We start from the raw sequence: 72089 nt of genomic DNA on the forward strand, positions 1-72089 counted from the left end.
TTACACTCAATAGAAGCTTTTCTGTTTGAAAGTATTTGTAATTTTTTTCTTGTTATAGATTTTACAATGGACCTCATTCACCAATCGTAAACAAACATTTAGCCACGTGATAATATTGATGAAACAGTGAAAATTACGTATCACGTGACAGCCTTTATGGATTGCGTAATTTGTATAGAAAGAAAATCCGCTGCCGAGGACAAACGCAGACGGCGAAAAGAAAATCTAAATCGACCACCTGCCGACAATGGTTATGCTTGCCCTGGATGTGGCAAAATATGTAAGTCACAGCTAGAGCTTCGCAGCCACTGGAAATACTGCACTCCTCACTAATATTTACGGACTCGAAGACAAACCTTATTATAGAAGATATAGAGAACAAAGTGGCAAAATGTCGTTTGTTTACGATTGGTGAATGAGGTCCATTGGTCAGTGATGGCAATTCAGAGGCGTAGCAACCATGGCGCAAAAGGGTTTATGAACCCTGATCCACAACTAATGGGGGGTTCACAAGGTCACTTAAAAATCGAAAACAAAACGTTTCTCCTGTAAAAAAATAAGATTTATAAAGTTTGTATCTAATTCTACTTAGCATTCATTTTATTATTAGATTTCCGTGAGAGAAACCAGTAAAAGCTGCTTTCGTGTCTGCTGTGAGAGCAAGTAGAACAGAACAATCTTCATTTACGCGCTGTATCTCAGTAAATCAACACGATTCCTTCTTAACCTATTGAGTTAACTAAGAAATAATAACACCCAGCCGTGGCACGAATAAACAAATTCCGAACAGAAAATTTAAATGATTAACAAAGTATTATATACAAAAAAATCCTTTAAAAAAACAAAGCATATCTAAGGAGGAAGAACTCCGTCCTTAAAACTATATCTAACAATAATGTACAAGCTATTTCCCTTATTTGATAACAATATATCTAACAATAATGTACAAGCTATTTCCCTTATTTGATAACCACCAAAATAATTAATTACCAATAATTAATAGACTAATTGAGGGAGAAATAGCGTTAACAATTATATAAGGGGACTAAACCCAACGAATTTAGCTATATATGTGAATACTGTAGTATTATTTTCCCATGTTGCTATTAAACGAAAATAATGAATTACCAGTAAATAATTGTCTAATTGGTTACTATTTTTATGCTATATCAATGAATAATTGTGTGAAGAAACTTCCGCTTGATCCGAGAATGGGTGTGGGAGAAATAACATTAATACACTTTTTACCATACGACAGAGTGAGTTGATAAAAGAAAAAGAACTATTTTTTAAAAATCTCCTAGTTATTGTTAGTGAAACAAATGAATCACTCACCTTCTTCTCTCCCTCTGAACTTGACTGTTTAGGGTTGTAGCCTACTGCCTCATATTTGAGATTCAATGCGAGATTATCCGAATCAGACCAGCCTTATAAAGTTCCCATTTGTTGATCCACTGTGACGTTGGGCTCTTTGCTGGCCAAAGATTTGGTCAAGAGCCCACTACTCAGGGTAGCCAATGGGAAACATGTTGCTAGCTCTGCTGTTTTACATTCAAGATGTCAACACGCTCAAGAAGATTGGAATTAATGTTGTATCTTACGTCATATCCGCGTGACAAGCTCTGACGTCTTCTAATGACATTGACCTAAGCCCCAGAACTCACAAAACAAATTATGTAACTTTTGCGCATTTTATATTGTCCTACTGAAATGATAATGAAAATATTTTGTCTTAGTCTCGACATAGACTCTTGATTTGATTTGGAGCGACCCGTTTTATAACCCATCCCCTCTCGAAACACACGCAAACATCTTTCACACTTTTCACCCCTTTTTATTACAAGGACAACTCCTGAAATGACTAAAGTGAATTAAAAATAAGTCGACTTTTGGAAAAAAGAAAATGCTTTAAAAACATAGGAAGTCTATTTTTTTAAACTGATCCTATTTATGTTTTGTATAAAGAAAGCAGCCTTTTGGGGAAATACCGAAAATAAAATACAATGGCTAATAGAAAGCTTGCGAATCGCGATGTTAAGGCAAATTCGTTTCAACAACAAACAAAAACAAACTAAGTGGTAAAAAAGAGCATTTGTACGAAATTTCACGTGAACCCTTAGTAGTTAAATAGATTTTACTGTCTTTTTTTTAAATTTTGACTAATTCAATGTAGTTTTAGAATACATATAATACATGGAAGCTAGCTAAAGATTTCAATCGAGTATATTAAGTCGGCCAAGGCTAAATGTGCATAAGTAGGCCTACGTGCGTGGTGTTTATGAGTGTAGATTAACTTACGGTGTTTGTCTTGTTAGGACAAAAGTTCAGTGTTAGTAGTCTTCATGACTACAGCAGTAAGTAAAAGTTGACATTGTCAATGAATGTCTCAAAAAAAAAAATAATTCCAGAGTTCAGGGTAAGCGTGAAAAGGGGAGCTACGTGAGAACACTTATCAGTTGAAGGCGAACATTCTTACAGCAGAGGGGCCTTTAAAATTTCAAGTAAAAATGTGGAAAAATCTGTCAACTGGGAGTTAATTCATTCTGATTTAATGTCCTTTAACGTGACATGTACCCATCATGTAGAATCAACAAACCTTGGACCTCTAGCGCCGGAGACTTCACTTATTAATTTTTTTCCTCATCATCAACCTGAAACCCTAAGTGTCTCTCAGACTGGATTGCTACCTGGTTGTGTGGTATGCGCTCTAGGCTGTCGTCTCGATGGTGCCGAGTTCGAACTTTGCCACCTCCGCCACAACATAGTTTTGTGTATGGTTTGGGTTAGGATAGAATCATCTTTGATTCTTAAGGATTCTTGATATTCTTAAGGAACATTTGAAAAACAGACCAAATCTCATGTCTGAGACAGACAAACTCTCATGTCTGAGACAGACAAACTCTCATGTCTGAGACAGACAAACTCTCATGTCTGAGACAGACAAACTCTCATGTCTGAGACAGATCAAGTCTCATGTTTGAAACAGACCAAGTCTTGTGATGGAGACATTCAAAGATTTCAGTAATAGTTTCAAGCTCGTTTTTTTTTAAAGTTAAGTTCAGAATCATTGTGAGCGTGGTGTTTATCATTGTGAGCGTGGCGTTTCTCAATGTGAGCGTGGCGTTTCTCAATGTGAGCGTGGCGTTTCTCAATGTGAGCGTGGCGTTTATCAATGTGAGCGTGGCGTTTCTCAATGTGAGCGTGGCGTTTCTCAATGTGAGCGTGGCGTTTATCAATGTGAGCGTGGCGTTTCTCAATGTGAGCGTGGCGTTTATCAATGTGAGCGTGGCGTTTATCATTGTGAGCGTGGTGTTTATCATTGTGAGCGTGGCGTTTCTCAATGTGAGCGTGGCGTTTCTCAATGTGAGCGTGGCGTTTCTCAATGTGAGCGTGGCGTTTATCAATGTGAGCGTGGCATTTATCAATGTGAGCGTGGTGTTTATCAATGTGAGTGTGGTGTTTATCAATGTGAGTGTGGTGTTTATCATTGTGAGCGTGGTGTTTATCAATGTGAGTGTGGTGTTTATCAATGTGAGTGTGGTGTTTATCAATGTGAGCGTGGTGTTTATCAATGTGAGTGTGGTGTTTATCAATGTGAGTGTGGTGTTTATCATTGTGAGCGTGGTGTTTATCATTGTGAGCGTGGTGTTTATCAATGTGAGTGTGTCGTTAAGTGCACCTATTCCACAAAAAAATGGGTTTGGGGGGACACCACATGAAGCAAGAAAAACATTAAAAATACTTTTTCAAAAACAAAGCTTATACGAAGTGTCATTGTGTCAATCATTAGTCATGTAATTAATTTGTCCTAGACTAATAATAATAAATCTGTGAAATAGTAGAAATATTTTTACCAATTGTTTTTGTTTAACGCTATTTCATACCTTTAGCTTTCTCAGTACGCTATGATCCTGTCTGGACCAATTGAGAAAATGGGGGAAGGGAGAAAGGGAGACCAGGGTGTGCTTTTAAAGGATTTATATATATATATATATATATAACGATTTTCGAAGACAAATGTCTTAAATTGACTTAAATGTTAGCATCGCTGTTATCATTCCACGGATAACGCCAAGGAACATCGATGTGCATACAAGAGGCACGAAGGCGGTCATTTAAAAAGAAAAGTTGTTCATCTCATATCAGTATTGAAGAAATGAGATGATATTTCGTATACTAAGACCAAACATTCACTTTTGATGCTATTTTACTATCAAGTGAGTTCTTTAGACTTGTTTCTTTTTTTTCCGTGACTCATTTCATAAACATAAGTAACTTCACTTGACCCGAACAATGTACTATAGTTTTGTTCTTTATACCAAGCTACTTGCCTTAGATGTCGCTCACACAGTGGTAGCGCTGTATCTCTCTACTCATTCTTTTTTTTTTTTTGACCTGAACTATTTTAACACTAAGACTACAACTGCTTTATTGATCCGTATGGAAATTTGTTGATTACAAGGACTCTTTTCTCATATAAAGACAACACAACAGAAACATACACATAAATAGAACAGACACAACATAGAGATCATTCAGCGATTACACACAAGCATCTTGGTCCTTTTCATGTTTCCTGATCAACGGCTGGCGTTGATATAGTCTGACCGAGTGAGGTACAAACGAGTTTTTGTACCGCTCTGTTCTTGTCTTGATTGATAGTAGTTGCCCACTTCTGGAAGTCTTGACGTAGTTATGATGGAGCGGGTGGCCGTTGTCTTCCAAGATTTTCCCCATTTTTCTTAGACATTTCTGTTCATAAAGTTCATTCAAATATGGTAATGTTGTGCGTGTGAGTTTTGATGCCCTCTTTATAATGTTTTCTAGGCGGCGCAACCGTTTAGATGAAGCTTTGTCTTGCCAATAAGTTATTCCGTATGTTAGCAGATTTTGCATAGTCGCGCCGCATAAATTATTTAAGATCTTCTTGTTTAGTTTAAAGCTATTGAGTTTGTTAGGAAGAATAGTCGCTGGGCTGTTTTCTTTGCCAGAGTTTCAAGGTGGTCTTTCCATGAGAGCTTGTTATCTATGATGACGCCTAGATATTTAAGATTTCAATTGTTGTATCGATGTAGTCTTTATATTGTTACGAATCTCCCTATCCGGCTCGATGCAAATTGCACCAAACGACACCACCAACTTAAAGAACTTGACAACTCTGGGCTTGAAAATAACGTAATAGTTTAATGTCAGTAAATAACAGCCAATACTGTACAATTGGCAGCAAGTAACACAAGACTGTACAAATATATCTCCGCCGTATCAACTCTCTGCACTGGTCTCTCTGTCTCGTCTCGGACTTGTACTGAGCCGTTGTAACGAACTGTAGATCGGGAAGTTGTGACTGACTCGTCTCTGATACCTTCGCTCTTTATATAGGGTCCCTGCTGGCCTTCTCGAACCGGACAGAACGCCGCTCGACGTTTCTAGGTGGTCAGATGACTACAACTCTCGTGACGCTCCTGAGCTTTGTTCACGTCGGCGATCCTTCCCGAACTGTCCTGTTGACACTCGACTCGGCTGACAGTCGTAACTCGTCACGGTTGACCGCTCGTCTAGCGCTGGCCTGGGGCGATTTGCGTCGGCTGACTACACACACACCACTACCCCCATCTGTGCCACCACCAGGTTTATAACAATATGGAGCTTGTGTATCATCTGTTATGTTAAAGTGTTCACTGTTGATGAATAGACTGTTGCAGCTCAGAATGCAAATCGCTTGACGCCATGGCTCCACGCAGTAACTAGCTAGCGTTCCCAGGCCACCCAATCTGGCATAGTGGAGCGGGAAGATGGGGGGTGGGGGGTTGCATGTAAACGTTAACTTTTTTTGTTGGGGGGGGGGAGTCCACAAATAGTTTAGATTTATATATATCATGGGTGTAGCCATGGTGGGGGGGGGGGGGGATTGCGGGGGGGGGAGACGGAATTTAGTGACTAATTTTTTGCTTTGATTTTGATTATTTTAGGTGAAATTTTAGTACTAAACCATCATTTGCCCCAGCGCAGCCAGGGGGGTTTTGAGTTTAAAACCCCTAACAGGGGGGGGGGGGTTTGCAGTTAAATTCCCCTATTCTATAAACAAAACAAACAATAAATAATGCAAACGACAATCCCCAAATTCCAAAAGGCATAGCTAAGGAAGATTTTGATTTTAAAACCCCTTCGAAATTTACTATAAAACCCCCCTCTTCAATAAAAAAAAAGCCAATTACACACTGAAAATGCTGTGAGCATAGCCAAAGGGGTTTTGAGTTTAAACCCCCCATCAGCGGGGTTTAAAATAAAAAATACCTCTTCAATATAAAAAAAAAGCTAATTACACACTTAAAATTCTATGAGTGTAGCCAAAGGGCGTTTTGAGTTTTGAGTTTAAATCCCCTCCAGTGCGGTTTGAAGCTAAAAAAAATATCTCTTCAATATAAAAAAAAGTAAATTACACACTAAAATTCTCTGAGCTTAGCCAATCCAAAGGGGGGTTTTGAGTTTAAACCCCCTCTTCCAGATGGCTTTTTTAAAAGTTTAAAGCCCCTCCAGATAGTTTTGAGTTTAAAATCCCCCTACAGTGAGTTTTGAGACTGAAAACACTCTCTTCAATATTATTCTAAAGCAAACTACAGTCACCAAATTCTATGAGCGAAGCTAAATGGGGTTTTGAGATTTTTTAGTTTAAAACCTCCCAACAGATGACTTTGACGATAAAACTTCCCTTTTCGATATAAAATCTAAAATCTAAAGCAAACTACAGTCACCAAGAGTGTAGCCAAGGGATTACACATTTCTACCAGTGGCTGGGCTGCATTAATAAAATGAAGTGGATAGTCATCTGCCGAAATTGAAAACTAATAAATGTGGCTCAACTAAGATGGCTAAGACGAATTTTAAGAGTCAGTTATAGGGATCGGGTCTCAATCAAGGAAATCCTAGGCCGAACTGGGAGTCAACCTCTTAGTAAGGGTGTGACAGAGCGTCGCATGAAGTTTTACTATCAAGCATGAAGACATGTACTCCGACAAAATGAAATACGCATACAAAGAGTTGCGATGACATGAAGGTAGTTACGAGAAGATCGCAAACAGAAACATCCTAGTACAACTTCACACCACACTTTCATAGAGGTCCTCAGAGCAGGTGGGAAGAGGCTTCAGACATTGCCAGTGACAGATTTTTGTGGAAGCAGCTTGCCGCCCAATGAGCCGAAAGGCGCGGGAGAATAGCACATAAGGTTTTCTAAATAAAACTTTTTAATAGCAGGATAATGCACTGTAGATACATCAGAATATGCACTTTTTGGCTTTCAATACCGGAAATAGTGCTTGGCGGCGGGGCCTCGAACGATCGCAACGATCCCCCAGACCCTATTACTGCCAAGGGAATGGAGTCGACAATTTTTCCACTAACTCCACGAAGAACCTATACTAGGGTGCAATAAACGTCTTTCGAAAGAATGAAGAGTCAGAATATAATAAAAATTAATTATATGCACACACACAAACAAATCTATATATTTGGCGCCCCCCCCCCCCCCCCGAAAATAATCATGGCTACGCCCATGATATATATATATATATATATATATATATATATATATATATATATAGAGAGAGAGAGAGAGAGAGAGAGAGAGAGAAAGCAGGCTGGTTTTTCGATCTTTGGGACCTTTAGGACGTCCCTGATTCCACCCATTTCTAATGTGTACCTCACCTGGTCTGTCGTTGTGATGGCCAGATGACAACTTGTACAAACAGCTTTCTATTATTGGCCCAGGACCGCAAAGTTTAACCAAAGTATTCGATATCATTGAACTAGGCAGATCAAATATGATATAATGTTGTGAATGACCCAGTGGTATCACATTGAAGGTCAACTTGAGACAAGTACATTCACTTCCTAAGAATATTAAGTCAATATTTGATACCGGCTGTGGCTGGTATTCTTACCCGGGCACTACCATAAATATCGTACATCTAGTACATACTATTACTAGTTGCTATTTTTCTTGTTTTTTTTTTGTTTTTTTTTTACTTCAGCAACATGCCCGTGTTTCATTGAGCAATCATTGTTTTTGGATTCTAGACATACTCCACGTCAAAAGGTCAAACGTTCCTTCATTTGTTCAACGCAATTTTCTTGTATTAATATATCTGTTGACCTATTTACTTAACTAAAAACAAGGTTAAAACAAATTCAAGAGAAAAACAAAAAACACAATGGATAGCACATCAGTTGACAGTGTACTGCCAACGTTTATTCTTTAGTATCTTTAATACATAAACCTGTAAGGCCTCAAACGACTATTCGTTTGACAGACACTACCACTGTCTGCAGTTTATTTTAGGTTATTATTATCAGTACCAGGTGACCTCGCTCGGATGAATAATTTGTTAAGGAAGGATATATACCCGAAGTCATTTTGGGAATATTTTTGTAGTTACGAAAAGTTCACCTAAAGTCTTGACAAACCACAACTCACGTCGTGTCGTTTTACAAATGATCTTTTGCGTAAAACTATTGGGTTATTATTGGCTTGGAAGAAGAAAGTCTTTGCAGTGTAACTTCTAAAATGGTTAAGTTCTGACATTTAATATTGCAGTTAGTATATTCATTACGGCTTTAGTTCCAAGCATCTACGCCAGTGGTTCCCAAACTTTTTTGTTTTTGTCCCGTAGACCCCTTGCCATCTATTCTGGTTTTCCGTAGACCAGCTTAAGTTATATTGAATTTTTTAAAAATTCGTCAATTTCAAATTACACATTTTGTGTAAAATAATTTCTAACCAGTGACACGAGAAGTGAAAAAGAAATTTTAAAACTACATTTTAAGTTGAACAATCACTAAACACATTGGAAATTTTTTGCTAGCTCACCATCCATTGCTGCGGAGATAATTTTTCATATAGAGATTTGTTGCTTAATGAAGTAGTTCTTCAAAACATTAAATATTAATGTGCCTTAAGTACCATAGTAAAAGTTTTCAAAAAGAGCAGTTCTTCGTGGATGTTTTGAGCCATAATAACTTAAATAAACAAGATTACAAAGAGAGTTTGTGTTGCCACACAAACTCAGAGGCGGCCCCCGTGGAAGACGGATCCCTGTCGGATACGCATATTCGCAAGGAATATTCAAGACGTGATTTTGTTTTGATTGTTAAAAGTTATTATGTTTCAAAAATTCATTTGACGTTGTAAAAAAATATTTTCAATGTAAAATCTCCCGCTGGTCGACGGAGGATGTCATCGAGCAGGGTATGAAACCAAGACCGTAGAGATAATCAGTCCTGCGTACTAACCGCACGACCAGGCATTGCTCTTAATCTAATGACAAACTGGTTACAAACGAATAGCCTATTATTGATAATATACCTAAACATTACGGAATGACAACTACCGGATATGTGGGCCTACAATATGTCAGAAGAGCGATTTTATATAATCTTTTGGTATTGGTATCATTTAAATGGAACTAGAATGGGGATGTAGATCTACCTAAATCAAACTTCTAATTTAGCACTCTCAATATCCATATCTACTATATCTACTAGATCTAGATATAAAATATATATTTGTGATAATATAGATGTAATTTAGATAAGATTTATGTAAAAAAAAACACTAGATAATCAATTAATAGACTAATCGCAATATTAAATTTTTAAATAGTAGATTAGTTTTAGTATTTTATAACATTGCAATATTGACATATTGACAATATAGACTTTAGAAATAAAAATCTACACTTTAAGTCTAGAAATTAAAATTATAGATCTTGATCTAGTCTAAATCATGGCTGTTTGGTAGTGCGGTTTGCGAGCTGGACTGTCGTTTGGATTCATCGATGGTCCCAGGTTCAAACCCTGCCCGCTTCCATCCCCCGTCGTCCTGCGGGAGGTTTGGACTACAACTCTGAAGGAACATCTGAAACATGTAAAACAACAAACATTCTAAACTAGACCAAGAAATTCTAGATCTAGATTCTATAATGATTTTAATTAGAACTTAAATCTAAATCTAATTTTAAAAATCTAGCTCAAGTGTAAAAAAAATAAATCTAGATCTAGTGTAAAAAATCTAGCTCTAGTGTAAAACAAAATCTAGATCTAGTATAAAAAAATCTAGATTAGATCTAAATCTAGCTATTATGTCTTTTCAAAATGCGAGTCACATTATTATACCGAGTTGTTTTAGCATTTCATTTAAAGAATTAACTCCATATGACGTCAAAGGAAAAAAATCCATTACGTCACACGTCCTAGTTAGACTAAAAAATGTCTTCTATAGGAGCAGCTTCTCGAGGGTTCATAGACATTGTTGCACCGAGTGAGTTCTTTTAGCATTTCATTTGATGGGCTAGTTAGACTAAATATGTATATAATATATATATAAAAGGATTAAAGACGCTTTTTTTGTGTGTTTTGTCTGTCAGTCTGTCTGTCCGTCATGTTAATAGCGAGAAAAAAAAAAGACTAAAAGCTATTGAAAATCTTATTAAAATTTAATTTCCCTTCCGAATCATCGCATTAGTTTTAAGTTTCTATCATAGATTGTTCCGGATGTTTATATATTTATAGTGAGAGAAAATAAGAATTCCAGATTAATCAAATACTGTTAATTAAATTTGTGGGATGGTCTGTTATGAAAATTAGATGTACCATAACCTTAAGGAGAGATTTTCAAACCATACTTTGGTGTTAGGAAGTTGTTTCCTTAAAAATCGGAACATAATATTAACGATAATTAGATTTTCTAACGTTTTAGCTAGAAAGTTAAATGTAGTGTAAGAGAGAAGTGCGATTTTACAAAGTTAAACTATTTTTCATAAAAAAATCTGGAAAAAACAATTTTCGTAAATGAGAAAATTATTTGTTTTATTTATAAGAAGAGGGATTTCAAACATTTATTATCGTTATTAGATTTTTCATATAAAATTCGGATCATTTTTGGCGACGATTTGTAAGAAAATTAAGGTAATGTAAGTCGATTTCTTTTTCGAAAAAAAAAATCCGGAACATTCTTTACCGATTAAAAAACTTTTATATGTTTCTGCAAGAAAATTAACTGTAAAATAAGTCTAAAAAGTGATTTTCAATAATCATTTCTAGTAAATTACTTTCTTATTTTAAAATCCTGAACAACCTATTGTCGATATTTAAAAAAAAAAATAAAGTCAATTGACACAAATTTGTTTTAAGTTAAAAATTCGGAACAATCGATATTGATAAATAAACTATATTATGTAGTGACGTAGTGTCAAAGAATATAATCAATTAGTCAAATATGCTATTTCAAACAATCATTTAATAATAATAATAATTCTAGCTTTTATATAGCGCTACTTTCATGCTTATAGCATGCTCAGAGCGCTTTTGGTCCAATCTCATTTGTGGACCAGTGGGGGGATTTGAAAGTTTAATAAAGTTTACAATTAATATTTTTGAAATGAAATGCAAACTGTATATAAAAAAAAATAAAATGTATATATTAGGCCTATATATAACATCTAACATTTACAACAAAAATGTGGTACATACCGGGGTATAAAATATGACAGATCTAATAGTAACTGCCTAACAGTCTAATAGAATGAGTCTATGTAACTATAAAATACTAGTAATAGACTACAGTAGATTATAGATCTGTACTTCTATTTATTTATCTATTTATTTATCATTTATTTTTTATAAAACAATATCCGGAACAACTTTATAGTTAACGAAATATAAATCAGTATAGATATTTTTATTTAGCATTTATATGCTATTTACATTAAAAAAACGGAACAATATATTAAAGATCATGTGTTTATTGCAACGTTTAAGCATGGAAATAAAATCTAATATAAGTTAGAAGAGCAAACAAATATTCGCTGGCATTGATTTGTTTTTCACAAAACATCCGGAACAACTATTATAGATACTTACTTAAAACTATTTCAATATTCCTGAATGAACAATTAAAGGTAAAATCAGATTTACAATAGCCTTAAGTGTTATTTGTTAATCTAATCGTGACGGACAGACCGATCAACAGACAAAACGCACAAAATAAGCTTCTTTTATTCGGATGGGAGCACTAATTAAAAAATAAATAAAATCTGATTTTTTAAAAAAAATTTAAGGAATTGGTTTAGCACTATAGCATGATGCGATGTTACGCTACTGCAAGAAAGTCGCTGCATAAAAAGGCCATTTTTTAAAAATGTGCGTGATATTTACATACAAAGTGCATTATTAGCTTTTATAAACAAACAGAAATGTTTTTTTTTAATTTTAGCCTCTATTTGACTAAAAAAAACACCTTTAACTATTATTTATATTTGTTGTGAACATTTCTTGTACATTTTATAAATATATTTAACTTAGTGATACTGAAAATACACCAAAGTTGTGCATCTTTGTTAGCATATTGCCTCCCTTACATTTACGTAATTGTTTTAGAATTGGTGTATTTTTATGAAAAAATCGCTTGCATAATTAATTTTATAAATTAAACGGTTTTCTTTTAGAAAACCAAAAGTAGCCGTTGCACCTAAACTTTTTAAGCCGCATTTAATAGTGAAATAATATTTTTCATATCTCTTCTAGTTTTCGAGATCTGAGTGTGACGGACAGACGGACATTTTGCACAAACCTAATAGCGGCTTTTTCCCTAAACGGGGGCCGCTAAAAATACATCATTACCAGACAAGGTTGACTCAGCCAGCTATATAGAGAAATATGCTGTTTGCAGAAATATGTTGTTTGCAAAGACTTACATAAAAAGAAAGATATATTTGTCCATATTCCAACAGAGCTCAAGAATTTAGTGAACTCTTCTACATATCCATTGCCCTAATAACCAATGGGTCAGAGTTTGCATGGATGGTTCTCAGAAATCCACAACAAACGAGGAGCTGAAATACTCATTGAATGGCCCAATGGAGAAAAAATAATTTAAAAATTAATGTAACTAATGAGCTCTATGACAACCACAGAGAAGAAATAGGAGCACTGGAGCTAACAGCAAACATGCTAGCCAATCAGCCAAGTTCGCCAAACATTTAAATTTGTTCATGACCAAAATGAAAAATAATCATTCAAAGCTTGACAAACTCTGATGCCTCCTAAATACAACAACTCATGATGCCTGGACTGACGTTCGATGGCCACCTTGCCAACTCGCATCTCCCGTCCGGAAGTTTGGGCTAGGATGTAATTATCCACATAATCTGAAGAAACATTCAAAAGATTCTGTACAAAATAATATTGTGTGACCTTGTAAAGCTCTACAAATGCAAGAAACTGTTCTCCAATGTTTAAATAGAAGGAAATAGAAGGCTGACACACTTGCCAAATGTGAGAAAACAAATACACACGTGAACATCGCACTCTATCCGGAAGAAATGAAGAAACTAGTAGTGAATTGTAAAAACGAGTAATGGACAAGCTCTCATTCGATATCAAGAAGGATGACACCTATAAACTATCCCGATAGGACAACTTAAAATTTTTCACATCAGAACCATACACATCATAATGATAAAACATGTTTCGGAAGCTCAAAATTGGGATAATTGAAATTTGCCATTCGGAGTGTCTCTGGAGAATGCCGACCATGTCTTCCAAATTGCATTCTTCATCAAGAGGTCCAAAACAAGACACCGGCCACAAAACCCAAACATGAAATTCTTTTAATGATATAAGTTTGTTCAATAGTTTTTACAATTTCCTCAACGGCTGGTAAAATCGATAATTTGCATATCGTGTGATGTTTTCAGTACTTTACTTTAAGTAAAGAGATATAGTAAAAAGCTCACTAATCATCATCTTCTCAATGTCAGGTCAAAAAGAGATTTTGTTGGTGTATTCTTAACTTTGTCTGTTTGAAAGTTTTGCAAACCTTTTTCTTTTTATCAGGGTGGCATCATCTACATTTTTTTTTGTCAAAGTTATAACTAAACACAACTACACTATTTAAATATAGTTATTAAATTTAACAAAAAAACAACAACAATTTTTCATTCAATCAGCAGAATACAAATTTTAACGATTTCCTAAGGTACAAATCATAAATGTGTGTATGAAAAAATTCCAATTGTCAAAATTAAAGTCACTACATGCTGAATTGAGATTCTTTATCGTAGACCCCCGTGCACACCTTATAGACCCCCAATTCCCTTTTTAACTTTCGTAGACCCCTTGGAAGTTTTCGTAAACCCCTGGGGGTCTATATAGACCACTTTGGAAATCACTGATCTACGCTATAGGGTAAAACGTGCACATTGTAACAAAGTAAAATAGCGCATTTTCCCCTAAGAGACTTAAAAGCATCGCGTTAGTATTCCAAAGAATATCTTTGATGAAGGCGTTCAAGAAGTCTTAGTCGCTTTCTATAAAGTACTCATGTCTCAGATTCACAAAGAGGGGTTGAGAGAACCACTGCTTGGTAGACTTTGATTTTTATAGACAGGCGGAGCGATTTATTTCGCCACACTCTCGCTTGGATATATGTGAGAATTTTAAAAAGGCAGTGTTTTTCAACCTTCAACGATAGATACCGCACATATTTAGATAAAGGCTTTAAGGATCGCCGCAGAAAAAAAAATATTCGAAAAATAATATTTAAAAAAAAAGCTCATTTGTAAGCGATACATTTTATTCAATAGGCATGTTTGTAACTTTGTTTTGTTTAAAAACTATAATTCAAAGCTCTAAACAAAAATTTTTCGGAAGTGGGAGGAGAAATTAATTAAGTGGACCAATCATAATTAGACTACTCTAATTTTTTTGCGTTTTTAGGATTCAAGGATATAATGTGAGTTATAATCTCAAATTAATTTATACAATAGAAAAATATCAGTATGAGTAAAGGTTGGAAAAAGGTGACTAGGAAAATAATATTTGGGTTCAGAACTCATCACAATAGTTACTCTTATACTAAAAAATTGCGTATTAATTCTTAATTTTCCAAAATAAAGTCTTTCTTAAAATAATTATGATAAATCATGTGCAATTTCAAAAGCTCTGTCGCCATATTTGACTATTCTGTTTTAAAACGTCATGCTTTCGTCTGGAAAGGGAAGGGGGCAATAGAGTGAAAACGATTAATCCAAGCTCCTTTTTATAATTTCTGCTAATGATTGCATTTGGCATTAAAAAATAGGGATGGGGCGACTCGATAAAAGAGTTTGGGCATGTATCACCCCTGCCAAAATCCTTTTTCATTGTATAGTTACTAATGATAACATTTGAGATTAGAGTGTGTGACATAATATATAAATGCGTTCAAATATCAATATGTAACTTATATTATATAAATACTTAACTAATTTTGTTCACAAACTATGATTTCTCCCCTACCGCCCCCCCCCCCTGGATCCGCCAGTGTACAGCAGTACACTAAAACATTTCTTTGCAAACATGAACAAGTTTTAATGAACTGATTGTCCTTATTCGATCTAGTCTTGTCACCAAAGTAAAAGTCACCTACACGGCTCTCCGCAATTAAAGTGTAAACAATTTATTAAAAAAACGCAGAACATAATAACCAAACATACCTCGGCAAATTTTAATTTCATTTTTGTTTCCTCCATAGTTCCCTACTAAATCAATATACATCAGTGTTCTGTATGAGTGGTACTCCTTTAAATAGAACTAAATCTACATCAGTGTTCTGTATGAGTGGTACTCATTGAATAGAACTTAAACTACATCAGTGTTCTGAATGAGTAGTACTCCTTTAAATAGAACTAAATCTACATCAGTGTTCTGTATGAGTGGTACTCATTGAATAGAACTTAAACTACATCAGTGTTCTGTATGAGTGGTACTCATTGAATAGAACTTAAACTACAATGCTCGTTGTTAGTTCTAAGAGTGAAAGAATAAAAGGTAGGCAAAAATATGTGATTAGATTTGAAAGGACAATTGAATTTTTTAAAAATCTTTTTTTTTAAATACATTATTAAAATACAAATAAAAACCGCCGACTATTTATGAAGTGATTTGTTATAATTGTGGATATCCTTTAGACAGTGGAACGTTCATGCTTCATTCTCCGAGCGCTACGGTCCAATCATTTTGGTGTGTTGGTGGTGGGGGGGGGGGGAGGTATCTTGAAGCAGGTTTCCACTGTACCTTAGGCGCTCAGCAAACATAAGGCGGGATTGAAACTCGAGCTTACTTGATAAGCGTCTCTTGTCACTCAGCCATATGTCACACACTGAATACCTTATAGCAGGAATTGTGCAAAAATCTATATTGTAAGCACAAAATAGGCCTACCACTGTCTGACTGACTGATTGATCACGAGAACTGTCTTAAGGATTCGCATGAAATTTCGTATACAGGTTCTTTTTACTTCCTAGACGCTCACTAAAAACCGGTTTTGACAGATTCGGTATTTCCTCAAAAGGCCACAGTCTATATTTAAAGCAAAAAAAATATATAAAAAAAAAAATAGCACACTTATTCCGTATTTTTAAACCAATTTGTTTTTCATTTGACCTAAGTCTACTTTTAATGTATGCCTTTTCCGCTTCTTTTAAGACACGACCTTAATAAAAAGAAAAATTCCTAACAGAATGAGAGAGTGAGCTACTTAGTAGCTCTGGCATGTCTCTACATTCAGAAAGAGATCAAATAAACGATTACAATTCATAAAACCAAATTGATATTTCCTTTAGATAACACAAAACCAAAATGGTTGTAGTGTGAGGAATGGGAATGGAGCATTCAATTGGAGCCAGTGGCGTCTCTAGGTGGGTGCGGGGGTGCGGGCCGCACCGGGTGACACCCTCTAGGGGAAGACATCCAAGTGCACTTTTCCAAAATGCAACTCTAAACAATAAATAGGCCTACAACAACTATCTCAACTGTCTCAGTTTAGTAGCAACATGTCTTAGACCTTTAATTTCATTCTATTGGAATAAATAATGCGTTGTAGATGCCGGGATCGTTTCTGAAGCTCAGAAATGTAGAAAAAAAAACGCTTGACGTCCGGACCTCGACCGAACAACTCTGAGTGAGCTTAAAAAGCTCCTACAAACATCGGCCAGTTTTTACGTTCATCTTTCGGCTTTCATGTTCAAGATGACTTTGATCAACGTGTTTTGTCCTGTCTAATAACATGTCTCACAAATGTCAGTCTATGTTTTGTCCTGTCTACTAACATGTCTCACAAATGTCAGTCAATGTTTTGTCCTGTCTAATAACATGTCTCACAAATGTCAGTCGATGTTTTGTCGTGTCTAATAACATGTCTCACAAATGTCAGTCGGCGTTTTGTCCTGTCTAATAACATGTCTCACAAATGTCAGTCGGCGTTTTGTCCTGTCTAATAACATGTCTCACAAATGTCAGTCAATGTTTTGTCGTGTCTAATAACATGTCTCACAAATGTCAGTCGATGTTTTGTCCTGTCTAATACATGTCTCACAAATGTCAGTCAATGTTTTGTCGTGTCTAATACATGTCTCACAAATGTCAGTCGATGTTTTGTCGTGTCTAATAACATGTCTCACAAATGTAAGTCAATTTTTTGTCCTGTCTAATACATGTCTCACAAATGTCAGTCAATGTTTTGTCGTGTCTATTAACATGTCTCACAAATGTTAGTCAATGTTTTGTCTTGTCTAATACATGTCTCACAAATGTCAGTCGATGTTTTGTCGTGTCTAATAACATGTCTCACAAATGTCAGTCGATGTTTTGTCCTGTCTAATAACATGTCTCACAAAAGTCAGTCGATGTTTTGTCCTGTCTAATAACATGTCTCACAAATGTCAGTCGGTGTTTTGTCCTGTCTAATAACATGTCTCACAAATGTCAGTCGGTGTTTTGTCGTGTCTACTAACATGTCTCACAAATGTCAGTCGGTGTTTTGTCCTGTCTAATAACATGTCTCACAAATGTCAGTCGATGTTTTGTCGTGTCTAATAAGATGTCTCACAAATGTAAGTCAATGTTTTGTCCTGTCTAATACATGTCTCACAAATGTCAGTCAATGTTTTGTCGTGTCTAATAACATGTCTCACAAATGTCAGTCAATGTTTTGTCTTGTCTAATACATGTCTCACAAATGTCAGTCGATGTTTTGTCGTGTCTAATAACATGTCTCACAAATGTCAGTCGATGTTTTGTCCTGTCTAATAACTTGTCTCACAAATGTCAGTCGGTGTTTTGTCCTGTCTAATAACATGTCTCACAAAAGTCAGTCAATGTTTTGTCCTGTCTAATACATGTCTCACAAATGTCAGTCAATGTTTTGTCGTGTCTAATAACATGTCTCACAAATGTCAGTCAATGTTTTGTCTTGTCTAATACATGTCTCACAAATGTCAGTCGATGTTTTGTCGTGTCTAATAACATGTCTCACAAATGTCAGTCGGCGTTTTGTCCTGTCTAATAACATGTCTTACAAATGTCAGTCGGTGTTTTGTCCTGTCTAATAACATGTCTCACAAATGTCAGACGATGTTTTGTCGTGTCTAATAACATGTCTCACAAATGTCAGTCGGCGTTTTGTCCTGTCTAATAACATGTTAAATAAATGTCAGTCGATGTTTTGTCCTGTCTAATAACATGTCTCACAAATGTCAGTCGATGTTTTGTCTCCACTTCCCTTATTCGGAAAATGTCTATGGGGAAATGTTTTCTCTATATGTAGCAGTAGCTAGCTCTGTTATTCAGAGGATCCATCACTGCTCAGCCTCTTTTGAACAACCTCGAAGTTTAGGTGGTCGTTGGGACAATGATTGTATTCAGTGGGTGGATTTTAATCTCCAGGCTAATTGATTTGTTTGTTCCAATGCGTACTGGGTAACCTGCACCCAATATGCATAACTTTGTGGGTTTCTTTATCCGTCATCTCGTGTATATATTTAATAGTATTTCAAAGTAATGCTATATCGTCTGCATAATCAAACTTTGTGCCATGGGAACCTGAATGCAGTCTGATTAATATATTTTTATGACATCGTCGATGGCTACAAGAAAAAGAAATGAAGATAAGATACATTATTATTTCATATGCGTCTCGATGTTGAAGAATTTCACTGTCTGTTGTGAAACAACAGCTTGACTTGTTTTAGACAAATCTGGACAAATTGTTGCGAGATGTCGTTTCCTTTAGAAAGATTGAGAAAAGAGAAGTAGGAAAAGGATGAGGGGGGGGGGGTATGGCATTTGATGTGTGAAGGTAATTAGTTTAAAACTGGTGATAAATAGTTAATAAACGATATTCCACCTAATCTTGCGAGTGAATTCTCTTGCATAGATTACAGGATTAAAGAACCGAGCCTCGCTTGATGGAATAAGTTGTTAAGGAAAGATTTTACCCGAGAGCTCATTTTGGAAACACTTTTTGTAATGACCAATCAGAAGAGTTGCTTACAAAATCTCAAAACGTGCTGGGACCTTTGGAAAATACATAAAACACTTAGATCTATGTTTATTTGCATGTCACTAATAAATCTCTATTTTTTTTAAAACTTTTTTGAAACATTAAAAAAGATTCTCATCATCTGATGTTTATCTAGAGCTTTTACTTTAGGCTGTCTTTATGTTACATGTAACCTAAACAAGAAAGAAAAACGTAGCAGCGTATTTTATAAATAAAACAATATATTGATTATTAAGAAAAATAAATGTAAACTGAAAACTATGCACATCTAGTATGCTAAAAATGTTTACTTCTAACAGAGTAAAAATACATAAGTTACAAAATATATACAGGATGAGTCACAATGAGTCTGTATACAGCAGCACGTCAAGTTGAGGTCTGTGTTGAGGCTCACATTTGGAAATACAAAGTAAGAGAAGTGAAAACTAAGTGCAGACAACCCCACAAGATTGACAGAATGATCAAATAGTTCATCTACAGATTGTGTGTCACTGGGGATCCAAGGGGCAAGAAACACAGCCAACTGGTTTTATGAGTCTATGTATGTCTGTAGGAGTCTATGTATGTCTGTATGAGTCTATATATGTCGTGTGGGTCTATGTATGTCTGCGTGGGTCTAGGTATGTCGGTGTGGCTCTCTATATGTCTGTATGGGTCTCTGTATGTCTGTGTCCACGACACTATCAACTAAACGACGCATGCTGCTAGACCATGTTAGTTTTATTGTTTGACACAGGAATAAAGAGATCTAGGGATTGAAGACAAATCTTAATTCTTGTGAACTCCTTACAAATCCCCCCCCCCCCAAAAAAAAAGCTCAAGTATTAGACGATGTCAGTTATCTAACTTTATCACTTGGGACATGCCTTATTAAAGTAGGCCTACACCTTTTTTTTTCCACATCTTTACTTAACATATTAACATATTCATGTCAAAGTCAAACATTTTTAACCAGAACAAGATAAGATAAAGAATTCTTAAATAAAGACATTCTGATATTGTTTAGAAGTATTTTTTATGTAGTAACTGGGGATAAAATATGTTTTATAATTAGTCTTGTTTTTTTTTAATTAAAAAGGTTACAACAAATTATTCTAAAAGTTGAAACCTTTTAGACAAAAAAAAAGGCTTCATTAATTCAAAATCAGCAGAAATTACCATATTGAAACTATGCAGGTCCTTGACAATAAACTACAAGTAGTGCAATCAACCGTATGGAATTATAAACAAAAGGGTCAGCTTCAATTCTAAATCAAAACATATTTTTATTTTCTGTGTAGTACTACACGGGATAGTTCCTAGACACCTGTTTAAAAAAATGCTATTTTACAAAGCGTATATCAACTCGATCTGTCTACCTGTCTGGTACAATTCTTGTACACGTTATTTCTCCAACACCAATTCTCGGAACAATTTGAAACTAAACTGTTCTGTTGTCACAGATTAATAATAAATTACTGTAGACGTTACTAATTAATAATGATAATAACGAGACTGTCTTTATCAAGGTAGACATATATAACTAACTTTTATTTCCGTCCGATTCTTTGCTTTCGCATAAAGCATAAACAACAAACAATGACGTAATATCATATAATATTAGTACATCCTTCCTTTTGAAGCTATTATCACAAAACAAAATTATCTCTTTTATCTAACAAAACATGAATCAATAAAATAAATTAACCAACAAGTTAATTAATTATTGGTAGCTAATTATTATTTTTTAATCAAAAAGGGAAATAAATGCTACTTATTGAGAGATGTGGAGTAATTTCCCTTACTATGCTTTGTACACATTTTTTTCTCACTTTGCACTCTCGGATAAAGTTGAAATATTGCATAATTATTCATAGCCCATGACAATACACGGGTCAGAAAAAACAACAACACTTAGATAATCAATTAGTGGTAATTAATTAATTTTGTTTTATTTTGAAAAAAAAAAAAATTTCCTGCTGTATTGAGATATATGGCAGTGATTTTGAGGTTCTTTCTCCAAGATATCCTTTTTTTTTTAAATATTTTTTTTATTTTGCTTATTGTGTTTGGGATTTATTCTCCTTCTGAAAACATGCTTAAGGTTATAAATCTTCTGCTAGAATATTTAGAATGTAACATAGGTCAGTAACATTTTATTTTTGAATACAGGAGATTACTAAATTACTAATGACCTTATAAAAAAAAAAGAGATTGAATTTTAACTTGACTCCTGATAGCTAAAGCTTTTCGAGAGGAATATGCGCCCACAAGCAAATGAATTGGTTGCACCGTACAATTATGAAAGGAACAGCTGGTAAGAAGATTTACAGAGTTTATCTGTTTGTAGAATTCATTCGCAGTTCGATGTACCAAATAGTAAAGGACAAAAGAAATATAAGTTGATGTATTAAAATAACATTATGTATGGCATACTATGTCTAAATATATAAGCCATTACTCTCACTAACTAAATCTTTGAATATTTGCAGATTGTGTTAAAAATTCAGCCTGCTGCCTGAATCGTTTCCACATTTGAAATCATGTTGGAATTTGTATTGATTGAATATATGGACGTACTGGGATAACTGACTTCAGTCGCCTGTGAGTAAGCAGAACCTCCATAAGGAAAGTCTCTGGCACCTGAAAAGTTCTCGATGTAGTTGGGGTTACTGATTCTAGAACTCAGGACACCAGATTCTGCACTAGCCATGTCATCAGGTTTGGCTAAACAACTGACGACCACCGGTCCTTCGTAATCAGCGGGAATGGTGTCGTATTGTTCTTCTACATCAACATAGCCTTCGTCTGGTTGGTTGTCTTTAGGTTGCATATAGCCTAAACAAGGAAGAAATCGTAGCAATACAGTTGTTTGTTTTACAAAAATATGACATTTTTATGCTTTTATTTTGTGTATCCTGACAATTTTTAGTTGTAAAAACTTAAGAAAAATGTATTGCATTACTGAAAAAAAAAAAAAGAAATCACTACCTCCATTATATGGTCCAACGTATTGATATGTCATATCGTATGGATTTTTTTCTTTTGATTTTTCTTTTAGTGAGCGTTTGATTTTGTTTCTTCCACACAAAACAACGACAATTATGATGATTATAACAACAGCACCAGCGACTCCTACACCAATACCTATCTTAGCACCAATAGACAATCCATCTTCTGTCTCTGATGAAGAAAACAAATGCGACAATAAAATAATGAGATAAATATTTAAAGTTCTATGAAAATTGATGAATTAACCCAAACATTTTCATTGTTTATTCTATTTGAAAGCCTTTAATTCAGTAGGCCTACATCTGGTGTAAAAATGGTTTACCTGTAAGTTTAAAGCTATAGCTGATACCATTGCTGTCTACTCCATTATTTATATCCAGTATATAATCCACTAAATCTGCACTGGTGGTTGTGTACAGATGTATAACGATGTTTCCTTTTCCTTGCGAAGGATTGGTAGACACATACGTTAAGTTGTATCTCTTCAGGTCTACTTCCTTATGAAACTTAACACCAGTTGTATACAAGACAAACTTGAAAGGATCAGGATAGGCGGCTATTGGGATCCGGAACTCTGATGTGGCACCCAGAGTAATGGCGTAACTGTTAGTTTCTGATGTTACATTTGGTGGACCTGGAATGGTAGTTGTTAGAGATTACCAACAATCAGTAAAGTTTTGTTTTTTTAATTTCTCTATTCAGCCTGAAAACTCAAAATCCTGGGTGGATGTACGCGGTTCTCGAAAACAGTTCTAACGATTTTCCTACAAATTTGACAGTTGATGTATATTATTAGAAAAAGAATTATTAGCCATTTGACCACACTGGGGAAAATGTAATTTTACTATTAAAATTTTTCAAAGTATAAAAAAACTTAATTACAAATTGGCAAGTGGACTAGAGACAAGTTTTATCTTAAACACAATGTCTTCAAGTATTTTCGCATGTAGGTCCTATCTTATCAGACGTTACTTCAAACAAAAAAAAAAGAAGATGATTACGTCCTACGCGTCATGCATTTAGTCATGCATATTAACCAATGACCTAAATTCTGCCAAGTCACTGGTTTTCCTGGCTAGCTCAGGTAACTCATTCCATGCTCAAATAGCGCTAGGGAAGAAGGAGCATTTGTACAAATTTGTCCTAGCATATGGAATGAGGAATGTGCATTTATCTTTGTGTCTTTCTGAGTATTTTATTAAATTTTAATTTTGTTTCTGTATTTGAAGATTATGGCTCAGTATTTTATGTATAATTGCTATTTTGCTTTTAATGAGGAATGTGCCTTTATCTTTGTGTCTTTCTGAGTATTTTATTAAATTGTGTTTTTGTATTTGAAGATTATGGCTCAGTATTGCTATAACCCTAGTGGCGGACTGAAAGGGTTAATGTTTGTGCGGCCTACTGACACACATGATTCAGGCCAATCACACAGGTCAAGGGCTGTTGAACAAGGGACATTACCAATGTTATGGTCATGTGACCAGAAAGCCTTTACAGACGAGAGACAGTGTGTTAGAAAGGACAGTAGAGTCCAGGACAGCAAGCAGTAAGGACTGTGTGCCACGAAGTGAGTCCTCGAAAATGTAGCTGTACGAGCTAGAGAGACTTGTAGTGATTAGTTAGGCAGTTCTGTTGTGTAGCAAAGCATTTGAAGTTAGTGTAGCCAATTGTGTTGAATTGGCTGTCGATGTAATTGTAAATAAACCGCCACCTTGTTTATTGAAGCTCTTGTTGTCAAGTTGATGTTTTAGATGTGTTGTGTTGTTGGGCGGTGTTTACAGAAGGCCTGATTGAGAAGAACGTAACAGTATTTTATGTATAATTGCTATTTTACTTTTAAGTCTTCTATCCTGAAAGCTTTCTAAATTGAGTGATTTTGTGTTACTCAAACAAATGTGAATATTCGTTTCTTATGAATCTCACTGCTCTATTTTGTGTCTGTTCCAGTTTCTTAATGTTTTTTTTAGTTGAGGGGTCCCAAACAGAGGATGCATATTCTATTATTTGCCTAACCAAGGTTAAATAGCATTTTAGTTTTATATTCTTATTTGATTTATAGAAAATGCTTTGTTTGATTTTTTAAAAATAGTTTCATCAATATGGGGATTCCATGTCAGTTTTTCATTTATTATATAACACCTAGGCCTATATAACATATATATATATATATATATATATATATATATATATATATATATATATATATATATATATATAGTCACTGAGAGTGTTTTAAAACATTTAAACGAAATAATAATGTAATAAATAAAGCGAATGTGTAAATGTGAAAATAGTATGAATACAGCCATCAAATCAAAATAGCTAATCTACTTAAATCCATTTTTTTTCAAATTAAAACATTTGCTTGTAGGCCTACATATATTTGATTAAAATTTGAAATGAATAGACTTAATTTTGTATGTTCATGTGTTAAAGTATAAAGTAGATCTTGAGGTAGACATATATCTAGATCTAGACTAATCTAGAGTTAAAAATTGGCATTTATAGAGTTCATTCTGTGCTGCGTGAAGGCTTTGCTCTGCGCATGCGTGACATTTTTTCATGAATGAATATAGGCCTATCTCAACACGGCTACGCAGCTTTAGCGAACAGCGAACGAATGTATTAAAATGCTTTAGAACAGGGGTTCTCAACCTGTGGGTCGCGACCCCCTTGGGGGTCGATTGACGATTTGCCAGGGGTCGCCTAAGACGATCCAAAATATGGATTGCTATTGACTACTCATCTATTGCTGTATGTGTGTGTGCCGGGAGGGGGGTCGCGGCAGAGTGGGGGATTGTAAAAAGGGGTCGCCGAGCATAAAAGGTTGAGAACCGCTGCTATAGAAAAACAAATTTGAATGTTAATTTGATTAAAATATGAAATGAATGGACTATAATTAGTATGTTCACGTGTTAAAGCGTAAAACTATCTTTGCGAAAAAAAGTTTTATCATCTTAGAGTTCAATAAGAGTTTTAGACCTAGGAAAAGACTCAGTAGAGAGATGTGTTAATGTGTAACCATTTGGTAATGTCTAATGAAAGAATGTGCATCGGGATATCTAAATTCGCAGATATAAATAACGAATTAATGTAAAAATGCTTTTGAAACACAAAATTGAAGTTTAATTTTATTAAATAATGAAATCAATAAACTATATTTTGTATTTTCATGTGTCAAAAAAAAAAAACAACTATAAGTGCAAAGTCTAGTTCTTAAAATTAGATCTAGATCTAAATCCTTTCGATCTTTTCTCATGTCAACATTGTAAACCTAGATCCTTAAAATACTATAGCTGTAATAGAGTTGGTCTTTTTTTTTTTTTTTTTGAGGGTCTTAAGTTTGTTTTAGGGCCACAATACATACACTACGGTCTAAGTTGGTACCCAAGGAACATTTCTGCCAAGTTTTATCAAGATTGGTCAAGCGGTTTTTATTTCTATACGGGGACATACATACATACATACATACATACATACATACGCCAAACATTCTACTTTATATATTAGATATATAGGTATTTTGCGTTTTTAGTCTGTTACTGGTTCGCCATGAATAAGATAAGTGGAATTAAATTGTTTTAGGTTTTTGTTACTTTTAATAACTGACATTTTTCTGGGTGGAAAGACATGCTCCAATTTGATTCCCGTTTCTGTAATTCATCTAATTCTCTTTGTAAAATGTTTGTATCCTGTGTTGTTTTTATTGTTCTATATATTATGAAATCGTCTGCAAATAATCTGACTTTTGTTCCTGAACTAATGCAATTTGGTAAATCATTTATGTAAATTAAAAATAGTAGTGGATCTAAGATTGTTCCTTGAGGTACACCTGAGTTTTCTGTTATTGGTGTTGATTTAGAGCCATTTATTATTACAGTTTGTTCTCTCCCTATCAGAAAATCTTTAATCCACTGATGCAATGGACCATCAATGCCAAAGTATTTTATTTTTTTAAGCAAAGTATGGTGGTGAACTTTGTGAAAAGCCTTGGAAAAATCTAGTAAATCTAGCATCTATTTGCTACTATCATCTAAACCTTTTGAAAAATCATCAATTAGTCCTATTAATTGTGTTTCACATGATCTATATTTCCTAAAGCCATGGAGTAAGGACATTATGTTTGTCTACGTGGTTGAAGATGTTGCTACATATTACGTGGTCTAGGATTTTACATGTGATGCTGGTAAGTGATACTGGTCTGTAGTTTCCTGGGTCAGATTTGTCTCCATTTTAAATAGTAATTAAGAGTAGGCCTACAATATTCGCTTATTACGAGACAGTCGTCAGCTTCATGAAGGAGGGACTTGCATTTTTCAAAATTTAACTTGTTAACACAAATCGCATCTTTAATGCCCTTTAACAATTGTCCTACTAATTGAACAATGGATGTATATTGCTGAGGAAAAATTGACTAGCTCGTTAACCACACTGGGGAAAGTCTAGTTTGTCAGTTATGGTTTTCCAAAGCATAAAAAGAAATTTAAATTTGGTTAGAGAGCTAGAAAATATTTTTCTTGAACAGACTTTATGTCTTCGGGTATTTCCGCATTCATTCAAGATTTTAATAAAAACAGTTTGCACATCATCTTCCAAGTCTAGATCTAAAGGCTTATAAAAGTGGATATTATAAAGTGTCGTAGATCTAGACATTCGCTGAACAAGGAGGGAGGGGGACTGAGAGAATAGCGAGGGCAAAAAAAATGTTTCACCCAGAATGCTTTCCATGAAGGTACAAGTTGTGAAAAAGACATTCGCTTAACCAGATTTTTTCTCATGGGGGGAGGGGAATGTGGCGGGGTAAAACAAAATTGTTTTTTTTTAAATCTAGCATTAATTAGTTAATAAGGGAAAAATAATCGCTCTATTCGTTGTACAAAGGATTTTTTTATTATAAGTATTGTTTCACTTGTTTATTATCAAATTACTTCTGTTACATTTGATAGAATTTTGATTTCAAGAGGAGACATTATTTGAACATTTCCTACACGAGTGTTTGAACTCAGCAGAATTAAATGTAAAGAAATGGAATACAACTTGTCATCTCAATATTGTCAAAGTCGCAATTATATCTGTTTAATTCATTGATCTACATGTTCATATGAACATCTGGAAGCAAGGGACTTCTGAAAGATACAGCTAGAGATCCCTTACAAAGGCCACGACATATACTTCTGAGGACAGGCTTAGATGGCGAAAAGACAACTTAAATCGACCCAGGAAAACAAAGTTATTTCTGCGTTGGATGTGACCAAATATGTAGATCACAGCTAGGTCTGCGTTGGATGTGACCAAATATGTAGATCACAGCTAGGTCTGCGTTGGATGTGACCAAATATGTAGATCACAGCTAGGTCTGCGTTGGATGTGACCCAATCTGTAGATCACAGCTAGGTCTGCGTTGGATGTGACCCAATCTGTAGATCACAGCTAGGTCTGCGTTGGATGTGACCCAATCTGTAGATCACAGCTAGGTCTGCGTTGGATGTGACCAAATATCACAGCTAGGTCTGCGTTGGATGTGACCAAAGATCACAGCTAGGTCTGCGTTGGATGTGACCAAAGATCACAGCTAGGTCTGCGTAGCCGTGTGAAATAATGTACTCCTTCTTAATCTCCGGACTCGAAGACAATCCTTAGTATTATTTCAAGTTTATTCATCGCTCATTGGCGTAGTCCTACAGGAAAAAAATATTCGCAATCCAATAAAGTGTATGTCTTGCCAGGAATTTTTTTGGGGGTGGGGTGGAGGGATTTTTTTCTCCCCCCCCCCACGCCAAAAAAAAATATATGTGTGTGTGTGTGAACATAATTAATCTTTATTACATTCTGATCCTTCATTCTTTCGGAACGTATATTGTAACCCTAGAAAGGGTTCTTCCTGGAGTTAGTGGAAGAATTGTAGACTCACCGCCCTTGCCAGCTATGGGGTCTGGGGAGCCTCGCCGCCAAGCACTATATCCAGTATTGAAAGCCAAGAAAATGCATATTCTGAGGTATCTACAGTGCATTATGCTGCTATTAAAAAGTTTTATTTCAAAAACCTAATGCGCTATTCTTACTTACTTAGATCTTCCCGCGCCGTTCGGCGCATTGGGCGTCAAGCTGCTTCCACAAAAATCTGTCATTGGCAATGTCTGAAGCTTATTCCCACCTGCTATGAGGACCTTCGTAAAAGTGTGGCACCAAGTTGTACTAGGATGTCCTTGTTTGCGCTTTCCTCGTAATGGCCTCCATGTCATTGCAACTCTTATTATGCGTAATTCATTTTGTCGGAGAACATGTCTCGCAAATCTCATGCGACGCTCTTTCACAATCTTACTAAAGGGTTGACTCACAGTTCGGCATAGAATTTCTTTGATTGAGACCCGATCTCTATAACCGACTCCTAAAATCCGTCTCAGCCATCTTTTTTGAGCCAATTTGAGCACATGACTATTCACTGCACTTTATTGATGGAGCCTAGCGACTGGTAGAAATTTGTAACCTCTATTGGCTACGCTCTTGGAATCTGGTGACTGTAGTTTGCTTTAGATTTTATATCTAAAAGAGAAGTTTTATCGCCAAAATCATCTCTTGGGAAGTTTTAAACTAAAAAATCTCTTGAGTTTTTTTTAACAAATTCAAAACCCCTTTAGCTACGCTCATAGAATTTGGTGACTGTAGTTTTCTTTAGAATAATATTGAAGAGAAAGGTTTTCAACCTCAAAACTCTATATAGGGGGATTTTAAACTCAAATTCTTCTGGAGGGGTTTTAAACTTTAAAAATAAAACCCTCTAGCTACGCTCCCTTAATTTGAGTGTGTAATTTGCTTTTTTTTTATATTGAAGAGGTATTTTTTTTTAGCTTCAAACCCCGCTGAAGGGGACTCAAACCCCCTTTGACTACGCTCATAGCATTTTGAGTGTGTAATTTGCTTTTTTTTATATATTGAAGAGGTGGTTTTTAGCTGCAAACCCCGCTGGAGGGTTTTTTAAACAAAAACCCCCTCTTGTAAACGCTCATAGAATCAGGTGACTGATGTATGGATAGTCTTATATTGAAGAGATGGTTTTATCGAAAATTTCGGAGGGGGTTTTAAAATCAAAATCTTCCTTAGCTATGCTCTTGGAATTCGGGGATTGTCGCTTGCATTTGTTTTGTTTTATAGAAGAGGAGGCTTTAACTGCAAAATCCCCTGGTATGGGGTTTTAAACTCAAAACACCCTTGGCTGCGCTGGGGCAAGTGATGGTTTAGTATTAAAATCTCACCTAAAGTAAACAAAATTAAAGCGAAAATCAGTCATTAAGTTTCGATCCCTCCCCCCCCCCGCAGGGTGGATTTCAATGGGGGGGGGGGACCCCCTGGCTAAGTCCATGGTATGTCAAATGTCCCTTTTTAGGCCCACACTTAGATCTAGATCAGTGATTCCCAAAGTGGTCTATATAGACCCCAGGGGGTCTACGAAGACTTCCAAGGGGTCTACGAAAGTGAAAAAACAAATTGGGGGTCTATGAGATGTCCAAGGGGGTCTATGATAATAGATTTGACGTAAGCCATTAATGTGATTCTTCACACTAGATAAAATTTGTAGCTAAATTAATCATTTGAATATTTCTCCTGCTATTTAAACGAAAAAAATGTTGTTTTTAATTTCAAGACTTATTCGAATATCTTAATTTTGTCTACATGTAAATAATGTTTAACAAAAAGAAATGTAGACTCTATAGCTTTGAATATTTTAAATTGTCCATTTTTTTTTTGTCAATCAAGCCGTCGCCAATAGCCATTTTTATGACGATATAAAACTAATTACGCTGGAGGATCATCTGTGACAATGTCACCCTGATAAAAAGATATAGATTTGAAAAACTTTTGAACATTCAAAGATAAAGTTCAGAATAGAGCCACAAAAGCTCACTTCGACATCATATAGAGAAGATGATGGTTTGTGGGCGTCTTACAAGATCTCTTTACTTAGAACAAAATTGGGGACGCAGTGGTAGTGGTTAAAGCGCTTAGCTTCCGAACCTGGGGGTCCTGGGTTCGAATGTTGGTGAATTTTGAATTTCTGGATTTTTAGGGCGCCCCTGAGTCTGCCCAACTCTAATAGGTACCTAACTAGTGTTAGTAAAAGTAAAGTCGGTTGGTCGTTGTTCTGCCCACATGACATCCTGCTCGTTAACCGTTGGCAAAGAAACAGATGACCATATCATCATCGAAATGTCTGAAAGGGGAAATTTACTTATCTATGGCAATATACGGAAAACACCATAGGTAAATCGTTAATTTTTACCAGCAGTTGTAGTTTTAAAAACTGTTTTACACAAACCCAGATCTGATATTATTAAAAGAATTTCTTAAGCAACAATACAGTTCAAGGTCGCTTCAGTGGCATGAGTTATAAAATTAAAAGCTTTATATATATATATGTAATTCTTTGTAAACAACATATATACGTTTGGGCCCAGCAGCGTCACAGGTTCTAACAGGATGTAGTGATGTGTGCTGCAAACTGCATAAGAGTCGCCAGCTTTTAATTTATCCCCAGGGTTGACCCACAAAACCTTTCCCATGTTTGAGTTGCAAGGCAGTAGAGTTTTGAATTTAGTTTTACTTCTGCTAGGTGGGTAGTAAGCCAAGACTCATAAGCCTTTCCTGCTCGAAGCTTACTGGTTTAGGCGACAGTTACTCGCCTTCATTCTTTCTCCCGATAGTGATAACATCTTAGCGGTATCAATATTCGAGCAACAAGTGAAACATCAAGATATACACGAGAAACTGCTCTTTGCGAAAACTTCTATTATGATACTTAAGGCCAGTGTGTTAGGAGATTTCAATAATATATATTGCTATTTTAATTTGTTTTGAATTTTTTAATTTTATCAATAAAAAAAAAGAGATCTCTAAAATCTCTAATATGAAGCTTTAAATTACTTTTTCACTTTTCAGCTCTCTACAGATAGAAATTAGGCGTTTTGGCTGAGTGATAAAGTGCTTGGCTTCCAAACCGGGGTTCCGAGTTTGAATCCTGGTAAAGACTTGGATTTTTAATTTCGGGATCTTTTGGGCGCCTCTGAGTCCACCCATCTCTAATTAGTTGGGGAAAAGAAAAGGCGGTTTGTCGTTGTGCTGGCCACATGACGCCCTTGATAATCGTAGTCCACAGAAACAGTTGACCTTTACATCATCTGACCTATAGACCACAATGTCTGAGAGGGGAATTTTCCATTACTTTAGTACAAATAGAAATTAGTTTTTAAAAAAATGTTGAATTTACAAAATTTGAAAGTTAAGCAGGGGGTCTACCGAAAACCAGAAAACATGGCAAGGGGTCTACGAGACAAAAAAAAGTTTGTGAACCACTGATCTAGATAAATACATGTAATAATGTCATACAAATACTGGCTTTCATTGGACCGACGACTACGCTAGACAGCGCTATGGAGAATGCTAACTACAGTGATTAAATCCATCTTTGTATTTTAAGTCATGTACGAGTCAATGTAGATGGACCGTTCCTGATAGAAAAGAAATGTGTGTGTGTGTGCAATATTACGTCGAGATGTAAGATTAAATCGTATAGGTACAGCATTTCTTGTCCACATTTAGAGTAAGTCAAGTTACATTCTTGCAACACACTTGACACACACCTGAATCACGGCCCTATTACATGTTACACACTTGCAACGCGTCCCTTCTTACATGTTACTTGTAATAAAGTGCTAATATAAATAATTGTCACCTAAGAAGACCTCATATTAAGCAGTTATCGTTTACTTAACATCTGACCTACCTATACGGTGCCATACTACGGAGTCTAGTTTGGGTTGCCAGCTCACACTTTGCCAAAGTTGAAAATTCTGCAAATTTGATGAGAAGCTAAAGCGATGAGTGGAGCTTTCAAAATAATTGACTCTTAGTTAACTCGCTCGGCTCTGGGTAGCTGAGGGCATCACTGGTCATTTTAACGAACTCACGTCCGTACTGCAGTTTGTGCAAAACCTTAGACTTTAATAACCTCACAAGAAATAGTCCAACGCTATGTTGTGTAACGCTGCATGTCAATGGATACGGAGTCCCGGAGTCACACTGATGTCTTATCTTATCTTATATATTACAGACGTTACTTCAAAAAAGAAGATAGTTACGTCCTACGTATTTCATGTGTCAATCTAGTCATGCATGTTAATCAATAACAAACCCTTCTGGACGTTGGTTTTCCCCCCAGATTCAGGCAACCCATTCCATTCTCTAATGGCACTAGGGAAGAAGGAGCACTTGTATGAATTTGTTCTGGCGTATGGAATAAGAAATGTGCCTTTATCGTTGCGTCTTTCTGAGTATATATATTCTCTTCTTCGCTCAACAGTTTGGACAAGCAAGAAGTAAAGGAAAGATTACTTTCTTATTTCTGCGGATAGTCACTCCACGAAAAAACAAGGGGGGGGGAGAACAAGTGGTATTCACACGTCGTTACGGATGGCTGCCTGGACGTGAGGTTTGCGCGCTGGACTGTCAAACCCTGCCCGCTCCCATCCCCCTTGGTCCTGCGGGAGGATTGGACTAGGAAGTAAACTATCTTCAACTCTGAAGGAACATCCGAAACATTTTACAAACAAACATTTTACAAACACTAAATAGCAGCTCCGGTCTTAAGCATTGTGACCAAGAAGTCATGAAAAGAGAACAAGTAATCTACTATGTATATTTACAGGTCACTAAATAGAATGGTCGAACTTAACGATTGTGGGGCTCTATGCGAAACGGATTTCGCGGGGCCAAGTTTGGGTAGGAAAGCGGATGCTAAATGAAATTTAAGAGCTTGTATTAGAAAATAAATTCTTCTATGCATTTTATTCATTCTTTACTACGTACAGAATTACTTTACGAGCCTTGCGTATAGCAAAGTCATACAGTATATCATTAAAATTCTATTTCCTACATAGATCACGCTCAATAGCAAGAATTACCAAATGTTTCAATCTATCTTTGAGAATAGTTGACCTCAAGTAGCCTAATTCTTTATTAGTTTCAGGCGCGAGAAGCTTCTTTCACCAGATTATACAATTACGGCTAATGCAAAATGCCGTTTTTATTTATCGCGCGTAGTATTGAATGACACCCCAAAATGACCACTTTTGTGTATATATTTCCGTATATTTTAAGGACTTTTTCGTATATTTTGCAATTTCGGGAGATTTCCAAGTGCTCCTGGTAAATCGACAGGAGAGAGCGGGAAATCTGTTTTAACGTTATAATATGGTTTAATTTAAAAATTTATACACCTAGAATTAGCTCGGGTCCTGTGAAAGTGCGGGTCCTATGAAAGTGAGGGGCCCACTGCGATCGCATAGTTTCCAGTGGCCTAACGCCTCCGGTCGACTAGTTTCATTAGGTTTTTGTTTTTCTATTTGTTAATTATGGTTCAGTGTTTAATGTACTTTAACTTACTTTACTTTTTAATCTTCTGTCCTGGAGTGTCTCTAACTTTAGTGATTTTACTAATGGTGTTTCTCTAATCAAATTATAATATTCCTTTGTTATAAATCTCACGGCTCTATTTGTATTTGTTCTAATTTCTTTATGTTTTCTTGAATCGAAGGATCCCAAACAGAGAATGCATATTCTAAAATTGACCAAACCAAAGGGAAATAGCATCTTACGTTTATATTCTTGTTTGATCTGTTAATAAAACCTAATGTTTTGCTTGACTTTTAAATAAGTTCATCATTATATGGATTCCATGATAACTTTCCATTTATTAGTAACACCACTGCAGACTCTCGGACTAGCCAGGGGTCAACGTGTATCCTCCTTAAAACTACCTGAACTATCTAGTAGCTTTCATCATGACTGGATGCATCGGCGTAGCCAGAATTTTTTTTTTTTTTGGTGGGGGTGTTTGCAGTTGTTACTTGGTCATCAGAGAGGGAAGACGTATGACATTGTAAAGTTATTTGTTGTAAGGAGTAAATTAATACTAAGTATCATTGTAAAGTGTATTTGGAGGTTGGATTTGTAATTTGTCCTTGAAGCTATTATGCAAACCTATATTACGACTTGACTTGTCAACTATTTTTTGTTCAATAAATTTATTGTATACTATCAAGTGTGTTACTTAGTGAATTTTAATATCTGCTGTGCTACTCAAGTTATGAGCTGTACACAAAACCACGAGATTCACGTTAGCAGAAAGTAATGTAGAACTAAGAGAGAGAGAATCTAATTAGTAGCATATACACGTTACATGATCAACTCATATACACGTTACATGATCAACTCATATACACGTTACATGATCAACTCATATACACGTTACATGATTAACTCATATACACGTTACATGATTAACTCATATACACGTTACATGATTAACTCATATACACGTTACATGATCAACTCATATACACGTTACATGATCAACTCATATACACGTTACATGATCAACTCATATACACGTTACATGATCAACTCATATACACGTTACATGATTAACTCATATACAAGTTACAAACGTTAGGGTTAGGGAGAATGCTAACTAGACTTAATATATCTTACGTTTAACTAGAATATATCTTACGTTTAACTAGACTTAATATATCTTACGTTTAACTAGACTTAATATATCTTACGTTTAACTAGAATATATCTTATATTTATTTAACTAGACTTAATATATCTTACGTTTAACTAGACTTAATATATCTTACGTTTAACTAGACTTAATATATCTTACGTTTAACTAGAATATATCTTATATTTATTTAACTAGACTTAATATATCTTACGTTTAACTAGACTTAATATATCTTACGTTTAACTAGACTTAATATATCTTACGTTCAACTAGACTTAATATATCTTACGTTCAACTAGACTTAATATATCTTACGTTCGACTAGACTTAATATATCTTACGTTCAACTAGACTTAATATATCTTACGTTCAACTAGACTTAATGTATCTTACGTTCAACTAGACTTAATATATCTTACGTTCAACTAGACTTAATATATCTTACGTTCAACTAGACTTAATGTATCTTACGTTCAACTAGACTTAATATATCTTACGTTTAACTAGACTTAATATATCTTACGTTTAACTAGAATATATCTTACGTTTAACTAGACTTAATATATCTTACGTTTAACTAGAATATATCTTACGTTCAACTAGACTTATACCTTTCTTACGTATGACATCACGTAAACTGCCACAACTTTGTTAAAATATACTTACACTTAACATAAACTCAAATAAACTTACAACTGACACATAAGAATGAAACTCTTCTTACACCTGACACATACGTATTAAATTTTGCTTCCACCTGACACATAAGTGTTAAACTCTACTTACACATGACACACACGTGTTAAATTTTATTACACCTGACACATAAGTGTTAAATTTTGCTTACACCTGACATAAGTGTTAAACTCAACTTATACCTGACACATACATGTTAAATTTTGCTTACACCTGACACACAAGTGTTAAAACTCTACTTACACCTGACACACAAGTGTTAAAACTCTACTTACATCTGACACACAAGTGTTAAAACTCTACTTACACCTGACATACAAGTGTTAAAACTCTACTTACACCTGACACACAAGTGTTAAAACTCTACTTACACCTGACACACAAGTGTTAAAACTCTACTTACACATGACATACAAGTGTTAAAACTCTACTTACACCTGACACACAAGTGTTAAAACTCTACTTACACCTGACATACACCTGCACGGATCTCTGTTTGGATGTTTGTGTTCCAGTGTTGATGGTGTTCTTGGCCACACAGTAAAACAAATCCGTATCACTGCAGCCAGCTTGCTGTGTGAAGTCCAGAGTATACGACTGGACAGTCTGGAAGGGAACTGATGTTGGTATCTCATGGGTCATGTACAATGATGGTAATGGATTTCCTGTAGCATTACAAATAAAGTTCAGTGCATCTCCACGATTTACAGTCACTGATGTAGTGTTACCATTCACCTTTAAATAATTGATCTCTGGAGCATCTGAACAATAAATGAAATCATAGTCAAAACATCATAAAAGTGTTTTTTGTCTCAAAATATTTTCTTTTCAGTTGGCATAAAGCTCTTCAGAATTTAGGTAATTTATTCCTGTATCATTTACTATGTATCTAGCTAAATGTTAACATTAAAAACAAATCATGATGGTCAATGCCAACCAAGATATCATTAGACAAGAAAAAAAAGGTCGCCAGTCTTACTAGTCATGACAACAACAACAAAACTTACATAGAACATTGATATTGACAGCTGTGGTCAGGGTGTAACATCCTGAAGAATGGGTTGCTTTACATAAACACTTTTTTCCAATCATATACTTGGTGACAGACACAGTAGCTAGGTAAACACTGGTACCATAGTCATTATTTGAAGAGAAAATATTTGTACTGTTGGAGGAATCGCAAGTCAGTTCTAGACGAAAGTATCCTGAAGATACAGAACTGACTTGACACTTGGGAGAAAATTGTGAGCTGTCTTGAACATCCAAAGTCTCTCCATTTTGATAGTTATTTGCTCCTATTGTAATAATAGGATAAACTTTGGAGGCCTCTGTAAAAAAATGAATTGGATAATAGTGTGCCTTAAGAACTCAATGTCTAATTATTCAACCAAGTATTACGTACTGAAGTACACTTTATTTCTCTGTATTTTATTGAAGCTTCTAAAATCTACTTTATTAATATCTTGTGGAAGATTTTAAATTTGTATGATTGGTATCTATGCTTATGATGACATACAAATATAGAATTAACCAAAATGTATATTGCCCCTTAATTTTAATTTGTTATATATGCATAAATAATTTTTAAAAAGACACCATATCAAAGGATTATTAGTAAGTACCAGCTATAAAAACACATTGTGTAATGGTGGGCATTCATTCGACACTGTCACAATGCTGGTGAGAAACAAAACATTATGTCTTATTTCATTTGAAAAACAAAACTTCACTTAAAGAAAAGAAAAGAGTAATGCACCTTTTTTGTGCACGGTGCAAGCGGTAGGGAAATATCATTTTCAGAAGTCTTTTTAGTTTTTAAGATCAAAGCGTAACAGGCGGACTGGATAAAATAAAACCAATAGAAGCCTAAAAAAAATGTATTTAAAAAATCTCTACCTTGAACATTAATTACGTCTTGAGTGTCAGTATATAAGTCATTAAATTCACTATCACTGACTCGACATAGTATTGTCCTCTGGCCTCCACTTGCTGTAATGTAGACACTGGTAGAACTGGGTGACAAAGAGAGAAAAGTAGAATAATCTTTATGTATTCTAGAAATGCTGTTTCAATGATAATTAGTTCACGACTAATTGTACACAGCTGGTTCAACGACTATTGGTTCATCAGAAAATTGGTTCGTAGACATTTATTTCCCTTATTCGATATCAACAAAATAATTAATTATAAACAATTATTAGAATAAGTGGTTATTTTTTTTATTGATTCAAGTTTTGTTAGGTACAATAAATAATTGTTTAAAATTTCAACTTGATCCGAGAACGGTTGTGGGAAAAATGATGTGAACAATTATATAAGGAGACCAAACCATACATAATTAGCCATGTCTGTGAATGCTGCTACGATTCTCTCCTAATAAGGCCTTCTGTGAGCACTGCTCAACACAACACATCTAACTCAAAAACTTGACGAGAGTTTCAAAATAATGTGGTACTTTATTAACAAATAAATAGCAGCCAATACTACACAGTTAGTAACACGATACACTAACTACAAATGCTTTACTGTACACGAACCTACTGTCGTACTAATGGGCATAGCAATGGGAGTAGGGGTTCAACCCCCCCCCCCCCATGTGATTTTAATATTAAGCCATCTCTTACCCAGCGCAGCAAAAGGGGCTTTGAGTTTAAAATCCCCCTCCTTCTATAAAACAAAAAAAAATGCAAACGACTATCCCCAAATTCTAACAGCACAGCCAAGGGGAATTTTGAGTTTAAAACCCCTCTCTTGAAAACCCCCTCATCAATATTATTCTAAAGCAAACTACAGTCACCAAATTCTATGAGCATAGAGAAAGTGGTTTTGAGTTTGTTGGAAAAAAAAATCCAGAGATTTTTTAGTTTAACCCCTCCCCCCCAAACAGATGGTCTTGACAATAAAACTTCCTTTTTCGATATAAAATCTAAAGCAAACTACAGTCACTACAGCGTAGCCAAGAGAGGTTACATATTTCTACCAGTCGCTGGGCTCCATTAATAGAGTGCAGTGAATAGCATAGTAGTCATCTGCCTAAATATAAACAATATTACAAAGAAAGTTTGTGTTGCCACACAAACTCAGAGGCGGCCCCCTTTGGAGACGGATCCCTGTCGGATCGGCATATTCGCAAGGAATATTCAAGATGTGATTTTGTTAAAAGTAATAATGTTTCAAAGATTCATTTGGCGTTGATTATAGTAGATTAGTTTTAGTATTTTATATCATTGCAATTTTGACATATTGACAATCTAGACTTCAGAAACAAAAATCTACACTTTACGTCTAGAAATTAAAATTGTAGATCTTGATCTAGTCTAAATCATGGCTGTCTGGTAGTACAATTTGCGCGCTGGACTGTCGTTGGGATTCATCAATGTTCCCAGGTTCAAACCCTGCCCGCTACCATCCCCCGTCGTCCTGCGGGAGGTTTGGACTACAACTCTGAAGGAACATCCGAAACATGTAAAACAACAAACATTCTAAACTAGATTAAGAAATTCTATATCTAGATTCTACAATGATTTTTAATTAGAACTTAAATCTAAATCTAGTTATAAAAATCTAGCTCTAGTGTAAAAATAAAAATCTAGATCTAGTGAAAAGAATCTAGTGTAAAAAAAAGTCTAAGCCCAAGTTCGTACTAAACTTGAATGTCTCTATCTCATCATGGACTCGTATTGCTTCACTCGAGGACTCACTGTACACGGACTAACAGTCCTCGCTGTGCTGAAATGAATTGAACTGTGTAATACCTTAAATCTCTGTATCTTGTGAAAACTTTAGATTTCATGAGCAATCACGGGGCATGTTTATGTGTAACGTTCATACTAGAACTGTTCCTTGTCCATTGACACAGTTATGCATCTCGTAAACTTGCTTGTCCCGTAAATGAGTTGGTCGCACACATTGATTAATTCTATCGCTGCGCCAATGCAGGCAGAAAAGAATATAATTACCAGTAGTTAATTGACTAATTTAATAGTAGTTAATTGACTCATTTATTAATTTTTAAAAATTAATTCCTGTCTCATCTACTAAGTTTCAACTTGAGATTGGGTGTGGAAGAAATAACTTGTAAAAACTTTTTACAAAACAGACAGACAGACATAGTCTTCTTCTTCTTCGTTCTCATTTTTATGTTGGAGCGTTCAGATGACTAGACCAATATATGAGATGAACTGCACAGTGATTTTCAAATCAGGAAGCTCTTCATACAGTTTTTTTTTTCTATTGGGGTGTTTTAGGGCCAGACCTAGTGAGTTGATGTAAGATTTGAACAAATACTCCTACTTCCCTGGTGCTATTAGAGCATGGAATGCGTTATCTGAACCAGCCAGGAAAACCAATGACTTGGCAGAATTTAAGTCATTGATTAACATACATGATTAGAAGCTACGTCTGTATTTTATAACATAAGATCAGATAATAAGGATCATAAAAGAAACTCAGAAAGTCGGTAACTTTGAAATAATTAATATCGAACTGCGAAATATTAAATGAGTTTTTTTAAACAAAGCTTGTATTAACTCACTCCGTCTATCTGTTTTATAAAACAAAGCTTGTATTAACTCACTCCGTCTATCTGTTTTATAAAAGAAAGCTTGTATTAACTCACTCGGTCTATCTGTTTTATAAAACAAAGCTTGTATTAACTCACTTCGTCTATCTGTTTTATAAAACACAGCTTGTATTAACTCACTCCGTCTATCTGTTTTATAAAAGAAAGCTTGTATTAACTCACTCGGTCTATCTGTTTTATAAAACAAAGCTTGTATTAACTCACTTCGTCTATCTGTTTTATAAAACACAGCTTGTATTAACTCACTCCGTCTATCTGTTTTATAAAAGAAAGCTTGTATTAACTCACTCCGTCTATCTGTTTTATAAAACACAGCTTGTATTAACTCACTCCGTCTATCTGTTTTATAAAACACAGCTTGTATTAACTCACTCCGTCTATCTGTTTTATAAAACACAGCTTGTATTAACTCACTCCGTCTATCTGTTTTATAAAACAAAGCTTGTATTAACTTACTTCGTCTATCTGTTTTATAAAAGAAAGCTTGTATTAACTCACTCCGTCTATCTGTTTTATGAAACACAGCTTGTATTAACTCACTCCGTCTATCTGTTTTATAAAACACAGCTTGTATTAACTCACTCCGTCTATCTGTTTTATAAAACACAGCTTGTATTAACTCACTCCGTCTATCTGTTTTATAAAAGAAAGCTTGTATTAACTCACTCCGTCTATCTGTTTTATAAAACACAGCTTGTATTAACTCACTCCGTCTATCTGTTTTATAAAACACAGCTTGTATTAACTCACTCCGTCTATCTGTTTTATAAAAGAAAGCTGTATTAACTCACTTCGTCTATCTGTTTTATAAAAGAAAGCTTGTATTAACTCACTCCGTCTATCTGTTTTATAAAACACAGCTTGTATTAACTCACTCCGTCTATCTGTTTTATAAAACACAGCTTGTATTAGCTCACTTCGTCTATCTGTTTTATAAAAGAAAGCTTGTATTAACTCACTCCGTCTATCTGTTTTATAAAACACAGCTTGTATTAACTCACTCCGTCTATCTGTTTTATAAAACACAGCTTGTATTAACTCACTCCGTCTATCTGTTTTATAAAACACAGCTTGTATTAACTCACTCCGTCTATCTGTTTTATAAAAGAAAGCTGTATTAACTCACTTCGTCTATCTGTTTTATAAAAGAAAGCTTGTATTAACTCACTCCGTCTATCTGTTTTATAAAACACAGCTTGTATTAACTCACTCCGTCTATCTGTTTTATAAAACACAGCTTGTATTAACTCACTTCGTCTATCTGTTTTATAAAACACAGCTTGTATTAACTCACTCCGTCTATCTGTTTTATAAAACACAGCTTGTATTAACTCACTCCGTCTATCTGTTTTATAAAACACAGCTTGTATTAACTCACTCCGTCTATCTGTTTTATAAAACACAGCTTGTATTAACTCACTCCGTCTATCTGTTTTATAAAACACAGCTTGTATTAACTCACTCCATCTGTTTTGGTAGAAACTTTACACGTTTATTCTCCCACTTTTCAGTCTCGGATCAAGTTGAAACTTTTCACAATTCTTCATTGTCATGAATCAATACAAATACTAAACAATTAGTTATTAATAGCTGTAATTAATTATATATAATGTTATATAGATAATGTTCTAGGTTAAGGGGGGTAAGTTTTGTGTAGAGAAACAGTACGTTTAAAATTTGACACTAGACAATAGACTATAAAATAGTAAAAAAAACTTTTATTTTAAGCAGCTGAATAGCTAAGTGGCAAGCACGTCGTCCTCCTGTCGTCGGAGGCTCGAGACATTAAGTTCGGATTCAGACTAAAGCAACTTACAGAAAAAAAAAAGCTTTTCAAAAGCAGCACTGAAAGCTTTGCCCAGATGCCAGATGCACTTACCCCTCACCCCAATACTGGTGCACAAAAGTGATCGGACCAGAGCGAACTATAAGCAAGTTTCGTTAAACAAAAACAATCTAGATGAAATTTGTAAACTACCAATGATTGACACACTCATTGATCACCAGATCTCTTAAACCGTCGTACAGAATGAAATTGTGTACACAGCTTGCCCCTAGACCGGCCTAGACGCTCACTAAGAAAGTTTTTTTTTAGCTTCACAACCTTTGGACCGCTATGCACACAAAAACGCAAGCTTTTTATCAAACCATTGTATTTTATTTTTGGCATTTCCCCAAAAAGCAGCTGTCTAATGGACACTATTCACCAAACGTAAACAAACAACATTTAGCCACGTGATAATATTGATAAAACAATGAAAAAAAAACTGTCACGTGACAGCCTGTGTGTATTACGTAATTTGTATAGAAGAGATAGAAAACCACGTGGCTAAATGTTGTTTGTTTACGATTGGTGAATGAGTTCCATTAGAAAACATGAATAGAAATATGTCACGAAATCCTTATTTTTAAAGCATTCTTTTTTTCTTTTTCCCTAAGTCTACTTATTTTTAATATGCATTACGTCATTTCCACTTCCTTTTAGACGCCATCTATATTTTAAAAAAAAATCCTGATAGCATTAAGAAGATAAATCTAGAGTCTTTTTCTTTTTTTTTATTTTTCGATAGAGAGAAAGACAGAGAGCAAGGAATGGTATTTTGTAGCACTTTACAAAAATATCCTTGTCATTTCGCTACTTTCAATAAATAAAAGCAAATTGATATATTTTTTTGTTTATATTTAGAGAACAACATACCAAAATAAATAAAGTAGAAAGGGGAACAGGAATGTAGGTCTTCGGAAAATGATTATTTTTTTCTAGGCTTGAAAATGTTGGTATGGAGAAATATCAATTGAATTGAGAAGCCGAAGAAAAGTCATAGAGTGTAAGAATAGTCATAGAGTGTAAGGAAAAGTCATAGAGTGTAAGGAAAAGTCATAGAGTGTAAGAAAAGTCATAGAATGTAAGGAAAAGTCATAGAGTGTAAGGAAAAGTCATAAAGTGTGAGGAAAAGTCATAGAGTGTAAGGAAAAGTCATAGAGTGTAAGAAAAGTCATAGAGTGTAAGGAAAAGTCATAGAGTGTAAGGAAAAGTCATAGAGTGTAAGGAAAAGTCATAAAGTGTGAGGAAAAGTCATAGAGTGTAAGGAAAAGTCATAGAGTGTGAGGAAAAGTCATAGAGTGTGAGGAAAAGTCATAGAGTGTAAGGAAAAGTCATAGAGTGTAAGGAAAAGTCATAGAGTGTAAGGAAAAGTCATAGAGTGTAAGAAAAGTCATAAAGTGTGAGGAAAAGTCATAGAGTGTAAGAAAAGTCATAAAGTGTGAGGAAAAGTCATAGAGTGTAAGGAAAAGTCATAGAGTGTAAGAAAAGTCATAAAGTGTGAGAAAAAGTCATAGAGTGTAAGGAAAAGTCATAGAGTGTAAGGAAAAGTCATAGAGTGTAAGAAAAAGTCATAAAGTGTGAGGAAAAGTCATAGAGTGTAAGGAAAAGTCATAGAGTGTGAGGAAAAGTCATAGAGTGTGAGGAAAAGTCATAGAGTGTGAGGAAAAGTCATAGAGTGTAAGGAAAAGTCATAGAGTGTAAGGAAAAGTCATAGAGTGTAAGAAAAGTCATAAAGTGTGAGGAAAAGTCATAGAGTGTAAGAAAAGTCATAAAGTGTGAGGAAAAGTCATAGAGTGTAAGGAAAAGTCATAGAGTGTAAGGAAAAGTCATAGAGTGTAAGAAAAGTCATAAAGTGTGAGGAAAAGTCATAGAGTGTAAGGAAAAGTCATAGAGTGTAAGGAAAAGTCATAGAGTGTAAGGAAAAGTCATAGAGTGTAAGGAAAAGTCATAGAGTGTAAGAAAAGTCATAAAGTGTGAGGAAAAGTCATAGAGTGTAAGGAAAAGTCATAGAGTGTAAGGAAAAGTCATAGAGTGTAAGGAAAAGTCATAGAGTGTAAGGAAAAGTCATAGAGTGTAAGAAAAGTCATAAAGTGTAAGGAAAAGTCATAGAGTGTAAGGAAAAGTCATAGAGTGTAAGAAAAGTCAAAGAGTGTAAGAAAAAGTCATAGAGTGTGAGGAAAAGTCATAAAGTGTAAGAAAAGTCATAAAGTGTAAGGAAAAGTCATAGAGTGTAAGAAAAGTCAAAGAGTGTAAGGAAAAGTCATAGAGTGTGAGGAAAAGTCATAAAGTGTAAGAAAAGTCAAAGAGTGTAAGGAAAAGTTATAGAGTGTAAGGAAAAGTCATAGAGTGTAAGGAAAAGTCATAGAATGTAAGGAAAAGTCATAGAGTGTAAGGAAAAGTCATAAAGTGTGAGGAAAAGTCATAGTGTGTAAGGAAAAGTCATAGAGTGTAAGAAAAGTCATAGAGTGTAAGGAAAAGTCATAGAGTGTAAGGAAAAGTCATAGAGTGTAAGGAAAAGTCATAAAGTGTGAGGAAAAGTCATAGAGTGTAAGGAAAAGTCATAGAGTGTGAGGAAAAGTCATAGAGTGTGAGGAAAAGTCATAGAGTGTGAGGAAAAGTCATAGAGTGTAAGGAAAAGTCATAGAGTGTAAGGAAAAGTCATAGAGTGTAAGAAAAGTCATAAAGTGTGAGGAAAAGTCATAGAGTGTAAGGAAAAGTCATAGAGTGTAAGGAAAAGTCATAGAGTGTAAGGAAAAGTCATAGAGTGTAAGGAAAAGTCATAGAGTGTAAGGAAAAGTCATAGAGTGTGAGGAAAAGTCATAGAGTGTAAGAAAAGTCATAGAATGTAAGGAAAAGTCATAGAGTGTAAGGAAAAGTCATAGAGTGTAAGGAAAAGTCATAGAGTGTAAGGAAAAGTCATAGAATGTAAGGAAAAGTCATAGAGTGTAAGGACTAGCTTTTTGTGTTGGGTAGGAGGAGGAAGATAAAAAGATAAAAGTGAAAGTGGGTCAAATCAACGATTACAATTAATACAACCAAATTGACAAAGCTTTTGATTTAGAGAGCAAAATACCATCAGAAATGTAGACAGAGGCACGGCAATGTGTACGAAGGACTAACTTTTGTTGTTGGCAGGGGGGGGGGGGCACCGGATAAGTAAAAGTGTTTCTAAAATTAACGGGCACAAAATATGAGAGCGTGTATGTGTCGGGGGGGGGCGCATTATGAAACGGGTCTTTCCTTATCAAGTTAAAAGTCTATGTGGGAGATATTCCAGAGTGCAAGAGAGAGAGAGAGAGAGAGAGAGAGACAAGCAAAGAGAGAGCAAGCCGTGAAATTTCATTGTAACAGATACACTAATTCAATGTCTAAAAAAGTAAGTTAGGTTGATCGTTAAAATTTGGCCCGTTTATTACATTTCAGAGAAAGAAAACAAGAGGGTGTTCCGGCCATAAAAGCAATATAAAGCCAAGGAACAAATCAACGGTCGCAGCTGGTGTGTACTGCTAGTTAATTTAAATATTTCCAATCGTCCAAATTCATTATCGTTAGTCAAAATATAAAATAAATGTCATGATTGATTCAAAATAACTGATGTAATTTTACTCAATATAAGCTTCATTATGAAAAAAAAAGTATATTTTTAAATTTTATTTGTTAAATATTAATCGACCTTTAAGATGAACGCGGGACCTTAGATGTCCCGCCGGGAAGATTTTATTACTAAAAGTGGGACAAAATGTCTGTGACAAGTCAAAAGCTTGCTGTCAGACGTCACTCCATTTTATCACAGCATTAATTATTATTATTTATTATTTATTTATTTTATTTTAATTATTTCCCCGTCCTATCCCCAATTTCTTCACCCGCCCCACCTTTTCCTCTCCAGGCTAGACTTAGTCCACCACCTTGGCGACACTTAGGCCAAGGCTTTCACTTATCTCCCCTTGATCGGGGAAAGATAAACACACAGCCTCTTTGATCTTGCCCTCCGGATGTCTGACGGCCGCAATTGAAACCACCTTGGGTGGAATGCAAGTCAATCTTTCTTCCCCCCCCCCTCTCTCCCACGTCTCTCTTTGATCAAAGAGATTACTCGGGTCAACACGCCTCGTGACACTCCAAGGTACGACTCTTGTCAGATTCACCCACGTGAGAGATAATCTTTAGCCTAGGACATTTCCTGTTTCCGCCCGTCTCTCTCATGGCCTTTATAAAGTAGAATAGATCAAGCCAGACCCTCTCATTTCTCACTCTAGCTGAACAGTCGAGTCTGGACTATTTCATTTATTCTTACTCTTAGAGGAACACCTGGTGGTAAGCCGAACTTAATCACAGTTTCACTTAATTGCTTTGTGCATATTTCTTACTGGATAGTATCATGTGCATTTTATTATTTCATTTACATTTAATTAGTGCATTGTGTATTTCTCACTGTCGTAAGTAGAAAACATAAACCTGGCATATGTATGTATTTATGTATTGCATTAATCTATTAATGCTGCGTTGCTCAATTGATCGTTGATGCAACCATGTTTATATTTGTACATCTTATTTTATTTCATTTATCTCGGCTGACCGCCTTGATGATTTTACTAGCGCACTAATACTCTACACTAATACGGACACTCTCCGTTCAAGTGCACTCCATTGTTCTCGGCCGACGGCCATGTGTAAACAAACCGTCAGGGTCGCTGACCACCGCCCCCCCCCCCTTTTTTTTTTTGTTTCTCTTTCCAACTTGTGTTGTTTCATTGAGATTATTATTTCCCTTTTATGTACATTTTTATATTGCTACTATCAGCCTTCTATTTTCCAAACCCAATTGGTCATCATCTCCCCATTGTGCTCTAAAGCAATTTTACCAATCTGACGAATGCACCTCAGTCGAGGGCATCGATAAGATGCATGAGAGACATGTCCTAACTTGTCTTTATTTATCCGCAGCCTCCCTCAGGTGTCTGCCTATTTATCGCATCAATTGCCTATTGTCTTCGTACTTAGTGCTATTCAGCACTGCACTATTGCCTATATTTATTTGGCATTGTCTGCCTAGTCAACTGCCTATTTGTTAGTGAGTATCATCTACTGCCTACGTGGATCTACTCAACTCTACTACTTGGCGCTGCCTTTTCGACAGCCCACCTGTCAACTTATTAGGTACGACGTCCCTATAGACCCAGAGTCTGTTGGAGACTTCATAGCTACGCCAAACCCTCCGCAACTCACTGGACTTATCCTGTTAACGACGCTGCCCGCAGTACCCTTGTGCCCACGGTACCCGGCCACTCGCCCTACTGTGCCCACTACAGATATCAGAACTTTGGATTGAGACTCCACAAGAACTGTATCATCGGCGTCCCTCTACCTGCTAGAGCGCCACCCCCAGCTGCAGAACCTCAAGCCAGGACACAGCTAGCTGCGACCCAAGCATGACAACCAGCTAAGTTCAGAAGACAAAGTGACATACTCTCTTATTAAGTGCACGAGTGATGATTAAATATAGTATTGCTTAGAGATAGATGCAAACCCTCCCCCTTTTTATTCTTCTATGTAAATATTTATGTAAATAAAAATCCTCAATTTTAACTTTGTATCTCTCTTTTTCATTGCTTGTTTCATTGCGTGCCTGCTCCCGATTTATATGCTGACGGGTTGGTGTGAGTTAGTTTCAAAAATAATCATCCCCTAGACATAAAACACGCCAAACACACGTCACATTCGCTAACCTGTCACAATGTCAAAGGCGGGACCTTCCTGCCTAAAGACATCTGCTCACCTTATAAGGTATTTTTCAAAATTAATAAAAATATTTGTACAAAACCTAACCTCCATTTGCCATTCCTTGTGTTCACTGGAGTTGCATTTGTTAGATTGACCCTATCTGCTGAGCTGATATCAAAGAATGAGATCATTGGAGACTGTTGATAGTCCACGTAGGGAGTCTCACATTGAACGAGGACTGCACTAGAACTACAAACATTGCTTGTAGCATTGAAAGTCAAGGTGGCTTCTGTGGGGACATCTAAAGACAGAACAAAACGACCAAAACTCATCTCATCTGTCCCTTGACTTTCGTCGTAGGGCTTCTGGGACTAGTTGCTTAATCTAATCCATCCACTTTTTTCCAGTCAGTAGCTTTTCTTAGCAGGATATCAAGAGAGATGTAAGACTAGAGATGTAAGACTAGACATGTAAGACTAGACATGTAAGACTAGAGAATGTAAGACTAGACATGTAAGACTAGAGAATGTAAGACTAGAGATGTAAGACTAGAGAATGTAAGACTAGACATGTAAGACTAGAGAATGTAAGACTAGAGAATGTAAGACTAGACATGTAAGACTAGGGAATGTAAGACTAGAGATGTAAGACTAGACATGGAAGACTAGACATGTAAGACTAGACATGGAAGACTAGACATGGAAGACTAGACATGGAAGACTAGACATGTAAGACTAGACATGGAAGACTAGAGATGTAAGACTAGACATGGAAGACTAGACATGGAAGACTAGACATGTAAGACTAGACATGTAAGACTAGACATGGAAGACTAGACATGGAAGACTAGAGATGTAAGACTAGAGAATGTAAGACTAGACATGTAAGACTAGACATGGAAGACTAGACATGGAAGACTAGACATGGAAGACTAGAGATGTAAGACTAGAGATGTAAGACTAAACATGTAAGACTAGAGATGTAAGACTAGAGATGTAAGACTAGAGATGTAAGACTAGAGATGTAAGACTAGACATGGAAGACTAGACATGGAAGACTAGAGATGTAAGACTAGAGATGTAAGACTAGAGATGTAAGACTAGACATGGAAGACTAGAGATGTAAGACTAGACATGGAAGACTAGAGATGTAAGACTAGACATGTAAGACTAGAGATGTAAGACTAGAGATGTAAGACTAGACATGTAAGACTAGAGAATGTAAGACTAGACATGTAAGACTAGACATGGAAGACTAGACATGTAAGACTAGACATGTAAGACTAGACATGGAAGACTAGACATGGAAGACTAGAGAATGTAAGACTAGAGATGTAAGACTAGACATGTAAGACTAGACATGTAAGACTAGACATGGAAGACTAGAGAATGTAAGACTAGAGATGTAAGACTAGACATGTAAGACTAGACATGTAAGACTAGACATGTAAGACTAGACATGTAAGACTAGAGATGTAAGACTAGACATGTAAGACTAGACATGTAAGACTAGACATTTAAGACTAGAGATGTAAGACTAGAGATGTAAGACTAGAGATGTAAGACTAGACATGTAAGACTAGAGATGTAAGACTAGAGATGTAAGACTAGAGATGTAAGACTAGAGATGTAAGACTAGACATGTAAGACTAGAGATGTAAGACTAGAGATGTAAGACTAGAGATGTAAGACTAGACCTAGACATGTAAGACTAGAGATGTAAGACTAGACATGTAAGAATATAGATTTAAGACTAGATATGTAAGACTAGACATGTAAGACTAGACATGTAAGACTAGACATGTAAGACTAGACATGTAAGACTAGAGATGTAAGACTAGACATGTAAGACTAGAGATGTAAGACTAGAGATGTAAGACTAGAGATGTAAGACTAGACATGTAAGACTAGAGATGGAAGACTAGAGATGGAAGACTAGAGATGTAAGACTAGAGATGTAAGACTAGACATGTAAGACTAGAGATGTAAGACTAGAGATGTAAGACTAGACATGTAAGACTAGAGATGTAAGACTAGAGATGTAAGACTAGACATGTAAGACTAGAGATGTAAGACTAGAGATGTAAGACTAGAGATGTAAGACTAGACATGTAAGACTAGACATGTAAGACTAGAGATGTAAGACTAGAGATGTAAGACTAGAGATGTAAGACTAGACATGTAAGACTAGACATGTAAGACTAGAGATGTAAGACTAGAGATGTAAGACTAGACATGTAAGACTAGAGATGTAAGACTAGAGATGTAAGACTAGAGATGTAAGACTAGACATGTAAGACTAGAGATGTAAGACTAGAGATGTAAGACTAGAGATGTAAGACTAGACATGTAAGACTAGAGATGGAAGACTAGAGATGGAAGACTAGAGATGGAAGACTAGAGATGTAAGACTAGAGATGGAAGACTAGAGATGGAAGACTAGAGATGTAGGCCTAAGACTAGACTTGGACCTAATTAATAAACAAAGGAAGGAGATAGGAAGAGGGAAACAATTTGGAAATATGGAAAGTGAAAATGCGTCTTTCTTTATATTTCATTTCTTTATATCTTTTACATTCTCAAAATGTCTTTAAGGTCTATAGAATCAGTAGTCTGGTAGTTAAATTAATGTGCCTGTGGTGACACAGTTGTGCGAAGTGGGTGGCCAACCTTGACACACGGTCAAGAGAAGGGTACCTGTCCCGTTAGTGGAGGGCAGTCACGTGGGTGTGTTGTAAACATTGGGTAATAAAACATCGAGTGAATGCCTTGTGTATGAATGGTCACTTTATGTACATTATATTGTTATTAAATGCTTTGCAATTAAAGGAACTCGTATCACCCAAGTGCTTTTGCTTATTACTAAGATATATAGACTAGATAATTCATTCAACTTGACTACGTTTTAAAACGAACGAAAAGCTATAGTAATAGGAAAAGACATTGTTACTTTACTTAGAACATGGCAATTTAGCGCTTAGTAAATAGAGCAGAGGAAAGTATTATTATCATTCTCTATTGAACATACAATAAATACACATTGAACAGAGTTAGCATGGAGTGTAATACTTGTTTTAAAAACATGAATCATGTGTAAATGTGTATTCTTCTACTTACATAGTACATGTACAGTAAACGTCACGTTGTTTTCAATTTTGTTTATTTCTTGACAGATGTACCGTGTCACTGGAACACAAACAATCTATGGTATATATGTGTCATACATTGTACTGTTCAGAGGCATATACAGTACATTCTATTATAAAAGTACTCTCCACCTTATCGTTTTAGTCATGTGACTCAATGCACTCATCTCATCTTCAGAATGGAAAACATTGCCATTATTATTATCGTCTGTTTACAAATTCTACTTATTAGTGTAATCTACATGCTTATTATTCGTAAATTTGACATTCTGTTTTGTTTAATTCACTCTTCTGTATGTAATAATAATAAGGCTTGTCTTCGAGTCCGAAGATTAGTGAGGAATGCAGTATTTCAATGGACCTCATTCACCAATCAACATTTAGCCACGTGGTGCTCTATATCTTCTATATAATTTACGATCTCATGTTTACTTCATGATGGTTGTCACGTGACAGTTTTTTTTTCGTTGTTTTATCAATAAGATCACGTGGCTAAATGTTGTTTGTTTACGATTGGTGAATGAGATCCATTGGCTGCGCAGTACCAGCTGTGACCTACATATTTTGCCATCCATGGCAGCATAACCATTGTCCGGAGGTGGTTGATTTAGATTTTCTTTTCGCCGTCTGCGTTTGTCCTCGGCAGCAGATTTTCTTTCGGTCTCAAATGTGTATCCCGCGGCCAGCCGTCTCGTTCTGAGGCCGCATGCAACCAGGTGCTCTCTTCTATGTCAGCCAAGGAAAGTTGACGCCTACGCTTGTCTTTGAAGCGTTTCCGTGGGTTGCCTTTGTTACGTCGACCACCTTTTAGATCACCAAAAAAAGACTGCTTTTGGCATACGTTCGTCTCCCATACGGGAAACGTGCCTTACCCAGCATGCCTGTATGTCTATCAAAAACTATTAGGCTACAATATCTTATTATCCGTGTTCAGATATTATTTTACATTGGATTAAAAGTAATGTTCAAGTGAGAGGTTTACTTCTAGAACTCGGCAACTTGTACATATATAGATCTACATATTTACAAAAGATTTTGATTAAATTATGAAAACAAATTACTATTTGAGTTGTGAATGAACCTTATTTTTAAAAGGTTAGCTGTGTAACCTTGAACACTTGGGGATTATGGGCACGACATGGTCTCAATTGTGCTGATGTGTGAAAAAAACAACAAAATATCAAATATCTATGACCGACTGTTAACGAGGGTGTCATGTGGTTAGCACAACGACCAACGGCATTTACGTATGTCATGTAGAGAGTTGGACCCCGTGTATATAGAGACAAGAGTTGGACCCAGTGTATGTAGAGACAAGAGTTGGACCCAGTGTATGTAGAGACAAGAGTTGGACCCAGTGTATGTAGAAACAAGAGTTGGAACCAGTGTATGTAGAGACAAGAGTTGGACCCAGGGGCGGACTGGCTAAATGGGCAAACGGGCAAATGCCCGGTGGGCCGGTACCCAAAGGGCCGGTCTGGTCGCAACCAAAGAAAAAAAAATTAAATGCAGACTCGGGACCCCTCACAGTGGCGGCCTTAGCAGTACGCAGGGCCCGGGGAGTGCCATACGCGAAGCCCCGGGCGAATGTTACATGCGGGCCCGTACTCTGCATATTGTTCATCAAGCTAACGGGCCTTAGTGTTACCAAACATAGTAGCTTGCGTTGATACGGTATTATAGGCCATTTGACTACATTAGTGTACTGTCATTGTTCTGCGGATAACATTTTGCTTGTAAGATTGTGCATCTTATAATGATTTAGTAGCCTTTAGTCAAGTGAACTAATCATACAGAAACTTTTTGCATAAAAATCAACAAACTAAATAATAATTTCTGCTTTTGTTAGGCCCCTTAATAATAATGGCAATGTTTTCCATTCCGAAGTTGGCTCTTACGTATGTCATGTAGAGAGTTGGACCCCGTGTATATAGAGACAAGAGTTGGACCCCGTGTATATAGAGACAAGAGTTGGACCCAGTGTATGTAGAGAGTTGGACCCAGTGTATGTAGAGAGTTGGACCCAGTGTATATAGAGACAAGAGTTGGACCCCGTGTATATAGAGACAAGAGTTGGACCCCGTGTATATAGAGACAAGAGTTGGACCCAGTGTATGTAGAGAGTTGGACCCCGTGTATATAGAGACAAGAGTTGGACCCAGTGTATGTAGAGACAAGGGTTGGACCCAGTGTATGTAGAGAGTTGGATCCCGTGTATATAGAGACAAGAGTTGGACCCCGTGTATATAGAGACAAGAGTTGGACCCAGTGTATGTAGAGAGTTGGACCCCGTGTATGTAGAGACAAGAGTTGGACCCAGTGTATGTAGAGAGTTGGACCCCGTGTATGTAGAGACAAGAGTTGGACCCAGTGTGTGTAGAGAGTTGGACCCAGTGTATGTAGAGACAAGAGTTGGACCCAGTGTATGTAGAGACCCCCTTAGGCGCCTCTGCTCCTCTGTTTTGAAGCCAAGCGCTTTACCACTCACCAATAAGTATAATAGGATAAACATTGTTTTATTTTATTGATTCAAATAATTCGATATCTCATTGACGATTTAATGTTAGGAATAAAATTAATATCGAAATGAATTATTTCTTCAACACAAAAACTTTTCGGTTGATACATATAACATCTTTTCAAGTAAACTAACTACCAAATGTTAATACTTCATAAGTTTGCATTCAACACCTTGATATTACCATTAGAAGCAACTGTGATGTTTAATGTCCCATTCGATAAGACTTGACCGTGTTCTGTCACCCATTGCACAGTGGTGCCATTGTTTGATGTACAGAGACAACTTATCTGAGAGCCGGGTCTGTAGTAAAATCTGTTGGTCGATGATTTTCTGGCTTCAGAGTAACATTTAGTGTCTAGAGTGACTTCTGCAAGGGAATCTTAAATAGATGTCATAATTTACTTTGTTATCATCCACAGAAACAAATTTCATGTAAGGTCAATACTATTGTAACAATAAATTACAGTATAGAACTTAAAAAAAAAAGCTTATGAAAGAGGAATAACCGGATAACCACAACAAATCGCTGTCATATATATATATATCGATAATATAGGAATAAGATGCCCTTTTTCTATATAAAACTAAATTAATGAATTTCCACTAGTTCCTTAACTAATTGGTTAATTTTTAATAATGAAAAATTATGCAAAATTTCATCTTAATCCATGAATGGGAAAATGGGGGTATTATTCCACATACAGCCATATCATTCAATAGGTAGCATTGATTTCCCTTTTCGATTCTAAACTAAATACTGAACTGAGTTGAGGTAAGCTTTGTACCATAGACTTATATATTATATCTAGACTGGAAACCGGAAATAAATCCTTATCCGCGATTGATCGATTCACAGACACATACATATATAGATTTTTATGTACGTAAACTCTTTTTTCAGGCTCTAAGGGAGGTCGCCCCATTCAATCTTTTCTGTCTTAGAAAAGTAATGATCTTTAGTTTTCAAAGTTTAGAAATAATACAAAATCATTTCTCGGATATTCACGCAAATATATAAAACAAAGCCATTTGTTTTTTGTTTCCATTGAGATAATGTTTCAAAAATCCCAGATGGAAATAATTCATGTTACTTTAAATCTTATGTAGATTGATTACCTAGATCTTTCTAGATTATGTATCTGAAAATTGCAAAATAATAATTATGAGATGAGAGTACTCTTATTTTTGATGTTCATTATAGGATTGGAAAAAAAAAGCTTTACTTCTTCTAACTACTTTACAAAACAACGCCTTGATCCAACTTTCTACAAAAATTTCACATTTTTTTGTAGTGTTAAAAAATCTCCATGTCCAGTCTAGATATAGTATATATAAGTCTATGCTTTGTACAAATGTAATATAAGAAATGTGCAGCAGCAACTTTTGATATTCCGAACACTTACCTTTTTTTTTTTTACTTTTTAAAAAATTTCCCGAAAAAATAGCGCAAGACAAAATAGCGCAAGACAAAATAGCGCGGATTTGTATATGACGTAGGACCTATTTAAAAGCACTGGATTTTAGTAAGGTCCTGGGCAGCATTTTTTGTTGAGGTCTTCTTCACTATTAATAAATCTTAAAGTATGCCATATTTGCAGAGAGAGTACTTTAAATTGTATCTCATTCTCCTTTTCACCAGTATTTAAAATGCATAACTATAATATTGATTTTGAAATTTGGTGACCCCGTTCAAGGGTTAGGTGTGATGACATATGTGTTACACATGTGTGTTTTAGTATAATTAGAAATCTTGATCTGTGACATTTATCTTTGATCAAACCAGGGAGTCTCTTGCCACAACATTGACAAACTTAGGTGTGTCCGGATTAGTTAAGCTGGCGATCACTTATCTCGCCAAGTGTTTGTTTAATCTCATGTGTTCCACCTGCCGATATAAATACTGCGAAGATCTAGAAGATGTTCGGCCAGATGTTGTAGGGAATTGGTATGACTATTTGGAGGATAACTAGAGACGAAACCGCAGAGTGACTTCAATATATAGAATGTTAGAGATCGAGTACAGGACAATCTACCACGAACAAAAAAATTCAGTGGAGGGATGGCCACATGCATTTCAGCTGTCTGTTGGCTGTCGATGACCCCAATGTCTACAAGTTAATCTCTCACTTCCTCAGAGGAGAACACTGAGAACAAGATTCTGAGGTACAATGCTGGAGAACGAAGTAAAGCTGCAAGACAAAGTACTTCCAACGTCTTGCAGCTATATGTACGGAAACAAACCACGGATGGAGTTTCAATGTGACATGGCACTTTATGAACGTTTGTGTGTGTACATCTGACAAGTATGGAAGCATGTCTGTGTGTTTTAAAGTGCATTTTTAGCGGGTACCAAAAGGTGAATAGACGCTTTTAGTTTTATGTGGTCTGTCCGTCCGTCACGTTTAGATCTCGTAAACTAGAAAAGATATTGAAAATCCGACATCATGATATTTTAGACCATTCAAATTTCTGATGCAACGGCATAAATATAATATAAATAGCTTGGTCGAGAGGCCAAGTGCGCTTGAACTTGGCTTGGCTTGGCTACCTAGAAGGGGGCTCGAGGTTCGACACCCGACTCGGACAGAGTTGTGTTTACTGAGCGCCTAAAGGCAGCACGGAAAACCTTCTCCCAGATACCCCCTCCCCCCACTGGTCCACAAATGAGATTGGACCAAAGCGCTCTGAGCATGCTATAAGCATGAAAGTAGCGCTACATAAAAGCGCTATCTATCTATCTATCTATCTATCTCTCTCTCTCTCTCTCTCTCTCTCTCTCTCTCTGTGTATATATAATATATATATATATATATATATATATATATATATATATATATATATATATATATAAGCAAATAAGCATATTGTATCAAAGTAAGTAAAAAGTTTACCTCAAATTGTATCATTTCTTTAAACAAATTTATCCGCAAAGGGGTGGGGGGGGGGGGGTTCGTCGAGTAGGAGGGATCGATCCTACCCTAGATCTGCCATTGTATATAGGTTACCATACATATGAAGGAATGACTTACATGATGATAACAACAGGATTAGACTTAACGATGTTCTGGCCATGAATGAACTGTATTTTATCTACTGGCTACACGACAAGATAGGAAACTGTTGAGTAGCAATATTTGTTCGTCATGTCTTGGGAATCTCTCTGTTAAATGTAGATTTCAGTTCTTGAAAAGAAGTAACACATTTTTCATAACATCTCAAATGAATACAATTTTTTTTCTTTTCTTTATATCAAGTTTTAAAAAACTTAATTATGCCTTTCTTTATGATACTTTTAAAAATACTATTTCTGTTTGTATTAATCAGTTACCCTATTAACCCTATTATATTGAGTCCTATCACTTTTGTCTAACTTTGATTCTGTGCACATCTTATTATCGCTTGACTAAAAGTATTTGTATTTTTAATATCCCTAAATGTCCTTACGTTAGAAAAAACTTCACTTAATAAGACACTAAATAAAGAAAGGAAACAAATAACTTACTAAAAACGTAAAAGGTGAAAGTGTCCAACTTTATGTGAAATATGCTTTGTCAATGCTAATGTTTACTCTGACAAAATGTTACATTGTAACAAAGCAAATACTCCATGAACATATATCTTTTTGTCTTGACATATATTCCAGAATTATGAAATACTTTTCTCTTTCACTGTCTTAAGTACTAGAAAGTCTACACAGAGCTGGGGCATTGTACATTCACAGCAGATTTAAACTTCCTGGTCCTTTCATTAAGGTTTTTCGAGTCAACCTAAATACCCGATTTACTTTGGTAGATCTAGATCTATTGATAGTCTGACGGTACTTCAGTATTGAGTTGGGCCAAGGTTTATGTCTGTGTAATGTCACTTCCTAAGACGAAATATGTTTAAAATTCAGTTGACATACAAAGGCTTACATATTTACGTACATTGCCTACATAAACACAGACATTTATAGGCCTACATACACAAACACACCGACGAATACATGCATAACTACATACAGAAAAAAGTTGAACTATACGTTATGTATCTATTAAGAAAACTACACACATGTAGCCTATAATATAGAACTATGTCTCTATTTATAGATTGGTTGCATTTATGTTTTTCTAACCAAGTCACTTGTAATGTCACTTCGCGGCCTTGTTTGAACTAGACCTACTGGGCAGACATTTCAAATTGGCTTTTCTTTTGAAAGTAGTCTATTGCCTACAACTAATTCGGAGAAAAATTGAAAAGAAATTGAATCGTTTTTTACTGGCAGAATGCAATGGCAGAATCTGAACTAAAATCTTTATGATGGGCTTTAAATTTTCGACGGCAGTTAATTTACAATGCTAAGAGGACCAGTAGTAGATTAAGACTATTTGTAAAATGTTTGACATGTTTCGGATATTCCTTTAGATTGAAAGATAATCCTAACCCAAACCTCCCGCATGTTGACTGGGCAGCAGGCAGGGTTCGAACACTGCACTAGCAAGACCACCGAATGACAGTCCAGAGCGCATGCCACATGACTAGGCAGCCATCCTGGTCTTGTGCTACTGGTGCAGTGCTGTACCAAAGTTACAATGCTAGGGAGAGAGATACCCTTATAAATGTTGTCAACTTGTTATCATGGCGGTCTCCTTGGTTGTTTTGTAAATTATGACTAGGTTTGCGTCGCACATGTCTTGTGCTAATAACTTCTGTGGGGATCGCAGGTCACTATCCCTTAGTCTGTTGGATCGTTGGGGCACCATGCAAGATTCGTCGACCGTCTTTCTCCATTCCTCTCCGTCTTTTGCCTTAGTTAGAACCTCTTTCAATAAAAGGCCCGTCCATTCTTTTATGTTGTCCTACCATCGCTTTCTCTGTCTGCCTCTTCTTCTTTTTCCTGGTACTGTTCCCTGAAGAAAGGTCATTGCAAGCCTCGAAGATCTTGTAATATGGCCATGGATTTTTAGCTTGAGTTTTTTTTTTACGATAGTTAGCAGGTCATAGTGGGGTCCTATTGCTGCAGTAATCCTGTCTCTAATCACTTTGTTTGTGATGCGGTCTTTGATTGGGATCCTTCCGTAATATCTCAATTGCATTGCTAGGATCTTCCTCTCTAGCTCTGCCGTCAGCGTCCAAGACTCACAAGCAAACAAGATTACAAAGAGAGTTTGTGTTGCCACACAAACTCAGAGGCGGCCCCCTTGGGAGACGGATCCCTGGTCGACTGAGGATGGCATCGAGCAGGGTATGAAACCGAGACCGTAGAGATAATCAGTCCTGCGCGCTAACCGCACGACCAGGCATTGCTCTTAATCTAATGACAAACTGGTTACAAACTAATAGCCTACTATTGATAATATACCTACACATTACGGAATGACAACTACCGGATATGTACAATATGTCAGAAGAGCGATTTTAGATAATCTTTTGGTATTGAGCATATTCATTTAGGCCTAAATGGAACTAGAATGAGGATGTAAATCTACCTAAATTAAACTACTAATTTAGCACTCTCAATATCTATATCTACTAGATCTAGATCTAAAATATATATTTGGGATAATATAGATGTAATTTAGATAAGATTTATATAAAAAAAAACACTAGATAATCAATTAATAGACAAATTGCAATATGAAATATTAAAATAGTAGATTAGTTTTAGTATTTTATAACATTGCAATATTGACATATTGACAATCTAGACTTTAGAAATAAAAATCTACACTTTAAGCCTAGAAATTAAAATTATAGATCTTGATCTAGTCTAAATCATGGCTGTCTGGTAGTGCGGTTTGCCCGCTGGACTGTCGTTTGGATTCATCGATGGTCCCAGGTTCAAACCCTGCCCGCTCCCATCCCCCGTCGTCCTACGGGAGGTTTGGACTACAACTCTGAAGGAACATCCGAAACATGTAAAACAACAAACATTCCAAACTAGACCAAGAAATTTTAAATCTAGATTCTATAATGATTTTAATTAGAACTTAAAATCTAAATCTAGTTTTAAAAATCTAGCTCTAGTGTAAGAAAAAATCTAGATCTAGTGTAAAAAATCTAGCTCTAGTGTAAAAAAAATCTAGATCTAGTGTAAAGAAATCTAGATTAGATCTAAATCTAGCTATTATGTCTTTTTAAAATGCGAGTAACATTACGAGGTTTAATAAACATTACTATACCGAGTTGTTTTAGCATTTCATTTAAAGAATTTATTCCATATGACGTCAAAGGAAAAAAATCCACCACGTCACACGGCCTAGTTAGACTAAAAAATATCATCTATACTAGCAGCTTGTTGAGGGTTCATAGACATTGGTGCACCGAGTGATTTCTTTTAGCATTTCATTTAAAGAATTAACTCCATATGACGTCTGTCACCACCTCAAAGTTGGTTCCATAGAGTAGAAACCCTAATTCTGCATTGTGTATGTTAATTCCATATTGTGAATCTTATTCACAACCCATGTGGCACTAAGGTGAACACTTTTGACCTTAGGTGAACCAGAGAGTTAAAGGCAGTCAGTCCACATAGAGATCTTGTAGCAAGCACTTGTATTGAGTCACTTAAGATATAAGCAGTAGAGTTAGATGTTTAAAGTAGTTGGTTATAGAATAAGTACTAAGTTGTGATATTCGTATATTACTGTTGGATTAATACTGACCATTCCTGGGTCGAATTGTATGGTGTATTCACTATGTGGTGTTATATTAAACTTATTGTGTCTGCTACACCCAGCGTCATTCCATTATTCTGTGATTTGTAACAAGAACCCAATGTCACTACCACGCCTACATTGATAACCACAGCCACATTCATAACATATAAAATAAACCAATGACATTTAATGGTGTCAGAAGTGTCCAAAGTGCAAGTCATTTATTGTCAGAAAATGACATCTATGGTGTCAGAAGTGCCAGCAAACAGCATTTATAGTGTCAGAAGTGTCAGCAAACGATATTTTATGATGTCAGAAGTCAGAACTGCTAACTTAAAGGATTTATGAGCACCAGAGGAACAAGTCAAGAATTTTTTTCTATTGCTGTCAGAAGTATTTTAATACTACAGTTACTTACAGTAACATTTATACGGATATTTTTGAAGTTGGCAAGTGAACTATTTAGTTAACACATGGAAAAGTAACTCTAAAAAATATTTGTTTACACAAATCATGACGCCACTCAACGAGCAAGAAAGCTAAAACCTGATTATTATAGACTCTACTATTTTTCTCATTTGGTCGTTCAGCGACACATTCAACATTATAGAGATGACCTAGATCTACATTTATTGAGACCAGCACACAATTTTTCAAGTGAGATTCACGTGATCCAAGAGTGACATTATTATTATCTTCAGCTAGTCTAACACTACTAACAGAAAACAGAGCTGAAATTGAAAGTTAACGGTGCCTACTATTTTAACTTGTACTTCAAGATTGAACTTTACATGAATTGCAACTAATCCAGAATGTATTAATTTTTTTTGACTACACACTTGGTATCTAGATCTACTACTACATGTCATGTTGACCTGCCATGACACAGTTACCGTTAGCGAGCTATTTTTTCATCTGTGATGAACTGAACAATTTGAACTGTTCCTGTCTGAGCTGTATTTTCAACTTTTCCAGTTGACTACTGTCCTAAGTGTCATTTATCTGGAAGCCTGATTTATGTGGTTGTACTTTTTTTGTACACCAGTGGAGATAGCTTTAGGAGCACAGCATTGTTCAAAGTTACTTTAACATCCTAAGCGAAAGAGATCAAACATGATATGCTGAGACAACCTGATCTTACAACCTGTGTGGGTGAAACTAGACAACCGTGATACTACAACCGGTGTGGGTGAAAATCTAGTACTACAAGTCATTCAAGTCATCGTTTGAAGACAGCTGATATATGGTCAGTCGAAGTAGCTGACATATTCAAGAATCATCTACATCGAGTGCTCGTCATAATTCTAATGACACACTCATATTGTCGCTGTCTAACAGCACAGTTAATAAGAGAGCGCTGTCACTCTTAGACCTCTCTTGTCGTCACTACCTAAGGTCATTTTTAGTTATTTATATTTGTGGATTACCTATCAAGCACATGAATTATTTATTGGATTACTTGTCAACTATATGAATTGTTTAATGGATTATCTGTCAAACATATGAAGTATTTATTGGATTATTATTGTTCAAGGACTTGAGTACCGTATCATTTAACATTGTACTGTGGATTTAACAAGTGGATTACTTATGAACTGTACCATTGTGCTGTGGATTTAACAAGTGAATTACTTATGAACTGTACCGTTGTGCTGCGGATTTAGCAAGTGGATTACTTATGAACTGTACTGTGGACATATTTTATGTGGAGCATCACCGGAACTTTATGTACAAGTCAAGCATCAAGTGAATATTTAAGGGAAGTAACTTTAATTACCCTTAGTATTATCAATATTGATTAGTTCTCTTTGAACTACACCACAATTTTTTTCATTGTTTACATTAGTATTTATATATACATTTGACTTTAGGGACTAAATTTAATTATCTATTGAGTCTGAGCATTTATATTTTTTTTCAAGTAAGCATCCAGGTATTGGTAGGGACTCTTTAGATAAAGTAAATACTTGATCGTATAGCTGTATTAGTCAAGTTTGTATTTCGTCAAGTATCTATCATATTGTTAAACTCTTGTATTGATATTGTCTTGTTTACATCTGTTGAATTTTCTTTTTGCGTCATAGTTATTTCTCATTGTAATTCTTTTGTCTACTATTTCTACTATCTTGTAATGTCTCTTTAAAGCAGACTGTTTAGTATCTATAGTGTATTTATGTTTGTCTAATTATTTACTTATTGATATATATATTTATTTTACTTCTTATTTCAACCTATTTTTTATCAACACTACACTACACACTTGATACACTATGGGATATATTTTGTTTTGAGATTGTGACAAGATTGATTGTATATAATATATACTTTGAGCACATTGAACTATTTTGATACTATTGATACATTGATCACTATTTATCAGACTAATAAGGCTCACATAATTGTGAATTATTTGTTGCAATAAATTTTTAAATTGCAAGTGGAGATACTAGAAATACATAATCATATAATTGATCAGTAAAGTATTACATTACGAACTAGATAAAGTACCAAGAATAACTTAAGACACCTCATAACCTCAATTGTTTCGCACAAAATATATATCTACTATTACCTGTAATTACTATTTGAGCAATAATAAGTATTTATTGTACAATATTTCATTTACAAATATCTAGTACACATATCTATTACTAAACTATATTACTAATTTGAATCTTTGAAATGGCTGAGTATGAGAAACTAATAGAGATAGTGGATAAACTAAAGTTAAAAGAAAATGATAGAGCTGCATTCATAAAAATTGAAATAGATAGAATTAGAGTAGAAAAAGACAAGCAACGGGAAGAAAGGCTACATGAAAGAAGACTGAGAGAGAAAGAACAAGAAAACTTAGAGAAAGAAAAAGAACGCCAGCATGAAATAAAATTAAAAGAACATGAAGAAAAAATGGCCAAGCTAGCAAAAGAAAATAAAGACAATTCAGCAAGTCAAACTTCATCTCATCATCAGTATCATAGCAAATTTAGGAACTTTGACCCAAAAGAAGACACATTGGAAAATTTCATTATTCAATTTGAATACATCTGTCAAACAGCAAATATGAATAGTGCACAAATGGCTCAACAACTTCTAGCTAACCTAAGAGGTGAACCACTAAACATCATCGACACACTAACTATGGAGCAAAGAAAAGACTACAACACAGTAAAACAAAGACTAATTGAACATTTTGGCAAAACGGAGGAACACTATCGAAAACTTTTTAGGGAAATAAAACTAGCAAAGAATACAGATTTAAAAAGAACAATGCATGACATGCGCCAGAACATGACAAAGTGGCTACAACTCGCAAACTGTAACTTAGATGACCCCAAACAGATCTTAGATTTCTTTCTCATTGAAAACGTCTTAATAAATGTTACAGATGCAGCATTCTCATTCCTGAAGGAGAGAAAAATAAAAAATGAAGCTGAATTGATATCAAACTTAACAACATACAAAGACTCACACCCAAACATCACCATTGACAAAAGGGAATTATACAATGTAGCTGCAACAGTGACAGAAAACCATCCAAGAACTACAAATAAATTTAAATATGCCAAGAGCATACAATGTTTTTTCTGTGGCATATTGGGTCACACCAAAGCAGAGTGCAGAAAGAGAATGGCATCAGAAAAACAGCAATATGTAAATAGAAACCATAAATATGGAAGAGATAACAGAACTTTCCAGAGCTTCAGTCCTAACTACAATAGATCCTATCAACAACAATATAACAGAAGAACATGGCAAAGCTACAGTCCAACTAACAGTAGATCACATCAAACAAACAGAAGATGGCAAAACAACAGAATGTCTAGAAGAGACCAATTTCAAGATAGACAACATACTTACCACAATAACAATCATACCAGACAAAACATGGCAGCTGTAGCAACTGAAACACCAATAGAATATGAAACAGTAGCATATATACAGACAAAGGTAGCCAAATTAAAAGTGTATCCTGCCTATGTGGATGGCATTAAGGTATATGCATTACGTGACAGCGGCTGCACCTCAATCATTGTGAAGAAATCACTAGTAAAACCTGAACAGATACTAGAAGACAAGGTCACACTGACTTATGCAAATAAAGACTTATGGGAAGTATGTGAAACAGCATTAGTTTTCATTGAATCACCATGGTTCACGGGTCAATACAAAGCCATAGTAATGAACAACCCAGCTGAAGAACTAATTATAGGGAACATAGAGAATATAGTTGAACTGTCAGAAGAAGCCTTAGTAAAATGGGCTAATAGTGTAAATCAAGAAAACATTGAGTTAGCATCAACTACTAATTCACATGATTACAACAATGTCAGTATACATGAAGCAACTAAAGATAATCAGTCAATTACAAATGCAAATAAAATAGATGTAGAATGTCAAACTCATTTGCTAACAGTAGCATCTAAACTAAATAAAGATTGCCAAACAATTAACACACAAACAAATGATAGTGAAATACAAACAGATGAAATACAAATAGATGATAAAGATAAAGCTGAAAAACAAGAAATACAAAATGACATTAACACTAGCTCACCTAAAGTAATAATAACAGAGGAAATATTAGCCTTGACATTTAAAAACAGCAAACAGATAGAAGTATATGATCTAGAAGTCAATTATCAGGATGTTGTATGCATAGTTGATGAAGAATCCACAATCACTTTTGTAGAGCCCAATTTAGTAGAAAAAGAAGATTATTTGAATGATATAGCCATTGTAACCTTACCAAACTCTAGAAAGATAGAATGTAAAACTGCCATTGCTGAAATCAAATCACCATTTATAAAAGGGAAAATAAAAGTTGTAGTACTTGAAAATACTATCAGTCCAGTAATTATTGGATCTTATCCAAAAGTCAAAGTGCATCAAAAGCCAGTAATACATAAAACAATATGGTTTTATGACCTGTCTGATTCTGATTTTCAGAAAGAAATTTTTCAAATAGTACAAAATATAACTTGTGATTTTGGATATAAAAAAGTTTGGAAACATCCAGAACTTGGAGAGTCAATGTGGGTACAAATAAAAAACTTTGGCCATTACAAAGAGTTATTACATAAAATATATGGAACACCAATTAAGGGACTCACAATTAACATCAGTGTTGTTGACTTAATACATCGCATCTGGTAAACATTGAGCATTATGTTGTAAACATTGAGCATTATTTTGTAAACATTGAGTACTATTTGTAAACATTGAACTAGAACTAAGACTTCATTTTTTTAAAAAACTCTATTTGTAAACAAACTTTGGAATTTGATTACTTCATTGTAACCTACATTTTTTTCACATTCTTTTGTCAACAAGAATAACATTTTTGTACTCAACAATGTAAACAAATATTGAATTTTTTCCCAACTTATTCAGTACCTAGCTTAATTTTTTCCATACAATGTAAACATTATTTTTTCTCATTGTATTGAGAACAACTGTGACAAATTTTTTTCCACAGCTATTGTAAACAAGATTGGAATTTTTTTACTATGTCATTTATCACAATTATATAACTTAGTCACATTTTTCAATACTATTGAAAAAGGAGATTGATTCATAATGTAACTTATTTATTTAATGTCAATTAGTGTAATCAAATATTGACATACACTTGTATTTTTTTGAAAACATTTTTGTCAAACTATTCTTATGGACTATATTTTTTGTAACAATCATTGATGTAAACAAGAAGATTGTTGTACAAACTTTTTGATATTTCAAGTACTGAAAGAGACACTTGATATTATTCTTTTAAATTGAACTAGTAGGATGTTATGCTTGTATATATATGCTTGAACAAATTAATGTAAACTCAAAGATTGTATCACAACTGACACATTTTCTCAGTTGAATTTTTTTTGACAAAGATTTTTTTTGAACTTTGTACTCAATAATTATTTGATAAACAATGTAACATTAAACTTTTGCCATTACTAGCTACAAATTATTTGAACTGTCATATGGAGAAATACTTAATTGAAACATAAGGTGCATGCAACAAGCACTATGAAAGATATTTATTTTGATTTGATGTTCATACTTTTGAGCAAATATTTTGATACTTGAATTATACATATTTACTTGTGTAATATTAATGCACAACAATTTTTTATGGAGATATCAAACCTCATATTGAAGTAAACAGATACATTGAATTTGTAACAATGATCATTAATCAATTTGATCTTGAATTTTGACACATATATTTTGAATTTTTCTATACTTATCACTTACATATTGAGACTTACTTGTAACATTTTCTACATGATTTGTACATATTGTACTATTGGTGTCAAAAAACCAGACTTCTAACATTGCTATAGTGTCAAAAATTTTTTATAAATAGATATTGTGAATAAAAACTTGTATTAATTTTTCACATTGTGACATAGGAGATTGTCATTGAAATTTTCGTCACACTTTGCACATATTATTATGAAAAAGACTTGTAAATATTAAACACATTTGAATATTGATGTATATATTAGAACTACATGTAAAGAATTATTTGGGATGTTAAGTATTTGACTCAGAGAATTATTTCAATAGCCTTACAAGAATATGATGGATTAGAGAATTGTATGAATTTTTTTTGGATTCAGCAAATATTTTGTGTAACACTGTCATATTATATATTTTATTGCAAGTTTGTAGTTCTATTTGAACTCTGCAATTGTACATTTCATAGACCCCAAGAATTCCAATTGATCCTACTTATGATAATTATGTTGTCAAGTTGAAAAAAATTTCTTCAAAATTTTTTTCAAAAGGGGGGTGATAGGTAATGTCACCACCTCAAAGTTGGTTCCATAGAGTAGAAACCCTAATTCTGCATTGTGTATGTTAATTCCATATTGTGAATCTTATTCACAACCCATGTGGCACTAAGGTGAACACTTTTGACCTTAGGTGAACCAGAGAGTTAAAGGCAGTCAGTCCACATAGAGATCTTGTAGCAAGCACTTGTATTGAGTCACTTAAGATATAAGCAGTAGAGTTAGATGTTTAAAGTAGTTGGTTATAGAATAAGTACTAAGTTGTGATATTCGTATATTACTGTTGGATTAATACTGACCATTCCTGGGTCGAATTGTATGGTGTATTCACTATGTGGTGTTATATTAAACTTATTGTGTCTGCTACACCCAGCGTCATTCCATTATTCTGTGATTTGTAACAAGAACCCAATGTCACTACCACGCCTACATTGATAACCACAGCCACATTCATAACATATAAAATAAACCAATGACAACGTCAAAGGAAAAAAATTCCATTACGTCACACGTCCTAGTTAAACTAAAAAATGTCAATATACGAGCAGCTTGTCGAGTGTTCATAGACATTGGTGCACCGAGTGAGATCTTTTAGCATTTCATTTAAAGAATTAACTCCATATGACGTCAAAGGAAAAAAAATTCCATTACGTCACACGTCCTAGTTAGACTAAAAAATGTCTTCTATACGAGCAGCTTCTCGAGGGTTCATAGACATTGGTGCACCGAGTGAGTTCTTTTAGCATTTAATTTAAAGAATTAACTCTATATGACGTCAAAGGAAAAAAATTCCATTACGTCACACGTCCTAGTTAGACTAAAAAATGTCATCTTTACGAGCAGCTTCTCGTGGGATCATAGACATTGGTGCACCGAGTTTGTTCTTTTAGCATTTCATTTGATGGGCTAGTTAGACTTAATATATATATATATATATATATATATATATATATATATATATATATATATATATATATATATATAAACGGATTAAAGACGCTTTTTTTTTTGTTTTGTCTGTCTGTCTGTTATGTTAATAGCGAGAAAAAAAAAGACTAAAAGCTATTGAAAATCTGATTAAAATTTAATTTCCCTTCCGAAACATCGCATAAGTTTTAAGTTTCTATAATAGATTGTTCCGGATGTTTATATATTTATAGTGAGAGAAAATAAGAATTCCAGATTTATCAAATGCCGTTAATTAAATTTGTGGGATGGTCTGTTATGAAAATTACATGTACCATAGCCTTATGGAGTTTTTTTCAAACCATACTTTGGTGTTAGGAAGTTGTTTTCCTTAAAAATCGGAGCATAATATTAACAATAATTAGATTTTCTAACGTTTTAGCTAGAAAGTTAAATGTTAAACTATTTTTTAATAAAAAATCCGGAACAACCAATTTTCGTAAATGAGAAAATTATTTGTTTTATTTATTACAAGAGGGATTTCAAACATTTATTAACGTTATTAGATATTTCATATAAAATTCGGATCATTTTTGGCGACGATTTGTAAGAAAATTAATGTAATGTAGTTCGATTTCTTTTACGAAACAAAATCCGGAACATGCTTTACCGATTAAACAACTTTTATTATATTTCGACAAGAAAATTAGCTGTAAAATAAGTCTAAAAATTGATTTTCAATAGTCGTTTCTAGTTAATTACTTTCTTATTTTAAAATCCTGAATAACCTATTGTCGATATTTTTGAAAAAAAAAATTATTTGACATAAAGTTGTTTTAAATTAAAAATTCGGAACAATTGATATTGATAAATAAACTATAGTGACGTTGTGTCAAAGAATATAAGTGTAATATTAGTCAATAATGCGATTTCAAACAATCATTTGACATAATTTATTTTTTATAAAACAATATCCGAAACAACTTTATAGTTAATGAAATATAAATCAGTGTAGATATTTTAATTTAGCATTTATATTGCTATTTACATTAAAAACCGGAACAATATATTAAAGATCGTGTGTTTCTTGCAACGTTTAAGCATGGAAATAAAATCTAATATAAGTTAGAAGAGCAAACAAATATTCATTGGCATTGATTTGTTTTTCACAAAACATCCGGAACAATCTATTATAGATACTTAAAACTATTGCAATATTTCTGAATGAAAAATTAAAGGTTAAATCAGATTTACAATAGCCTCTAGTGTTATTTGTTAATCTAATCGTGACGGACAGACCGACCAACAGACAAAACGCACAAAAATAATCTTCTTTTATTTGGATGGGGGCACTAAACAAAAAATAAATAAAATCTTATTTTTTTTAAAAAGTTTAAGGAATTGGTTTAGCACCTGATCATGTGGCGACGTTACGCTACTGCACGAAAGTCGCTGCATAAAAAGACCATTTTAAAAAATGTGCGTGATATTTACATACAAAATGCATTATTAGCCTTTATAAACCAACAGAAATGTTTTCTTTTAATTTTAGCAGCTAGTTGACCAGAAAAAACACCTTTAACTATTATTTATATTTGTTGTAAACATTTCTTGTACATTTTATCAATATATTAAACTTAGTGATACTGAAAATACACAAAAATCGTCCATCTTTGTTAGCATATTGTAACATTGCCTCCCTTACATTTACGTAATTGTTTTAGAATTGGTGTATTTTTATGAAAAAATCGCTTGCATAATTAATTTTATAAATTAAACGGTTTGTTTTTAGAAAACTAAAAGTAGCCGTTGCACCTAAACTTTTAAAGCCGCATTTAATGATGAAATAATATTTTTTTATATCTCTTCTAGTTTTCGAGATCTGAGTGTGACAGACGGACAGACGGACAGACGGACATTTTGCACAAACCTAATAGCGGCTTTTTCCCCTTACGGGGGCCGCTAATAAAAATGTGACCATGACCAGGGAGCGCATCAGTCTGACTGTGGTGCCGAGGGCTAAGCCTTTGTCTTTCCATATTATTTTAAGTTTTGAAGGGCTGCTGTGGACTGTGCAATTCGGGCCAGTAGTTCAGGTTTCGTTCCCTCATCTGAGACAATAGCTCCGAGGTATTTGAAGCTGCTAACACTAGTCAGCTTTTCACCTCCAATACTGATGCAACATTTAAAGCCCCGTTGGATATTGGTCATACTTTTGTTTTGTTTTTTCGACATTTATTTGTATACCATATGCTGCTGAAGTTTTGCCAATGCGCATCACCAAGTCAGCTAGCTCTTCTGAAAAGTGTTGGTGAAAGTAGGCAGTCTTGTCTTACTCCAACTGTGGTTTTAAACCAGTCCCCAATATTATTGAAGTACACTGTGTGACAGGTGGGGTAAATGTGAGGTGTGTTTGGCGCGTTTAGTGTCTAGGGGATGATTATTTTTAAAGCTATCACACACCAACCTATCAGCATATGAATCGGGAGCAGACACCCAACGAGACAAGCAATGAAAGATAGATACAAAAGTTAAAAATAAAAGAATATTTATTTACATAAATATACATATACGAATGGAAAGGGGGGGGGGGGTTGCATCTATCTCTAATGAATACTAGATTTAATCATCACTCGTGCATTTAATAAGAGAGTATGTCACTTTGTCCTCTGACTTAGCTGGTTGTCCTGTTGATGTCGCTGCTGGTTGTGTCCTGGCTTGAGGTTCTGCAGCTGGAGGTGGCGCTCTAGCGGATAGAGGGACGCCGGTGATATAGTTCTTGTGGAGTTTCAATCCCAAAATCTAATATCTGTAGTGGGCACAGTAGGGCGGGTGGCCGGCTACCGTGGGCACAAGGTTACTGCGGGCAGAGCTGATCTGCCGTGGGCAGCGTAGTTGACAGGATATGTCCAGTGAGTTGCAGAGGGTTGGCGTAGCTATGACGTCTCACACAGATCTGAATCTATAGGGACGTCGCACCTAATAGCTTTACAGGTGGGCTGTCGAATAGGCGGGCAATGCCGATAGCGCCAAGTGGTAGAGTTGAGTAGATCTCAGTAGGCAAGTGCAGTGCTGAATAGCACTAAGCGCAAAGATAGTAGGTGATTCTTGATATTAAACAAATAGGCAGGTAAATAGATCGTTGATCCAATAAATAGGTAGGCAGGTAAGTAGGCAGTAGATGATTCTCGATAGCAAATACAATGCTGAATAGCACTAAGCACCTAAATAGGCAGACACCTGAGGGAGGCTGCGGATAAATAAAGACAAGTTAGGACATGTCTCTCATGCATCTTATCGATGCCCTCGACTGAGGTGCATTCGTCAGATTGGTAAAATTGCTTTAGAGCACAATGGGGAGATGATGACAAATGGGATTTGGAAAATAGATGGCCGATAGTAGCAATATACAAATGTACATAAAAGGGGAAATAATAATATATAAATGTACATAGAAGGGGAGATAATAATCTCACATAAACAACACAGGTGGATAGAGAAAGAGAGGGGGGGGGGGAAATGGGCGGTGGTCAGCGACCCAGACGATTTGTTTACATATGACCGTGGGTCGAGAACAATGGAGCGCGCTTGAATGGAGAGGGTGTCCGTTCAAGCGGCGCAACTCTCATTAGAGTAAAATGAGTAAAGGGGAGATAATTCAATACAGGGGAGATAACTCATATCTTCTTTCTAAGCGCAGTATTAGTGCGATAGTAGAATTATCAAGGCTGTCAACCGAGATAAAGGAAATAAAATAAGGTGTACAAATATATACATGGTTGCATCAATGATCAATTGAGCAACGTAGCATTAATAGATTAATGCAATTCATAAATACATACATAGGACATGTCTATGTTCTCTACTTACGCCATTGAGAAATACACAATGCACTAATTAAATATAAGTGAAATAATAAAATACACATGATAATATCCAGTGGAAATAGCACAAAAGTAATTAAGATGGAACTTGTGATTAAGTTCGGCTTACCACCAGGTATTCCTCTAGGAGGGAGAATAAATGATATAGTCCAGACTCGATAGCTCAGCTCGAATGAGAAAGAGAGAGTCTGACTTGATTTAATTTACCTTATATACAAAGGCCTAGAAAATGTGAGCGGAAACAGGAAATGTCCTAGGCTTAGAATTATCTTACACGTGGGTGAAGTCCGACAAGAGATGGGATTCGCACATTGGGAGGTCAATGGGCGTGTTTGTCCTCGTGGTCTCCTAGATCAAAGAGAGACATAGGAGAAGGGGGGGGAGTGACTTGCATTCCACACACGGTGGTGTCCACTGCGGCTGTCAGACATCCTGCGATAAGA

At 35.3% G+C, this 72089-nt stretch overlaps 2 protein-coding genes across 4 annotated transcripts in view; both read right to left on the reverse strand.

The window, feature by feature from the left end:
• The window catches only part of LOC106066814 (uncharacterized), an 8038-nt gene extending 6432 nt beyond the window's left edge, over nt 1-1606 (reverse strand). Inside the window, exon 1 of the mRNA XM_013225904.2 lies at nt 1336-1606. The gene's annotated coding sequence lies outside the window, so the exon portion shown is untranslated. The remainder of the gene's footprint in view (nt 1-1335) is intronic.
• Nucleotides 1607-19642: 18036 nt separating this feature from the next.
• Nucleotides 19643-57426, reverse strand: LOC106066799 (uncharacterized). Of its 3 annotated transcripts, none has more exons than XM_013225883.2 (11): nt 56927-57426; nt 56454-56584; nt 53606-53803; nt 50875-50943; nt 47864-48059; nt 37524-37639; nt 36635-36955; nt 36095-36388; nt 22689-23000; nt 22346-22537; nt 19643-22192 (listed from the first exon to the last, which is right to left on the reverse strand). In XM_013225883.2, exons 2-11 carry the CDS (start codon nt 56494-56496, stop codon nt 21861-21863), a joined length of 2073 nt encoding a protein of 690 aa, XP_013081337.2. In that variant the 5' UTR covers nt 56497-56584; nt 56927-57426; the 3' UTR covers nt 19643-21860. The 3 variants fall into 3 exon arrangements, with proteins under 3 accessions (XP_013081337.2, XP_013081336.2, XP_055887939.1); XM_013225882.2 differs by having other exon boundaries at nt 56454-56606; nt 56927-57425; XM_056031964.1 differs by lacking the exon at nt 56927-57426 and adding an exon at nt 56753-56870 and having other exon boundaries at nt 56454-56606.
• Nucleotides 57427-72089: the final 14663 nt, after the last annotated feature.

This window comes from Biomphalaria glabrata, chromosome 6 (genome assembly GCF_947242115.1).
Source record: "Biomphalaria glabrata chromosome 6, xgBioGlab47.1, whole genome shotgun sequence".
Lineage (NCBI taxonomy): Eukaryota > Metazoa > Mollusca > Gastropoda > Planorbidae > Biomphalaria > Biomphalaria glabrata.

Coding starts and splice junctions, on each gene's coding strand:
- LOC106066799 (XM_013225883.2), bottom strand. CDS start 56,496: ATGGCCAGAACATCGTTAAGTCTAATCCTGTTGTTATCATCAT. Junction 53,804..56,453: donor AATCCTGTTGTTATCATCAT/GTAAGTCATTCC, acceptor CATCTATTTAAG/ATTCCCTTGCAGAAGTCACT. Junction 36,389..36,634: donor TGTCAATATCAATGTTCTAT/GTAAGTTTTGTT, acceptor TTTATTGTTCAG/ATGCTCCAGAGATCAATTAT.